The following is a 72,089-nucleotide window of genomic DNA, read 5'->3' as shown; positions in this document are numbered from 1 at the left end:
ATTTTTCTCTCCTCTCTTCCATTTTTGGGCCGAAAATTAGGAGCATCCATCAAGGGGTTTTGGTTGATTTTTGCAAGTGTTTTAAGTGTCTAAAATCCTAACCACTTGGGTGTTGGTAAAAGCTTGTGGGTATCAAAGATTTGAGGCTTCAAGCTAAAGGCTTCCTTCATCTATATCATCATCTTCATCTTCTTGCTTCAACCTCCATTTTAGGAGAAGGTATAAACCCTAACTAGCTTCTTTTACATTTTAGTGTATTTTCAAGACTAGATCTATAAATGGAATACATTTTAAAAGGTTAAAATACACATTAAACAATTGAATATGCTTCCGCTTGTTCTATATATATATGGCCGAATATATATACTTATCAAAATGGGTTTTGTGACTTTGTTTACATGTGGTATTCCATCAATGGTATCTAGAGCCAAAGTCTTGTTAATATGCTTCTTGTGTTTGGCTAGTAAACTCATTTATTTTACAATCTACCAACATGCATGAAAGTAGAATGTAAAAATCTTGAGTTTTGGTGGGTTTGTTGGTTTGGCCGAAATTTTGGGTCCCAAAAGTGGGTTTGGGATTTCAAGTTTGGCCAAGATTTGTTGTTATGTTATTGTTCACAATCGAGCCTAGACCATGTGGTTGAATGTTTGAATGATTTGGTTATTATTCATGGTTGTAATATTCATTCATTTGGTTTGTATTAATTTGTAATAATTTTGTAATTTTGGTTTGTAATAAGTTGTAAGTAAATCTTGTAATTTTTCATGTAATTTATTCTATTTGTTTGTAAAAATAGAATAGGTTGTTATTTCATTTTCTAGAAAAATTGTATTAGGATATAATTTTGTATAATGAAAATGAAGATTCAAGATGAAGATTACAAGTTGGAGCATTTGAAGATTACAAGATTAAGTGGGAGATTTTGTATAAAATCTCTTACTTTTGTTAACCCTTATAGGTGACATTTGTTTTTTGGCTAAACAAATGTCCACCAAAATGGCTCTTGATTGTGAATATTTTATTTTGCATGCTTGTATGATTATGTTTGTATGTTTGGATTGCTACAACAATTTCACATGTTAACACTTGCATAATACATTATAAGTGGTTATAATAAAACATAACATAACGACACAAATAATTGGTTATTAGACCTAAATAAAATGGTTTATTTAAAAGGTATTAAATTGGTTTATAACTAGTAATTGGTTTTACTAAAAAAGACATGAAAATGGGTTTTTCATAATATACTACACACCAAATGCATGTTGGTGTATAGCCTTTTGTTTTCTAAAACTAGAATGTAGAAAACTTAAAATCCCTTTAACTATAACAAGGTAAACAAGTTAAACGCCATCCTTTTGTGAAAACACTTAGACGTATTAGGAAACTCTTGATGGGATAAAGGTCACCTAACCGTCATGAGCGGACTAATATGAATAAGGTAAATTTCGCACACTAGTGGGATAAAGGTCACCTAACCACTTGTTTGTTAAATTTACATGTCTACACAAGTAGGACGACTTGATTTGGGAATCATGAACTTAGGGTCACCGAAGCAGGAGGAACAAATTGGCGTTGATGGGATAAATATGCCATGCAAAAGGATTACATGATCCCATAAATTAGAAGTTGCAAAAGGATTGCAATTGTCATTATGACTACCTAGCTAAATCAAATGACGGGATAAAGGTCACCTAACCGAAATTTGATTTACCGTTGGATTCTAATATTTAATAAAACAAATTAAAAGGGTGTTGTTTATTAAATTTGAAATCGGTACTTAAAAGGACTTTGTTGAATTTTGTAGATGGCCGCTAATAACAACAACAACATGCAAAACGCACCACTTAACATGAACAACCTATCATTAAGGTCTCTCTTAGAGAAAGACAAACTCAACCATACCAACTTTATGGATTGGTTCCGCAATCTTCGGATTGTCCTCAAACAAGAGGATAAAGCGTATGTACTTGAGGACCCCATTCCCGATCAACCGGATAAGAATGATGTGGAGGCAATGGCCTCTTACGATAAGTATTGCCACGACTCCCTTCAAGTCTCATGCCTAATGCTTGGGACTATGATTCCCGAACTCCAAAAGGATTTCGAGCATCATAGTGCATATGACATGATAATGCAATTGAAGGAGATGTTCCTTCAACAAGCGCGTATCGAGCGTTTCGAGACCGTTCGGGCACTACATGCTTGTCGTATGGACGATACCCAATCGGTTTCATCTTATGTGCTTAAGATGAAAAGCCTCATTGATCGTGCTAACCGCCTTAACCTAAACATATCAAATGAGTTAGCCACCGATCTTATCCTTAACTCCCTATCAAAAAGGTTTGATCAATTTGTAATTAATTACAATATGAATGGGATGGATAAGAGTATAGGTGAGCTTCACAGTATGCTTAGAACGGCGGAAACTAGCATGGGTAAAAGGGCTTTACCCGTGTTAGCAATCGATCAAGGTGGATCCAAAGGTAACACCTCTAAGCCAAAGGTGGCTAAGAGAAAAGGACCCGCCTATCAAGGCAAAGGGAAGGGAAATATGGTTACCCCAACCATCAACAAGGCTAAGAAGCAAAAGGTAGCCGAGAAGGCAAACCCCAAGGAAGACCCATGTTTCGGTTGCGGTGAGATGGGTCATTGGAAACGAAACTGTCCGGTCTATCTTAAGGAGTTGAAGGATAAGAGGGATGCAGGGCAAACCTCAGGTAATATCTATATGGTATATATTGAGCTTAGTGTTACTTCTTCTAATACATGGGTATTAGACACTGGATGTGGAACTCATATTTGCAATTCATTGCAGGGGTTCAAAAGAAGTGATCATAAGGCAGGAACATCAAGTCTCTATATGGGCAATGGTGCAAAGGTGCATGTTAAAGCTCAAGGAGATTTTGTTTTGAAGCTTCCAAGCGGATTGGAACTTATTTTAGAAAATGTTTTGTATGCTCCGGATTTGTGTAGAAACATTATTTCTATTTCTCGCTTAAAACAATGTGGTTACGTTGTTAATTTTATTGATGATGATATTCATGTTTCTAAAGATAATGTATTCTATTTCAAGGCTTCGCCTTCAAATGGAATTTATGAATTGGTTCATGATGACGCATCATCGAGCTCTATATACCATACTAGCACCAAGAAACTCAAAAGGGATTTGAGTGATTCCTATTTATGGCATTGTCGCCTTGGACACATAAACAAGAATCGAATGCATACACTTCAAAAGAATGGACTTTTGAAATCAAATGAAATGGATTTGTTTGATGTATGTGAATCTTGTTTACAAGGCAAGATGACTAAAGCACCTTTCAAAGGGACTTATGAGAGGGCTAAAGATTTATTGGAATTAATACATTCGGATGTATGTGGACCCTTTAAACCCATGACTATGAATGGTGAAAGATACTTTGTTACCTTCATTGATGACTTTAGTCGTTTCGGATATGTCTACTTATTAAGACACAAGGACGAAACGTTTGAAGCATTCAAAGAATATCAAAACGAAGTACAAAATCAACTCAATAGGACAATTAAGGTACTTCGTACCGATAGAGGAGGTGAATACCTAAGCGAAGCCTTCCAAGATCATCTTAGGAGTTGTGGGATCATCTCACAACTTACTCCACCCAGAACACCCCAACTTAATGGAGTTTCCGAAAGGAGGAACCGAACCCTAATGGATATGGTTCGATCTATGATGGCAAGAAGCTCGTTGCCTCTATCATTTTGGGGTTATTGTCTAAGCTCCGCGGTTCGTATTTTAAATATGGCCCCAACCAAGAAAGTGGAACAAACTCCTCATGAGATGTGGTTTGGAAAACCTCCTTCTCTTTCATACTTGAAAGTATGGGGATGTGAAGCTTATCCTAAGCGTTATGTAGCTAATTAGCTACATGCTCGATCCACAAAGTGTATTTTCATAGGATATCCCAAAGATGATATGGGATACTACTTCTATGACCCGACCGAGCAAAATGTATTTGTTGCTCGAAAGGCGGAATTCCTTGAAACCAAATTCCTTATGGAAGGTGATGGTGAAAGGAAGATAGATCTTGTAGAGGTACAAGATCAAGCCGATGATACACAATTGGTTGGCACTAGTACTCAACATGAGGATGTTGAAAATGATCAAGTGGATGATCAAGGTATACAAGACGTTCGAAGATCTGGTAGGATTAGTAATCCTCCCGAGAGATATGGGTTTCTCGTGGATGGTTGCTATACAGTTGATTTGGATGAACCGACAAACTACGAAGATGCTTTATCAAGGATTGATAAGGATAAATGGAAGGAAGCCATGAACGCCGAGATGCATTCCATGTATGAAAATCAAGTTTGGGAACTTGTTGTGCAACCTCCTAGCTCCAAGCTAGTTGATTGCAAGTGGCTTTTCAAGAAGAAAACCGACATACATGGAAACTTGGATACATACAAAGCTAGACTTGTAGCAAAAGGTTTCACTCAAACTCAAGGGGTTGACTATGATGAAACTTTCTCGCCAGTGACAATGCTAAAGTCTATTAGGATATTATTTGCCATTGCTGCTCACTATGACTATGAAATATGGCAAATGGATGTCAAAACCGCTTTCCTAAATGGATATCTTGAGGAAGATGTCTATATGGTACAGCCCGAAGGTTTTGTTGATCCGAAAAATCCTAAAAAGGTATGCAAGTTAAAGAAATCAATCTACGGATTGAAACAAGCATCTAGAATGTGGAATCATCGTTTTAATGAAGAGGCAAAGAAATTTGGCTTCATTAAAAATGGTGATGAAGCTTGTGTATACAAGAAGGCTAGTGGGAGCTCCATAATGTTCCTTGTGCTATATGTGGATGATATATTATTATTTGGGAATGATATTACCACAATGCAAGAAGTCAAAACTTGGCTAAAGAGTTGCTTCTCCATTAAGGATCTTGGAGAAGCTCAATACATATTGGGGATTGGGATCTATAGGAATAGATCCAAGAGATTGATAGGTTTAAGTCAAAGTACATACATTGATAAAATCTTGAAAAGGTTCAAGATGGAAAACTCTAAGAAAGGTTTGGTACATATTCAAAGAGGAACCATTCTCAGTTCATCTCAATGTCCTACCACGAAAGATGAACAAGAGAGAATGAAGAAAGTCCCATACGCATCTGCTATTGGGTCTATCATGTATGCAATGATATGTACTAGACCGGATGTGTCATGCGCTCTAAGCTTGACGAGTAGATACCAGAACAACCCAGGAAACAGTCATTGGATTGCTGTTAAAAGTATATTGAAATACCTTAGGAGAACTAAGGATATGTTTCTAATATATGGGTCTGGTGAGGAGGAACTCGCTGTAAAAGGTTACGTGGAGGCGAGTTTCCAAACTGATCGAGATGACTCTCGATCACAATCCGGTTATGTCTTCATGTTAAATGGTGGTGCAGTCTCTTGGAAGAGCTCAAAACAGGAAGTTGTTGCGTTATCCACTACAGAGTCGGAGTACATTGCCGCCTCACTGGCAGCTCAGGAAGCTGCATGGATGAAGAAATTCATCGATGACTTAGGAGTGGTCCCTACCATTCAGGACCCTCTTGAGATCTTTTGTGACAACGAGGGTGCGATTGCTCAAATCAAGGAACCTCGTGCTCATTAAAAGACTCGTCACATTGAGCGGAGATTCAACTACATCAGGGATGAGGTTGAAAAGGGAAATATATGTATTCACAAAGTTCACATAGATCAAAATGTTGCGGATCCACTCACGAAGCTTTTACATGGGCCAAAACATGAGGGACATGTTTGTGCATTAGGGCTTCGATATTCTAGTGATTGGAAGTGATCTATTTTATGTACTGTAACAGAATGAATTAGTTCAAACTCATTAATATAATTATGGTATTAATTTAATTATGAGTCATGTTCCAATTTTGCATATTTGATCCATGAATAAACTATTATTCTAAATTCCGTAGTTGATCACATTTGTGGGAACAAGTGTGAGGTTTAGACTATTATGAACTTGGATTGGTTAACATTCAAAAGATGAATGTGGCGCAAGGTTGCAACCAAGGTTCATAGATATTTGTGGGACACAAATATTGGAAGACCCGCTCTCAAGATTTACTATATGGAGCCTTTGTGGTTGATCACATGTAATCTTGAGTAAAGGAGAAGATCATTATATCCCCTGACCTGAGACACATATTGGGTTCGGATATTCACCGAATATTGTGCCTTGATTCTTTCCTTCGCTATTCTGAAATATGGTAGTACATAAGGGAGGCTTCAGGTATGGTACAAGGTGTAGTGTCTAGGACGTATGTAGTCAAGATGGAATTTGTCCCTCTTATTCGTTGAGAGTCGGATGTCTAAGGCCTGATAAAGTTAAATCTATAAGAGAGTGATCATTCTATGTCTCTTGGATTTAACATGACATCTAGGACGAAAGGATATATTGAAAGATTCACCTAATCATATTCGAGATGGGAACTCGAAAGGGATGATGTTATTGAATGGCACTAAGTCATAACATGTTGGGGGTGATGGACGGTCGTTAGGTGGTATCTGTCACTTGCATTAATTCCTTATGTTTCTCGTGCAAGTGGGAGATTGAAGGATTTTCTTATGCCCGAGAGACATAATTAATTAATGTGGCTTATGTAGTGACCCGAACTTTTCCATGTTTATATATATTAATTGAGATTGATATTTACATGATTAAATGTTTCCAACATGTTAAGCAATCAAACTTGTTAAGACTTGATTAATTGAAATAGGTTTCATATAGACAATTGACCACCCAAGTTGACCGGTGATTCACGAACGTTAAAACTTGTAAAAAACTATATGATGACATATATATGGTTATATATATAGTTAACATGATATTATGATAAGTAAACATATCATTAATTATATTAACAATGAACTACATATGTAAAAACAAGACTACTAACTTAATGATTTTGAAACGAGACATATATGTAACGTTTATCGTTGTAACGACATTTAATGTATATATATCATATTAAGAGATATTCGTACATCATAATATCATGATAATATAATAATTTAAAATCTCTTTTGTTATTATAAACATTGGGTTAACAATATTTAACAAGATCGTTAACCTAAAGGTTTCAAAACAACACTTACATGTAACGACTAACGATGACTTAACGACTCAGTTAAAATGTATATACATGTAGTGTTTTAATATGTATTTATACACTTTTGAAAGACTTCAATACACTTATCAAAATACTTCTACTTAACAAAAATGCTTACAATTACATTCTCGTTCAGTTTCATCAACAATTCTACTCGTATGCACCCGTATTCGTACTCGTACAATACACAGCTTTTAGATGTATGTACTATTGGTATATACACTCCAATGATCAGCTCTTAGCAGCCCATGTGAGTCACCTAACACATGTGGGAACCATCATTTGGCAACTAGCATGAAATATCTCATAAGATTACAAAAATATGAGTAATCATTCATGACTTATTTACATGAAAACAAAATTACATATCCTTTATATCTAATCCATACACCAACGACCAAAAACACCTACAAACACTTTCATTCTTCAATTTTCTTCATCTAATTGAACTCTCTCAAGTTCTATCTTCAAGTTCTAAGTGTTCTTCATAAATTCCAAAAGTTCTAGTTTCATAAAATCAAGAATACTTTCAAGTTTGCTAGCTCACTTCCAATCTTGTAAGGTGATCATCCAACCTCAAGAAATCTTTGTTTCTTACAGTAGGTTATCATTCTAATACAAGGTAATAATCGTATTCAAACTTTGGTTCAATTTCTATAACTATAACAATCTTATTTCAAGTGATGATCTTACTTGAACTTGTTTTCGTGTCATGATTTTGCTTCAAGAACTTTGAGCCATCCAAGGATCCATTGAAGCTAGATCCATTTTTCTCTTTTCTAGTAGGTTCATCCAAGGAACTTAAGGTAGTAATGATGTTCATAACATCATTCGATTCATACATATAAAGCTATCTTATTCGAAGGTTTAAACTTGTAATCACTAGAACATAGTTTAGTTAATTCTAAACTTGTTCGCAAACAAAAGTTAATCCTTCTAACTTGACTTTTAAAATCAACTAAACACATGTTATATATCTATATGATATGCTAACTTAATGATTTAAAACCTGGAAACACGAAAAACACCGTAAAACCGGATTTACGCCGTCGTAGTAACACCGCGGGCTGTTTTGGGTTAGTTAATTAAAAACTATGATAAACTTTGATTTAAAAGTTGTTATTCTGAGAAAATGATTTTTATTATGAACATGAAACTATATCCAAAAATTATGGTTAAACTCAAAGTGGAAGTATGTTTTCTAAAATGGTCATCTAGACGTCGTTCTTTCGACTGAAATGACTACCTTTACAAAAACGACTTGTAACTTATTTTTCCGACTAGAAACCTATATTTTTTTTGTTTAGATTCATAAAATAGAGTTCAATATGAAACCATAGCAATTTGATTCACTCAAAACGGATTTAAAATGAAGAAGTTATGGGTAAAACAAGATTGGATAATTTTTCTCATTTTAGCTACGTGAAAATTGGTAACAAATCTATTCCAACCATAACTTAATCAACTTGTATTATATATTATGTAATCTTGAGATACCATAGACACGTATACAATGTTTCGACCTATCATGTCGACACATCTATATATATTTCGGAACAACCATAGACACTCTATATGTGAATGTTGGAGTTAGCTATACAGGGTTGAGGTTGATTCCAAAATATATATAGTTTGAGTTGTGATCAATACTGAGATACGTATACACTGGGTCGTGGATTGATTCAAGATAATATTTATCGATTTATTTCTGTACATCTAACTGTGGACAACTAGTTGTAGGTTACTAACGAGGACAGCTGACTTAATAAACTTAAAACATCAAAATATATTAAAAGTGTTGTAAATATATTTTGAACATACTTTGATATATATGTATATATTGTTATAGGTTCGTGAATCAACCAGTGGCCAAGTCTTACTTCCCGACGAAGTAAAAATCTGTGAAAGTGAGTTATAGTCCCACTTTTAAAATCTAATATTTTTGGGATGAGAATACATGCAGGTTTTATAAATGATTTACAAAATAGACACAAGTACGTGAAACTACATTCTATGGTTGAATTATCGAAATCGAATATGCCCCTTTTTATTAAGTCTGGTAATCTAAGAATTAGGGAACAGACACCCTAATTGACGCGAATCCTAAAGATAGATCTATTGGGCCTAACAAACCCCATCCAAAGTACCGGATGCTTTAGTACTTCGAAATTTATATCATATCCGAAGGGTGTCCCGGAATGATGGGGATATTCTTATATATGCATCTTGTTATTGTCGGTTACCAGGTGTTCACCATATGAATGATTTTTATCTCTATGTATGAGATGTGTATTGAAATATGAAATCTTGTGGTCTATTGTTACGATTTGATATATATAGGTTAAACCTATAACTCACCAACATTTTTGTTGACGTTTTAAGCATGTTTATTCTCAGGTGATTATTAAGAGCTTCCGCTGTCGCATACTTAAATAAGGACAAGATTTGGAGTCCATGCTTGTATGATATTGTGTAAAAACTGCATTCAAGAAACTTATTTTGTTGTAACATATTTGTATTGTAAACCATTATGTAATGGTCGTGTGTAAACAGGATATTTTAGATTATCATTATTTGATAATCTACGTAAAGCTTTTTAAACCTTTATTGATGAAATAAAGGTTATGGTTTGTTTAAAAATGAATGCAGTCTTTGAAAAACGTCTCATATAGAGGTCAAAACCTCGCAACGAAATCAATTAATATGGAACGTTTTTAATCAATAAGAACGGGACATTTCAGTTGGTATCCGAGCGTTGGTCTTAGAGAACCAGAAAATTTGCATTAGTGTGTCTTATCGAGTTTGTTAGGATGCATTAGTGAGTCTGGACTTCGACCGTGTTTTCTTTAAAAATGATTGCTTAACATTTTTGTTGGAAACTATATATTTTTAACATATGAATATTATGTGATATATTAATCTCTTAACGTGTTTGATATTATGTGATAGATGTCTACCTCTAGAACAAGTCCCATTGACTCACCTAATAATAATGAAGAGTCAAATGTAAATTGGAATGATTTGTGGACTGATTCACAAGTTCCCGAAGAGGAACCGGAAGAAGAGTCGGAACCGGAAGAAGAATCGGAACCGGAAGAAGAATCGGAACCGGATGAAGAAATAGAACCGGTGGGGGAAATAATAAAACGGTTAAGTAAAAGAAAATCCTCAACCAACCGACCAAAGTTAATTATGGTCAATGGTGTTTCCGCCAAGGAAGCAAAATATTGGGAGGATTACCAATTCTCCGATGAATCGGATTCCGACGAGAATTCCGATGATGTTATAGAAATTACCTCAACTGAATTTAAAAAGGCAAAAGAAAATAATAAGGGAAAGGGCATAAAAATAGAGAAATCTAATTCCAACCCCGATGAACTTTATATGTATCGTCAACCCCCGAAGTCCTTAAGTTGTAACAATGACCCGGGAACCTCTAAACCACCAGGTTTTTCTAAACCAATGTGGACAACGACGGCTCGTATTAGGGGAACATCATATATCCCTAGAAACTTGGCAAAACGAACCAAAACCGAAGAAGAAGAAACGAGCGAGTCGGAATAAGATAGTTGTATTCGTGTGGTGTAATATATGGAATATAGTGTTCTTATGCTTTATGATATATGTAAAAATTGCTTGTATTAATAAGTATTTTTTTTATGAATCTAACTCTTGTCTATTTTACAGTTTAAAAACACAAAATGGATAGACAACCCAATATTTTAAGAGACCTACCCGGAGACATGATTGATGAAATCTTGTCTAGAGTCGGCCAGAATTCTTCGGCACAACTATTTAAGGCGAGATCAGTGTGTAAGACATTCGAAGAACGTTCCAAGAATGTCTTGGTTTATAAGAGACTTTCGTTTGAAAGATGGGGGATATCACATTGGGAAACCCATAAGTTACGATGTGTTTACTTTGACGCATATATTGCGGGGAACCCAAATGCTATTTTACGCAACGGGTTAAGAAATTATTTTGACTCAATATATCCGAATATTGGACTTCGTGATTTAGAAAAAGCGGCTAACATGCAACATAAAGAAGCATGTTATGCTTACGGATTAGTAATGTTCGCTTCTCACCAAAGTGAGAACAAGAACATCGGGCTACAACTATTAAACAAAACGTTTCCACAAGTGACGGAGTCGGTAATTGGGGTAAGAAATGAGGTTTTTAGATTATTACGGGACTGTTGGACATTACGTAACCCTCGTCCCTTTGATGACGTTACAACACGCTGTCTTATCAACGGCCATAACGGTTATGTTGCACAAGACCAAGGATGGGAAGTAGTCCTAGTAAAACCAGAATGCATGACTTGTTTCTGGACGTATGAATTATGTGTCTTTATTGCCTTTGCTGAACGACTTGTGTACTAGCTAGAATTGTCTTCACAACTATCTTGTATCAAAGTTATTGTGTGCTATATTTCATGCTTTATGTAAAATAAGCGGTATTGTAAGTTTGTAAAATATTGTATAAAAGTTTGAACGCGAAATATTATTATAATCAGTTTTTCATATAGAATTGTAGTAGTTGAATTGTATATTAGCTACTAAGTATGAACTTAACGGGTAGGTACTACCCGAATTTAAACTTATAAAATGCTAATATGAAGAAAAAGCTTTTATAAATGAGTTCATATTATGCTACGAAATACTATTAACTACTCTTAATATTCTGTATGATTAACTTGTTCCATTTAACTATTTTGAAGGAAATGGCACCGACTACTCGACACACCGTGAATATGAATGAAGAGGAATTCCGTACTTTTCTAGCTTCAAACATAGCCGCAGTACAGGCTGCGCTACATACCAACAATAACCTTGGATCTAGCAGTACAGGAAATCGTGTAGGATGCACCTACAAAGAATTCACTGCCTGCAAACCTTTGGAATTTGATGGAACCGAAGGACCGATCGGATTGAAACGGTGGACCGAGAAGGTTGAATCGGTGTTTGCCATAAGTAAGTGTACTGAAGAGGACAAAGTGAAGTACGCTACGCATACCTTCACAGGTTCTGCGTTAACATGGTGGAATACCTATCTAGAGCAAGTGGGACAAGATGATGCGTACGCACTACCGTGGTCAGCATTCAAGCACTTGATGAACGAGAAGTACCGTCCCAGAACCGAGGTCAATAAGCTCAAGACAGAACTTAGAGGGTTACGAACCCAAGGATTTGATATTACCACGTACGAAAGACGATTCACAGAATTGTGCCTATTGTGTCCGGGAGCATTCGAAGATGAGGAAGAGAAGATCGACGCGTTTGTGAAAGGATTACCGGAAAGAATCCAAGAAGATATAAGTTCACACGAGCCCGCCTCCATACAACAGGCATGTAGAATGGCTCACAAACTAGTGAACCAGATTGAAGAAAGAATTAAAGAACAGACTGCTGAAGAGGCCAATGTGAAGCAAGTCAAAAGAAAGTGGGAGGAAAACGGTGATAAGAATCACCAATACAACAACAACAGCAATTACAACAATAATCGCAACAATTATCCCAACAATCGCAACATCAATCGCAACTACAACAAACGGCCCAACAACAACAACAACAACAACAACAACAACAACAACAACAACAGCAACTACAACAATCATCCCAACAACAATAATAACCGCAACAACAACAACAATCAGAAGAAGCTATGCCAAAGGTGTGAAAAGAATCACTCGGGGTTCTGCACCAAATTTTGCAACAAGTGTAAAAGAAATGGTCATAGCGCGGCGAAGTGTGAGGTCTACGGACCAGGGGTTAATAGAACGAAAGGAACAAATAGTGTCGGAACGAGTAATGGCGGAGCAAGTAGTGTCGGAGCAAGTTATGCCAATGTAGTTTGTTATAAATGTGGAAAACCAGGCCACATTATTAGAAATTGCCCGAACCAGGAGAACACGAATGGACAAGGCCGTGGAAGAGTTTTCAATATTAATGCGGTAGAGGCACAGGAAGACCCGGAGCTTGTTACGGGTACGTTTCTTATTGACAATAAATCTGCTTACGTTTTATTTGATTCGGGTGCGGATAGAAGCTATATGAGTAGAGATTTTTGTGCTAAATTAAGTTGTCCATTGACGCCTTTGGATAGTAAATTTTTACTCGAATTAGCAAATGGTAAATTAATTTCAGCAGATAATATATGTCGGAATCGAGAAATTAAACTGGTTAGCGAAACATTTAAGATTGATTTGATACCAGTAGAGTTAGGGAGTTTTGATGTGATAATCGGTATGGACTGGTTGAAAGAAGTGAAAGCGGAGATCGTTTGTTACAAAAATGCAATTCGCATTATACGAGAAAAAGGAAAACCCTTAATGGTGTACGGAGAAAAGGGCAACACGAAGCTACATCTTATTAGTAATTTGAAGGCACAAAAACTAATAAGAAAAGGTTGCTATGCTATTCTAGCACACGTCGAGAAAGTACAAACTGAAGAAAAGAGCATCAATGATGTTCCCATTGCAAAAGAATTTCCCGATGTATTTCCGAAAGAATTACCGGGATTACCCCCACATCGATCCGTTGAATTTCAAATAGATCTTGTACCAGGAGCTGCACCAATAGCTCGTGCTCCTTACAGACTCGCACCCAGCGAGATGAAAGAACTGCAAAGCCAATTACAAGAACTTTTAGAGCGTGGTTTCATTCGACCAAGCACATCACCGTGGGGAGCTCCGGTTTTGTTTGTCAAGAAGAAAGATGGTACATTCAGGTTGTGTATCGACTACCGAGAGTTGAACAAACTTACCATCAAGAACTGCTACCCACTACCGAGAATCGACGACTTATTTGATCAACTACAAGGCTCGTCTGTTTATTCAAAGATTGACTTACGTTCCGGGTATCATCAAATGCGGGTGAAAGAAGATGATATTCCAAAGACTGCTTTCAGAACACGTTACGGTCATTACGAGTTTATGGTCATGCCGTTTGGTTTAACTAATGCACCAGCTGTGTTCATGGACCTTATGAACCGAGTGTGTGGACCATACCTTGACAAGTTTGTCATTGTTTTCATTGATGACATACTTATTTACTCAAAGAATGACCAAGAACACGGTGAACATTTGAGAAAGGTGTTAGAAGTATTGAGGAAGGAAAAATTGTACGCTAAGTTTTCAAAGTGTGCATTTTGGTTGGAAGAAGTTCAATTCCTCGGTCACATAGTGAACAAAGAAGGTATTAAGGTGGATCCAGCAAAGATAGAAACTGTTGAAAAGTGGGAAACCCCGAAAACTCCGAAACACATACGCCAGTTTTTAGGACTAGCTGGTTACTACAGAAGGTTCATCCAAGACTTTTCCAGAATAGCAAAACCCTTGACTGCATTAACGCATAAAGGGAAGAAATTTGAATGGAATGATGAACAAGAGAAAGCGTTTCAGTTATTAAAGAAAAAGCTAACTACGGCACCTATATTGTCATTGCCTGAAGGGAATGATGATTTTGTGATTTATTGTGATGCATCAAAGCAAGGTCTCGGTTGTGTATTAATGCAACGAACGAAGGTGATTGCTTATGCGTCTAGACAATTGAAGATTCACGAGCAAAATTATACGACGCATGATTTGGAATTAGGCGCGGTTGTTTTTGCATTAAAGACTTGGAGGCACTACTTATATGGGGTCAAAAGTATTATATATACCGACCACAAAAGTCTTCAACACATATTTAATCAGAAACAACTGAATATGAGGCAGCGTAGGTGGATTGAATTATTGAATGATTACGACTTTGAGATTCGTTACCACCCGGGGAAGGCAAATGTGGTAGCCGATGCCTTGAGCAGGAAGGACAGAGAACCCATTCGAGTAAAATCTATGAATATAATGATTCATAATAACATTACTACTCAAATAAAGGAGGCGCAACAAGGAGTTTTAAAAGAGGGAAATTTAAAGGATGAAATACCCAAAGGATCGGAGAAGCATCTTAATATTCGGGAAGACGGAACCCGGTATAGGGCTGAAAGGATTTGGGTACCAAAATTTGGAGATATGAGAGAAATAGTACTTAGAGAAGCTCATAAAACCAGATACTCAATACATCCTGGAACGGGGAAGATGTACAAGGATCTCAAGAAACATTTTTGGTGGCCGGGTATGAAAGCCGATGTTGCTAAATACGTAGGAGAATGTTTAACGTGTTCTAAGGTCAAAGCTGAGCATCAGAAACCATCAGGTCTACTTCAACAACCAGAAATCCCGGAATGGAAATGGGAAAACATTACCATGGATTTCATCACTAAATTGCCAAGGACTGCAAGTGGTTTTGATACTATTTGGGTAATAGTTGATCGTCTCACCAAATCAGCACACTTCCTACCAATAAGAGAAGATGACAAGATGGAGAAGTTAGCACGACTGTATTTGAAGGAAGTCGTCTCCAGACATGGAATACCAATCTCTATTATCTCTGATAGGGATGGCAGATTTATTTCAAGATTCTGGCAGACATTACAGCAAGCATTAGGAACTCGTCTAGACATGAGTACTGCCTATCATCCACAAACTGATGGGCAGAGCGAAAGGACGATACAAACGCTTGAAGACATGCTACGAGCATGTGTTATTGATTTCGGAAACAGTTGGGATCGACATCTACCGTTAGCAGAATTTTCCTACAACAACAGCTACCATTCAAGCATTGAGATGGCGCCGTTTGAAGCACTTTATGGTAGAAAGTGCAGGTCTCCGATTTGTTGGAGTGAGGTGGGGGATAGACAGATTACGGGTCCGGAGATTATACAAGAAACTACCGAGAAGATCATCCAAATTCAACAACGGTTGAAAACCGCCCAAAGTCGACAAAAGAGCTACGCTGACATTAAAAGAAAAGATATAGAATTTGAAATTGGAGAGATGGTCATGCTTAAAGTTTCACCTTGGAAAGGCGTTGTTCGATTTGGTAAACGAGGGAAATTAAATCCAAGGTATATTGGACCATTCAAGATTATTGATCGTGTCGGACCAGTAGCTTACCGACTTGAGTTACCTCAACAACTCGCGGCTGTACATAACACTTTCCACGTCTCGAATTTGAAGAAATGTTTTGCTAAAGAAGATCTCACTATTCCGTTAGATGAAATCCAAATCAACGAAAAACTCCAATTCATCGAAGAACCCGTCGAAATAATGGATCGTGAGGTTAAAAGACTTAAGCAAAACAAGATACCAATTGTTAAGGTACGATGGAATGCTCGTAGAGGACCCGAGTTCACCTGGGAGCGTGAAGATCAGATGAAGAAGAAATACCCGCATCTATTTCCAGAAGATTCATCAACACCTTCAACAGCTTAAAATTTCGGGACGAAATTTATTTAACGGGTAGGTACTGTAGTGACCCGAACTTTTCCATGTTTATATATATTAATTGAGATTGATATTTACATGATTAAATGTTTCCAACATGTTAAGCAATCAAACTTGTTAAGACTTGATTAATTGAAATAGGTTTCATATAGACAATTGACCACCCAAGTTGACCGGTGATTCACGAACGTTAAAACTTGTAAAAAACTATATGATGACATATATATGGTTATATATATAGTTAACATGATATTATGATAAGTAAACATATCATTAATTATATTAACAATGAACTACATATGTAAAAACAAGACTACTAACTTAATGATTTTGAAACGAGACATATATGTAACGTTTATCGTTGTAACGACATTTAATGTATATATATCATATTAAGAGATATTCGTACATCATAATATCATGATAATATAATAATTTAAAATCTCTTTTGTTATTATAAACATTGGGTTAACAATATTTAACAAGATCGTTAACCTAAAGGTTTCAAAACAACACTTACATGTAACGACTAACGATGACTTAACGACTCAGTTAAAATGTATATACATGTAGTGTTTTAATATGTATTTATACACTTTTGAAAGACTTCAATACACTTATCAAAATACTTCTACTTAACAAAAATGCTTACAATTACATTCTCGTTCAGTTTCATCAACAATTCTACTCGTATGCACCCGTATTCGTACTCGTACAATACACAGCTTTTAGATGTATGTACTATTGGTATATACACTCCAATGATCAGCTCTTAGCAGCCCATGTGAGTCACCTAACACATGTGGGAACCATCATTTGGCAACTAGCATGAAATATCTCATAAGATTACAAAAATATGAGTAATCATTCATGACTTATTTACATGAAAACAAAATTACATATCCTTTATATCTAATCCATACACCAACGACCAAAAACACCTACAAACACTTTCATTCTTCAATTTTCTTCATCTAATTGAACTCTCTCAAGTTCTATCTTCAAGTTCTAAGTGTTCTTCATAAATTCCAAAAGTTCTAGTTTCATAAAATCAAGAATACTTTCAAGTTTGCTAGCTCACTTCCAATCTTGTAAGGTGATCATCCAACCTCAAGAAATCTTTGTTTCTTACAGTAGGTTATCATTCTAATACAAGGTAATAATCGTATTCAAACTTTGGTTCAATTTCTATAACTATAACAATCTTATTTCAAGTGATGATCTTACTTGAACTTGTTTTCGTGTCATGATTTTGCTTCAAGAACTTTGAGCCATCCAAGGATCCATTGAAGCTAGATCCATTTTTCTCTTTTCTAGTAGGTTCATCCAAGGAACTTAAGGTAGTAATGATGTTCATAACATCATTCGATTCATACATATAAAGCTATCTTATTCGAAGGTTTAAACTTGTAATCACTAGAACATAGTTTAGTTAATTCTAAACTTGTTCGCAAACAAAAGTTAATCCTTCTAACTTGACTTTTAAAATCAACTAAACACATGTTCTATATCTATATGATATGCTAACTTAATGATTTAAAACCTGTAAACACGAAAAACACCGTAAAACCGGATTTACGCCGTCGTAGTAACACCGCGGGCTGTTTTGGGTTAGTTAATTAAAAACTATGATAAACTTTGATTTAAAAGTTGTTATTCTGAGAAAATGATTTTTATTATGAACATGAAACTATATCCAAAAATTATGGTTAAACTCAAAGTGGAAGTATGTTTTCTAAAATGGTCATCTAGACGTCGTTCTTTCGACTGAAATGACTACCTTTACAAAAACGACTTGTAACTTATTTTTCCGACTAGAAACCTATATTTTTTTTGTTTAGATTCATAAAATAGAGTTCAATATGAAACCATAGCAATTTGATTCACTCAAAACGGATTTAAAATGAAGAAGTTATGGGTAAAACAAGATTGGATAATTTTTCTCATTTTAGCTACGTGAAAATTGGTAACAAATCTATTCCAACCATAACTTAATCAACTTGTATTATATATTATGTAATCTTGAGATACCATAGACACGTATACAATGTTTCGACCTATCATGTCGACACATCTATATATATTTCGGAACAACCATAGACACTCTATATGTGAATGTTGGAGTTAGCTATACAGGGTTGAGGTTGATTCCAAAATATATATAGTTTGAGTTGTGATCAATACTGAGATACGTATACACTGGGTCGTGGATTGATTCAAGATAATATTTATCGATTTATTTCTGTACATCTAACTGTGGACAACTAGTTGTAGGTTACTAACGAGGACAGCTGACTTAATAAACTTAAAACATCAAAATATATTAAAAGTGTTGTAAATATATTTTGAACATACTTTGATATATATGTATATATTGTTATAGGTTCGTGAATCAACCAGTGGCCAAGTCTTACTTCCCGACGAAGTAAAAATCTGTGAAAGTGAGTTATAGTCCCACTTTTAAAATCTAATATTTTTGGGATGAGAATACATGCAGGTTTTATAAATGATTTACAAAATAGACACAAGTACGTGAAACTACATTCTATGGTTGAATTATCGAAATCGAATATGCCCCTTTTTATTAAGTCTGGTAATCTAAGAATTAGGGAACAGACACCCTAATTGACGCGAATCCTAAAGATAGATCTATTGGGCCTAACAAACCCCATCCAAAGTACCGGATGCTTTAGTACTTCGAAATTTATATCATATCCGAAGGGTGTCCCGGAATGATGGGGATATTCTTATATATGCATCTTGTTATTGTCGGTTACCAGGTGTTCACCATATGAATGATTTTTATCTCTATGTATGAGATGTGTATTGAAATATGAAATCTTGTGGTCTATTGTTACGATTTGATATATATAGGTTAAACCTATAACTCACCAACATTTTTGTTGACGTTTTAAGCATGTTTATTCTCAGGTGATTATTAAGAGCTTCCGCTGTCGCATACTTAAATAAGGACAAGATTTGGAGTCCATGCTTGTATGATATTGTGTAAAAACTGCATTCAAGAAACTTATTTTGTTGTAACATATTTGTATTGTAAACCATTATGTAATGGTCGTGTGTAAACAGGATATTTTAGATTATCATTATTTGATAATCTACGTAAAGCTTTTTAAACCTTTATTGATGAAATAAAGGTTATGGTTTGTTTAAAAATGAATGCAGTCTTTGAAAAACGTCTCATATAGAGGTCAAAACCTCGCAACGAAATCAATTAATATGGAACGTTTTTAATCAATAAGAACGGGACATTTCAGCTTACATGTTATGACCCAAGTCGGGTCATACCCAATAACAAGCTATCAACACTTTATGTATTTGTTTTGACGATTAGATCATTAAAGCTAATACACGACACTCGGATTTTAGAAATTGGTTTTCTAAAATAAATGCTAGATATAATTATTTGGATAATTATAAGTATACTACATGTTACATATTATTTATATAGGTTATAAATAATATAAAGTATATGTTACATATGTGTGTAGCATTTTAATTTGTATTAGGTATATAAATTAAAATGCTTGTAACTAGATGCATGTACATTTTAATAAAGAATAAAATAAAAATAAAAGGAGGGAAGTGGTGAGGGTAGCGTTTTTGGGGACTCCAAAAAGCCAACCACTTTGCCTTGTTTACTCCATATAATTATTACATGTACATGCATTTTGGTCATCTCAATACACACTCTTTACTCTAGCATTTTTGAACTTGAACTTGCAAATTTTTCTCTCCTCTCTTCCATTTTTGGGCCAAAAATTAGGAGCATCCTGAAATGTCCCGTTCTTATTGATTAAAAACGTTCCATATTAATTGATTTCGTTGCGAGGTTTTGACCTCTATATGAGACGTTTTTCAAAGACTGCATTCTTTTTAAAACAAACCATAACCTTTATTTCATCAATAAAGGTTTAAAAAGCTTTACGTAGATTATCAAATAATGATAATCTAAAATATCCTGTTTACACACGACCATTACATAATGGTTTACAATACAAATATGTTACAACAAAATAAGTTTCTTGAATGCAGTTTTTACACAATATCATACAAGCATGGACTCCAAATCTCGTCCTTATTTAAGTATGCGACAGCGGAAGCTCTTAATAATCACCTGAGAATAAACATGCTAAAAACGTCAACAAAAATGTTGGTGAGTTATAGGTTTAACCTATATATATCAAATCATAATAATAGACCACAAGATTTCATATTTCAATACACATCCCATACATAGAGATAAAAATCATTCATATGGTGAACACCTGGTAACCGACATTAACAAGATGCATATATAAGAATATCTCCATCATTCCGGGACACCCTTCGGATATGATATAAGTTTCGAAGTACTAAAGCATCCGGTACTTTGGATGGGGTTTGTTAGGCCCAATAGATCTATCTTTAGGATTCGCGTCAATTAGGGTGTCTGTTCCCTAATTCTTAGATTACCAGACTTAATAAAAAGGGGCATATTCGATTTCGATAATTCAACCATAGAATGTAGTTTCACGTACTTGTGTCTATTTTATAAATCATTTATAAAACCTGCATGTATTCTCATCCCAAAAATATTAGATTTTAAAAGTGGGACTATAACTCACTTTCACAGATTTTTACTTCGTCGGGAAGTAAGACTTGGCCACTGGTTGATTCACGAACCTATAACAATATATACATATATATCAAAGTATGTTCAAAATATATTTACAACACTTTTAATATATTTTGATGTTTTAAGTTTATTAAGTCAGCTGTCCTCGTTAGTAACCTACAACTAGTTGTCCACAGTTAGATGTACAGAAATAAATCGATAAATATTATCTTGAATCAATCCACGACCCAGTGTATACGTATCTCAGTATTGATCACAACTCAAACTATATATATTTTGGAATCAACCTCAACCCTGTATAGCTAACTCCAACATTCACATATAGAGTGTCTATGGTTGTTCCGAAATATATATAGATGTGTCGAAATGATAGGTCGAAACATTGTATACGTGTCTATGGTATCTCAAGATTACATAATATATAATACAAGTTGATTAAGTTATGGTTGGAATAGATTTGTTACCAATTTTCACGTAGCTAAAATGAGAAAAATTATCCAATCTTGTTTTACCCATAACTTCTTCATTTTAAATCCGTTTTGAGTGAATCAAATTGCTATGGTTTCATATTGAACTCTATTTTATGAATCTAAACAGAAAAAGTATAGGTTTATAGTCGGAAAAATAAGTTACAAGTCGTTTTTGTAAAGGTAGTCATTTCAGTCGAAAGAACGACGTCTAGATGACCATTTTAGAAAACATACTTCCACTTTGAGTTTAACCATAATTTTTGGATATAGTTTCATGTTCATAATAAAAATCATTTTCTCAGAATAACAACTTTTAAATCAAAGTTTATCATAGTTTTTAATTAACTAACCCAAAACAGCCCGCGGTGTTACTACGACGGCGTAAATCCGGGTTTTACGGTGTTTTTCGTGCTTCCAGGTTTTAAATCATTAAGTTAGCATATAATATAGATATATAACATGTGTTTAGTTGATTTTAAAAGTCAAGTTAGAAGGATTAACTTTTTTTTGCGAACAAGTTTGGAATTAACTAAACTATGTTCTAGTGATTACAAGTTTAAACCTTTGAATAAGATAGCTTTATATGTATGAATCGAATGATGTTATGAACATAATTACTACCTTAAGTTCCTTGGATAAACCTACTGGAAAAGAGAAAAATGGATCTAGCTTCAACGGATCCTTGGATGGCTCGAAGTTCTTGAAGCAGAATCATGACACGAAAACAAGTTCAAGTAAGATCATCACTTGAAATAAGATTGTTATAGTTATAGAAATTGAACCAAAGTTTGAATATGATTATTACCTTGTATTAGAATGATAACCTACTGTAAGAAACAAAGATTTCTTGAGGTTGGATGATCACCTTACAAGATTGGAAGTGAGCTAGCAAACTTGAAAGTATTCTTGATTTTATGTAACTAGAACTTGTAAAATATATGAAGAACACTTAGAACTTGAAGATAGAACTTGAGAGAGATCAATTAGATGAAGAAAATTGAAGAATGAAAGTGTTTGTAGGTGTTTTTGGTCGTTGGTGTATGGATTAGATATAAAGGATATGTAATTTTGTTTTCATGTAAATAAGTCATGAATGATTACTCATATTTTTGTAATTTTATGAGATATTTCATGCTAGTTGCCAAATGATGGTTCCCACATGTGTTAGGTGACTCACATGGGCTGCTAAGAGCTGATCATTGGAGTGTATATACCAATAGTACATACATCTAAAAGCTGTGTATTGTACGAGTACGAATACGGGTGCATACGAGTAGAATTGTTGATGAAACTGAACGAGGATGTAATTGTAAGCATTTTTGTTAAGTAGAAGTATTTTGATAAGTGTCTTGAAGTCTTTCAAAAGTGTATGAATACATATTAATACACTACATGTATATATAATCATCTAACTTTTATTCTTAGATTTTAATAATTTTTTGAATGTGGGGTAATATACCAAACTTCAAAAATATGTATATATGTTTGCAGTTTATCTTATGTACACAATAGGGTAAAACAACGCATTTTCAAAGACTAGCATTAAGTTCAGCAAAAGCAACTAATTTTGACGACAAGATGCAAAATATATGTGAAATAACAACAAGACGGAATGAACAAATGATGTGCACCATTTATCATTCAGCAAACAAACGCCAATATATTTGGAAACTTTGGTAAAATTTAATCATTTTCACACTAATCACCCTCAATAATTTAAATTGTTACTGATTTCTTGCAAATGAGGGCATTGCAAGATCTTAAGTGTGGGAAGGGGTTAAATTCTTTCGGATTTTAAAAATTTTTGATTTAAACACTTGGTTACCATTAAAAATACTAGTAACGCAGTAGTTGTATTAGAATCTAGTGCTCTCTGATAATAAAGAACAGCCCTAGTCTTATATACTGACTACCCAATTCTAGTAAAATTTTTCAAAATTTTCAATTAAATGAACTCAAAATCATGTTTATACATATTTATGAACGATAAAACTAGGTTTTAACACCGAAATTATTGTAACCTCGGAAAGGACATAAATTGAGAAACAAACTAAAATGTTAATATTCATTTAAAATGGAATAGAGGACGATAAAAAAGGAAAATAAAAGCCAAGTGTGGGAAAATTCTCCAAGTTATTCAAAACATATATCACATATTTTTGTACAAATAACTGAAAATACTTTTGCTTTGGACTAAACTAAACTGTTTTACCCGATGAAAGAAAAGAAGAGATGGATCTACACGATGAATCAATTCCATCATTAAAAGGAAGTAAAGTCTTCCGAAAAAGACACGCGCTTCTTGATTTAGGTCATGAAGTTGTCGTCCAGACCAGCTGTAGGTTGACGAAAAATCTAGAAAAGTCATCACTAAAATCAGCAGGAAATCCACGGACCTCAGCATTAAACAGGGTCGCCAAGTGGTCAGATTTATCCTAACCATGAGAAGGATTTATCTCGTACAATGGGGGGCACCGTGCAAATTAGCTTGATAAGACTAATGAATCAGATCCCCAGAAAGGATAATCTCCTTAAAGATTAAAAATCAGCTTTTAAGACTGATATTACTCAATCCTAGAGATTGACCTTAAAGATTGAGAATTACAAACTCATGGAATTCAATGATATCTAAACTCGAGCTTGAACGAGAAAATATTTTGATCAAAATTACAAACCGATTTGTTTTCTGAAAACCCTATTTTCAATGCGTTCATTACCATTGAACGTAAAATCCTAGAAATTCACCTGGAATTCATTAGGTCACCTGAACCAAATCGGGTGTCAACCGTAAGAACGGTGGTTGCATAGTGGTCAAAGACAGGACCTTGTGCCAGACCGAAAAATTATAAGGGTGAGCTTTACTATTGCTCCTACCAAGGATAGTAATTGCGTCCGACACGTTATAGACCATAATTAAAAGCATGTCAGGGGACATTGCCTTAACAGTTGCTTGTTCAACGCTTTCCTTTACAACCGGACGGTAGTTTACCGAAAGGTAATATACGGGACAAGTAAACTGGACGTGTTGCTTTCCTAATACAAGGTTAGCAAGTGGGTGACACAAAACCGCAAGTTTGAGCTAAAATTTTCAAATCTGAAACCCACCAAACCCACAAAAATATTTTGCAAACACCGGTAAAGGGTTATCCCGGAAAACTTATCTAGGGTAAAAACTAGATTTAATTTTCAAAAGATCAAATGTTTTCATAAAGATCCAATTTCCTTAATGGATCTAAATTTTTATAGTCATGTGGGACTGTAAACCATATCGTTACTACCATTGTTTATACCGCCGTAGAAAAATCACTGATGTACAAAGTGTGAAGAATAAAGAAGTGATTCTAGTATTTCAAGACAATATTGCTTGAGGACAAGCAACGCTCAAGTGTGGGAATATTTGATAATGCTAAAAACGAACATATATTTCATAGCATTATTCCTCAAGAAAGACAAGCTTTTAGTTGCAATTGTTCTATTTACAAGTGATATTCGTTTAAATAATAAAAGGTGAAGACAAAAGATAGATTCGACGAATTGAAGACGCAAATGACCAAAAAGCTCAAAAGTACAAAAGACAATCAAAAAGGTTCCAATTATTGATAAGAAACGTCTCGAAATTACAAGAGTACAAGATTCAAAACGCAAAGTACAAAATATAAAATTGTACGCAAGGACGTTCGAAAATCCGGAACCGGGACCAGAGTCAACTCTTAACGCTCGACGCAACGGACTAAAAATTACAAGTCTACTATGCACAAGAATATAATATAATATATAAATAATTATATTAATTATTTATATTTTATATTTATATATAAAATCCGTCGGCAAGAAAGACTCCAAAAGGTGTGAGCTGTAATTTCAATCTCCGCGACTCGCGGAGTTTGAAGGCAAAATATGCCGCGAGTCGCGGAGCCCCAATTTCAAAAACTTCATATAAAAGCAAACGAATTCTGATCGAAAAAACCACAAAATATATCCATCTCTCTATCTATATCGTATATATTTATATTTATATTTTAATTTTAATTTTAATTTTAATTATAATTCTAATAATAAGGGTATGTTAGCGAATGTTGTAAGGGTGTAAGTCGAAATTCTGTCCGTGTAACGCTACGCTATTTTTAATCATTGTAAGTTATGTTCAACCTTTTTACATTAATGTCTCGTAGCTAAGTTATTATTATGCTTATTTAAAACGAAGTAATCATGATGTTGGGCTAATTACTAAAATTGGGTAATTGGGCTTTGTACCATAATTGGGGTTTGGACAAAAGAACGACACTTGTGAAAATTAGACTATGGGCTATTAATGGGCTTTATATTTGTTTAACTAAATGATAGTTTGTTAATGTTAATATAAAGATTTACAATTGGGCGTCCCTATAAATTACCATATACACTCGATCGGACACGATGGGTAGGGTATTTATATGTACGAATAATCGTTCATTTAACCGGACACGGGAATGGATTAATAGCCACTAGAATAATTAAAACAGGGGTGAAATTACATTCAAGGGTAATTGGTGTAATTGTTAGTAAAGTAGTAAAACCTTGGTTTACACGCAGTCGATAACCTGGTGTATTCATTAAATAAAGTATTAAAACCTTGTTACAATTCGAATCCCCAATTAGTTGGAATATTTAACTTCGGGTATAAGAATAATTTGATGAGGACACTCGCACTTTATATTTATGACTGATGGACTGTTATGGACAAAAACCAGACGGACAGATTAAATAATCCAGGACAAAGGACAATTAACCCATGGGCATAAAACTAAAATCAACACGTCAAACATCATGATTACGGAAGTTTAAATAAGCATAATTCTTTTATTTCATATTTAATTTCCTTTATTTTATATTTAATTGCACTTCTAATTATCGCACTTTTATTTATTGTTATTTAATCGCACTTTTAATTATCGTACTTTTTAATTATCGCAATTTTATTTTATCGCACTTTTATTATTCGCAATTTCATTATCGTTATTTACTTTACGCTTTAATTTAAGTCTTGTATTTATTTTATATTTTACATTAGGTTTTAACTGCGACTAAAGTCTTAAAATCGACAAACCGGTCATTAAACGGTAAAAACCCCCCTTTATAATAATAATATTACTTATATATATGTTTGTATTTTTATAAAAGTAAACTAATATAGCGTTGCGCTTTGTTTAAAGATTTCCCTGTGGAACGAACCGGACTTACTAAAAACTACACTACTGTACGATTAGGTACACTGCCTATAAGTGTTGTAGCAAGGTTTAAGTATATCCATTCTATAAATAAATAAATATCTTGTGTAAAATTGTATCGTATTTAATAGTGTTTTCTGCTAAAATTAATAACTATTTTATATACACCTCGCATAACATCAAGTATTTTTGGCGCCGCTGCCGAGGGACTTATCTTAAAAGCCGGAAGCGCAACGCTAATATAAAAAAAAAAGATTTTTTTTTTGTTTACTTTTATTAAAAGTCGTTTTTGTAAAAATACGTTTTAAATATTCGAAAATATAAAAAGAAAAACAAAAATATAAGTATTTTTAAGATTTTGTTAAATATTTAAGTTTTATAAGTTTCTTTATTTTTATTTTAGTTTATAAAAATATAAGTTTTATTTTAATATCTTTTATTTATTTAAAAACAGAAAACAGAAAATAAAAAAAAAATAAAGAAAAAACGCGTCGAATTTAAAGCTGTCATCTGAATTTTTGAACCCCGCGACTCGCGGGGTTTGAAGCATTAATTACCGCGACTCGCGGAGGGTACCTGACACGCGAACAGGAAGCCCTAATTCAGCATTAATTACGGTTTATTATTAATTATAATTATTATTTAACCCTAATTATTATTATTATTATTATTATTATTATTATTATTATTATTATTATTATTAGTTTTATTTTCACTTTTACTTTTTATTTAATTTATGTATTTAGTATTAATTAGTTTTATTAAATTGTAAAATTAGTAGTTTTATTAAATAAATAATATAAAAATAATATTTTTATAAAAATTGTAATTTTTACAACTTTTTGTATATTTTTATATTTTGTCCCTTTTTAATCGTTGTAGCATAACTTTTGTATTTTTAGCTCATATTTAATTTTAAACTTAGTTTTTGCTATAGTTATTTTTACTCCTAGATTTTTAGGCTTTGCCGTAGAATTCCTTAAGTGCTTTTTCTTTAGACTAAGATTTAGGTGCTTTAGAATTTTGCGACGCCTTTTTAAGTTTTAGTTTCTTTTTAAGTTATTTCCATTTGGGATTTAGTTTTTTCTGTAAGCTTTAATATTTTTAGACACCTTTTACTATGTATCAATTATCATTCCAATTAGTAATTTCAATTTGCGATTATAATTTTAAGTTAGTTGTAGTAATAAGATTAGGTTAGTTAAGTATTTTTAAGTTTTGATAAGTTTCTTTTATTTTTCCGTCACCTTTTATTTTTCAACCATTTTTTTTCTTCTTTTTCGACCTTTTTCGACGAACTCTTTTTCTCTCTTATTTCTCGCTATTCTAGTTTTTAGGACATAGATTTTTATTCTACTTCTTATCTAAATTTCTTAAAATTACGAAAATTTATTTTAAGTGGTTAAATTGATGGACATCAAAATTTTCTGATTCGTAGTAATAGTTGGATTTGTACGTGGACCGGGTTATTGGAGCCAAACAGTCCTCAATTATATTGAGACCAAACGAATCCTGCCCCTCTGCTGCATCTTTTGGCTATTCGAAACGTGGGCAAAATCAGAAAAGTCTATTGATTGGATAACTTATTATAATTTTTCTTTCTTTTTTAAAACTAATAGGATATTCAGTGAATGCACCGAGCAAGACGTTCATCACCTTTTGTACGTTCACCACCTGTAACTAGATCAAGACATTTAGCAAATATAACTGCCGTTGATTTTTCTTTAGAATCGTCATCCAGTCGACCAAGTACTTCAGTTCAAATTTCCGATAATCCATTTTTTGAACCCAACCTCACAATTGAGAATCCGGAAAATATTCAGGAACGGTTCGTAGATCCTGAACCACTAAACTTTCCTCCGGAGCCACCAATCATTCAAACAGAGATTGTTGAGGAACGAACCATTAAATCAGAATCATCTAGTGATACCGATTCAACAAATTCAATTATGGAGAATCTGGAACCTTTAAGTATGGAAGACCGAATGAGAGCTAAACGCACTGGCCAAGGTCACGCAATTACTCATCCAGACATTAATGCGCCAGATTATGAAATCAAAGGACAAATTCTACACATGGTGACTAATCAATGCCAATTTAGTGGTACGCCGAAGGAAGATCCAAATAAACATCTACGTACCTTTAATAGGATCTGCACACTATTTAAAATCCGAGAAGTGGAGGATGAACAGATATATCTCATGTTATTTCCCTGGACTTTAAAGGGAGAAGCCAAAGATTGGTTGGAATCGTTACCTGAAGGGGCGATCGATACATGGGACGTTTTAGTTGACAAATTTCTTAAACAATTCTTTCCTGCATCTAAAGCCGTAAGACTTCAAGCAGAAATTGTTACGTTTACACAGAAACCAAATGAAACTCTATATGAGGCGTGGACAAGATATGGAAAGTTGTTAAGAGGATGTCCGCAACATGGTTTAGACACCTGTCAAATAGTACAAATATTCTACCAAGGATGTGACATCACTACAAGAAAAGACATAGATATAGCAGCTGGTGGTTCTATTATGAAGAAAACCGAAACTGATGCTTACAAAATTATTGATAACACTGCTTCCCACTCACATGAGTGGCACCAAGAAAAAGATATCATTAGATCATCTAAAGCAGCTAGAGCCGATTCTAGCCATGACTTAGATTCCATTTCCGCAAAGATAGATGCTGTGGAGAGACGAATGGAAAAGATGACTAAGGATATTCACTCAATACGAATTAGTTGTGAGCAGTGTGGAGGACCACATTTGACAAAAGATTGTCTCAGTATTGAATTAACAATGGAACAAAGAGAGAATATTTCATACATAAACCAAAGGCCTGGAAATAATTATCAGAATAATTATCAACCGCCAAGACCGATTTACAATCAAAACCAGAATTATAACCGAAATATTCCATACAACAACCAACAAGGTCCTAGCAATCAACAAGTATCCAATAATACTTACAATCAGCAAAGACCTAATTTTCAAAACAAACCACCACAACAAACCGATGATAAAAAGCCGAATTTAGAAGATATGATGACAAAGCTAGTTGAAACTCAAACACAGTTTTTCACATCTCAAAAACAAACTAATGAACAAAATGCTCAAGCATTTAGAAATCAACAAGCTTCTATTCAAAATCTGGAACAAGAAGTAAGTAACCTAGCAAGGTTAATAGGTGAAAGAAAACCGGGAAGTTTACCAAGCGATACAAATGCTAACCCCCGGAATGAAACAGCTAAAGCTATTACCACAAGAAGTGGTACAACACTTAAACCACCTGAAATACCTGTAACTTCTGATGAAACTATTCCTACTCCACAAGAACCACAACCTGATCAAGATAAGGAAAAAGAACCGGTAGTTGAAAAGGTTAATGAAAATAACACAGTTAAGGATAAACCTTATGTTAAACCATACCAACCACCACTTCCTTACCCGAGTAAAATGAAGAAAGAAAAACTTGAAGCCGAGCAATCCAAATTTTTGGATATGTTTAAACAGATAAATGTAAATCTTCCTTTCATTGATGTGATTTCAGGAATGCCAAGATATGCTAAATTCTTGAAAGATCTAATCTCAAATAGAAAGAAAATGGAAGAACTCTCGGCTGTTACTATGAATGCTAATTGTTCAGCAGTGTTGTTGAATAAGATACCAGAAAAATTATCTGATCCAGGAAGTTTCACAATTCCATGTTTTCTGGGTAGTCTTAGTTCAATAGAAGCATTGGCAGACTTAGGTGCTAGTATAAATCTAATGCCGTATTCACTATACGCTAAACTAGACCTTGGAGAATTGAAACCAACCAGAATAAGCATACAACTAGCCGATAGATCAATAAAATATCCTAGAGGGATAATGGAGAACATGCTAGTTAAAGTTGGTACTTTAGTATTTCCAGTAGATTTTGTTGTTTTGGACATGGAAGAAGATTCTCAAGTTCCTCTCATATTAGGAAGACCATTCTTAAACACGGCTAAAGCAATAATAGACGTGTTCGGTAAGAAATTGACCCTAAGTATAGAGGATGAGAGTGTTACCTTTTCAGTTGATAGAGCAATGCAACAACCACAATCTGCAGATGATACATGTTATTATATTCAAACTATAGATGCACATGCAGAATTATTAGAAGAATTTCCAGAATTACAAGGAACAGGAGAATGTTCTTTAGGAGAAGGTAATGAACCAATTGATGAAGCTGAAATGTTAGCTACACTTATAGCTAATGGATATGAACCAACAACAGAAGAAATTCAAATGCTAAAAGAAGAAGACAGATATCGATACAAATCATCGATAGAAGAACCTCCGAAATTAGAGTTAAAGCCACTTCCAAACCATTTGGAATACGCTTATTTACATGGTGAATCTGAATTACCTGTAATAATATCGTCTTCTCTTACTGAAAATGAGAAATCACAACTCATTTCTGTGTTAAAAGCTCATAAACCAGCCATTGCATGGAAGATTCATGATATTAAAGGAATAAGTCCTTCGTATTGCACACATAAAATCCTTATGGAAGAAGGTCATAAAACGTATGTGCAACGCCAACGAAGACTAAATCCTAATATGCAAGATGTAGTTAAGAAAGAGATTATTAAACTGCTAGATGCAGGTTTGATATATCCAATTTCTGATAGTCCATGGGTAAGCCCAGTTCAATGCGTGCCTAAGAAGGGTGGCATGACTGTCATTACAAATGAGAAAAATGAGCTTATTCCTACTAGGACTGTAACAGGATGGCGTGTATGTATTGATTATAGAAAATTAAATGACGCCACCAGAAAAGATCACTTTCCCTTACCTTTCATAGATCAAATGTTGGAAAGATTAGCCGGAAATAGTTACTATTGTTTTCTAGATGGATTTTCCGGATATTTTCAAATTCCAATAGCACCCGAAGACCAAGAGAAAACCACATTCACGTGCCCTTATGGTACTTTTGCTTACAAACGCATGCCATTTGGACTTTGTAACGCCCCTGCAACCTTTCAAAGGTGTATGATGGCGATTTTTCACGACATGATAGAAGAATGCATGGAAGTATTCATGGATGACTTTTCAGTCTTCGGTGATACATTTAAATCATGTCTAGTTAATCTGGAACGAATGCTAATTAGATGCGAAAAATCAAATCTAGTACTTAATTGGGAGAAATGCCATTTCATGGTTAAAGAAGGCATCGTTCTTGGACATAAAATTTCAAAAGAAGGAATTGAAGTGGATAGAGCTAAAGTAGATGTAATTGCTAAACTTCCACATCCCACAAATGTTAGAGGAGTTAGGAGTTTTCTAGGGCATGCCGGTTTTTACCGACGTTTCATAAAAGATTTTTCTAAAATTGCCACTCCTATGAATAAACTCCTAGAAAAGGATGCGCCATTCATCTTTTCAGATGAATGTATCAAATCTTTTAATATTCTTAAAGAAAAACTCACTAATGCGCCGATCATGATAACACCAAATTGGAATCTACCATTTGAACTAATGTGCGATGCAAGTGATTTTGCAATGGGAGCCGTTTTAGGACAAAGGATTGAAAAACGATTTCAACCTATATATTATGCTAGTAAGACGTTACAAGGAGCATAAACAAACTATATAACTACTGAAAAAGAACTCCTTGCTATTGTCTTTGCTTTTGACAAATTTCGATCATATCTCATTCTAGCAAAAACGGTGGTCTATACCGACCATTCTGCTCTTAGATACCTATTTTCAAAACAAGATGCTAAACCAAGATTAATCCGTTGGATCTTACTCTTACAAGAGTTTGATATTGAAATCCGAGATAAAAGAGGAGCAGAAAATCTCGCCGCTGATCATCTTTCTCGTCTTGAAAATCCCGAATTAGAAGTTCTAAATGAATCAGCCATACAAGACAACTTTCCTGATGAATATCTATTGAAGATAGATTATAATGAAATCCCATGGTTTGCAGACTATGCAAACTACTTAGTTTGTGGATTCCTTGAAAAAGGATTATCGTACCAAAGACGAAAGAAATTCTTCAGTGATATAAGACACTATTTTTGGGAAGATCCACATCTGTTTAAAAGTTGTCCCGATGGAATAATACGCCGATGTGTATTTGGAGATGAAGCTAGTAAAATATTAAACCATTGTCACACAGGACCAACAGGAGGGCATTATGGGCCTCAACTAACAGCTAGAAAAGTTTATGAAGCTGGATTCTATTGGCCTACAATTTACAAAGACGCACACCTTCTTTGCAAATCCTGTGATGCATGTCAAAGGGCCGGAAAAATAAGTCAACGTGATGAAATGCCACAAAATGTCATCCAAGTATGTGAAGTATTTGACATTTGGGGTATTGACTTTATGGGTCCATTTCTAAAATCTCATAATAATCTATATATACTCGTAGCCATTGATTATGTATCTAAATGGGCGGAAGCACAAGCTCTCCCAACTAACGATGCACGAGTTGTAGTCAGCTTTTTAAAACGTCTTTTTGCAAGGTTTGGAACACCGAAAGCTTTAATAAGTGATCGGGGTACTCATTTCTGTAATAATCAACTTGAGAAAGTTCTTAAAAGATATGGAGTAACTCATAAAATCTCCACCGCATATCATCCACAAACAAGTGGACAAGTTGAAAATACCAACCGAGCTTTAAAACGTATTCTAGAGAAAACCGTAGGATCAAATCCGAAGGAATGGTCCATTAAATTGGAGGATGCACTCTGGGCTTTTAGAACAGCCTACAAAACTCCAATTGGAACCACACCTTTTAGACTTGTTTATGAAAAAGCATGTCATCTTCCAGTAGAAATTGAACACAAAGCATTTTGGGCTTTGAAAACATGTAATCTTGATTTACATGAAGCTGGACGTCTACGATTAAGTCAACTAAACGAATTAGAAGAATTAAGACATGAAGCATACGAAAATTCGTTAATCTATAAAGAAAGAACGAAGAAATGGCATGATAAAAGAATCAGAAGTTCAAAAGAATTTAAAGAAGGAGACAGAGTTCTTCTTTTCAATTCACGATTCAAGCTATTTCCTGGAAAATTGAAATCAAGATGGTCTGGACCATTCATAGTCAAAAGAGTTTTCCCATACGGAACGATAGAATTAATAAATTCAAATGGGATTGAATTTAAAGTTAATGGTCACAGAGTTAAACATTACATACATGGTCTGATGGAAGTCGACAACGAAGTTAATCACAATTTCGACACCACAGCTAACTAAGTGTGGGGAGAATCAAGTCTTTAAAGGATAATATGTATTTCTGTTAGAGTTAGATTGTCTATTTTCGTGTAGTTCTCGAAAATGGAACACGTATGGTCTTTCCCTAGCAGACCCTAAAGAACTAGTCTTCTCCCCCCATTCTGAATTTTTATTTTTTTTAGGTTTTTACAAAATGAAGACTGCCTGTGAACTAAACCATGGTCTAATGCTACACGCTTTGATCACTAAACGTAATAATGACATACTACCGAGTGAAATAGTATCAGTAATCAGAGAAAGAATGGACGGAGTTAGAAAAGAATCCAGATGCGAAGATAATAAGTTACAATTTGGTAAAGGAAAATCAAAATCCGCAGCGAAAAGAAGAGCACGACACCTAGAAAGATGTCACAAATGCGGAAAATGGTCACATGGAGGTAAATGTTCAAATAATCAAACCTATTCAAATACCGAATTTGTTACTTTATGCAGAGACGGACCGTTCATATGTTTAGAAGAAAAGACACTGAATGCTCGAGGTTACGCCTATGTAGCCATGGAAAACCAATTAAACCGACTATCTTATGAATGGGATAGATCATATAACTAAGAAATCTATTTCACAGGTATGTCTGTACAGTTTTTATTTTTATTTTTATTTTTAACCTTTTGATAATAAACGCTAATTTGTTCGCTAAAAAGTATTAAATTGGTATTGAATAAAATTAGGTTTGGCGACCGAAATTATTGATATCATTCAAAAATTTATTACATCACTGCGAAATTTAACGTTTATTCTTAAGGTATAAATATCTTTAAACAATCAACCCAAAATATTTCAAAAATTCGTCATGAGTTAAATTAGGTCTTGGAACCGAAATTACTTTACCGAAAAGAGGGGCGCATATTTTTGATAATATTTGATTGATTAAAGTGGGATAAAAAGACAAAAAGATTTTTCATTTTATTTTTACCATATTTTTAAAATTAATATTTAAATCTTAAATTAATATTGTAAACTTTGTAAAAACAATATATTTAAAATTGTAAATATTTGAAAAATTAATATAAGTTTGGTGTGAATTTATAATATGAATTTTTAAATTAAGATTGGTGTGAATTTTTTTTTTTTATTTTTAAAATATGAATTTTTAATTTTATGCATTTCAAATTTTAAGTTTGGTGTGAATTTTTAATTTTTAATTTTTAATTTTGAATTTTATATTTAAGTTGTGTGAATTTAAAAACAAAAATTTACTTTATCTCATTAAGTTAAGAATATGATTTTTAAAATTCGTCGTAAGTTGAAGACTAGGTCTTTGAACCGAAATTGCTTTACCCGAGGGAGGGACGAGAACTTTTATTATCATTATTTTTAATCTTATTGAATTAAAGTATGCCAAAAACATTAAAAAACCCAAAAATCTTAGCTTTTAAAACAATCGCTACAAAAAGACAAATTTTAAAATTTTGTCGAGAGACGGACTAGGACATCGATCCGAACCGACCTCGTCCTAAATAACAAGGGAAACAAAATTTTAAAATTAATTACTTAATTGTTTTAATAAGTTAATGATTATAAAAAAAAAAAAAATACCAAACTCCGCGAGTCGCGGAGTTTGGAGGGTAAATCCCCACGACTCGCGGAGGGACCAATTCCCAGAAAAAAAAATAAAACGTAAAAAACAGAGCAGTTCACTCCCCCACCCAAAAACACTGCGAAGAACACAGCAAAAAAACCCCGAAAATACACGAAAAACACCCCTAAAAATCCCAATTTTTAACCGTTAATCACCAAATTTTTTGCTAAAATCATGTTGAGAAGGATGCTATCTAAGAATTACTCAAGAAAAACGGTAAATTTCTACACCTAAACACCATTTAATTCGAAATTTGATGTTCTTGAGCAATTTTTTCCCCAATTTGATTTTGATGCTTTTTAGTGTAATTAGGCTTAAATTGTTTATGTATTATGCTTGTATAACCTAGATTGATGCTGTTTAACATGATTAGAAGCCTTAAACTTCAAATTTTGAGTAATCTAGGGTTTGTGTTCTTGAGCAAATTTGGGGCTTTTTAATATAAACAGGTTATGGCCAATTTTTGTCATGAATTGTTGCTAAATTAAGTAGTGTAACATGTTTAGGTAGTTAAATGATCCAAACTTTGAGCCTAAACATGATTTTGAGAATTAAAGTGGACTTTTTCAAGTCTAAAATTCATGAACTTGATTTTTGAAAGATAATGCCATTTGAGACTTGTTTAATTACTAGTAATGATTATTATGACATGTTATTTGAGTTGAATGCTTATGAACTTGGCGAACATTTTCGTATATGCTTATTTGAAAAAGTGTAGATTTGATAAAAATGTGAAAATGAGCTTAAGTTTGATATAAATTGATAATGTCATTGTAATTATTTTGATTGATGATTTTGCTGACACTAATGCATATTTGGATGCACAAAAATTGTGTTTGATGTGTTTTGCAGAATGAAAGGGGTGAATCTTCATCCCAAGCCCGCAATGCTCCTGCTGAGAATTTGGAACAACAGGAGGTGGATAACTACTACAAGCAGGATATACCTCATCCAGTCATGACCTTTTCTGATATGCACTTGGAAGAGTTGCACCCGAACCTGAGATTTGACAGACTTTGGATAGATTATCCAAAATATCAACGGGGTTTGCATACTCTTCATTCCAAGGTTGTTGAGGTACCGAGGGTCATAGAATGGGGACCCTTAGAAGCTGTAGAATTGGCCGGGCCAATTAGGGAATTACTTGTACAGAGGTGTGGTAATTCTTCTTTTAATGACTAGATATGTTTATTCACCATACGTAGACCTGTATATAAAGTATGGTGTGAAGAATTGTTATGTAGTATAGAGTTGAATGATCGGGTAGCTAGTTTAACCGATCGTTCTTTTATTAGATTTTTGTTAGGCGGTTCGATGCGCCACATGTCTTTACTGGACATGGCTCAGGCTTTACGTATATATACGCCTGAGGAGTTAGCGTCTGCCGATTGTAGAGGATTGATACTAAACGGTAGAAAGATAGATGAAAATTTTGATACACACGGTGTGTGGAGTCAAATGACAAGCCATCACCGTTTCAAAGGGGGAAATTACTCTTATTTGGATATAGATAGAGCCGAATTAAGAGTGATACATAGGTTTTTAGCTAATTCGATTACACAAAGGGGTAAAAACAAGGAAAAAGTAAATGAACAGGATTTGTTTTACCATATGTGTATTCGAGACCCACAAAGCGCTGTAAGTATACCATATTGTGTGGGTTATTATTTATCAGCTATGGTTCGGGGGATGCGACCACATAGCATAATAGGAGGTGGTACTTTTATTACTTTGATTGGTGAATATCTCGGTGTGGATATAAGTCGGGGGGGATTATTACTAGAAGAGCCGGAACCCCGCGATACTATAGGTTTAAATGTATACCATGGTGCGAAAGTTTTGAAGAGGCGAAATAACGCCGCAGTACGATACCATGGTAGACATCCACAGGTGGAGAGAAACCAGCAGCAAGGTAATGTAGGAGGGGGGAATGAGATGCAAGAAATGCATAGGTTTATAGCTTCTCAGGAATACGAAAATGCTAGACAGAGAGCATTTGAAGATTGGCAAGTTCATCAGAACCAAATCATAGCTCATTGCCAACATATAGGTAGAAACTATATTCCTACACCGAAACCCATCTTCCCTCCTTGGTCTATAGAGATGCAGCCACCATATCCTACGTATGACCCTGCCGAAGCATTCTATAGCACCTATGGTTATGCCTGGAACCCCTATTGGTACCAATATCATCCTTAGTTTACTTATTTTTTTTTTATTTTGTAATTTGTAATTATTGATACATTTAATATTTTTGTTAATATTGTAATCATTTTTATAATCATCTAACTTTTATTCTTAGATTTTAATAATTTTTTGAATGTGGGGTAATATACCAAACTTCAAAAATATGTATATATGTTTGCAGTTTATCTTATGTACACAACAGGGTAAAACAACGCATTTTCAAAGACTAGCATTAAGTTCAGCAAAAGCAACTAATTTTGACGACAAGATGCAAAATATATGTGAAATAACAACAAAACGGAATGAACAAATGATGTGCACCATTTATCATTCAGCAAACAAACGCCAATATATTTGGAAACTTTGGTAAAATTTAATCATTTTCACACTAATCACCCTCAATAATTTAAATTGTTACTGATTTCTTGCAAATGAGGGCATTGCAAGATCTTAAGTGTGGGAAGGGGTTAAATTCTTTCGGATTTTAAAAATTTTTGATTTAAACACTTGGTTACCATTAAAAATACTAGTAACGCAGTAGTTGTATTAGAATCTAGTGCTCTCTGATAATAAAGAACAGCCCTAGTCTTATATACTGACTACCCAATTCTAGTAAAATTTTTCAAAATTTTCAATTAAATGAACTCAAAATCATGTTTATACATATTTATGAACGATAAAACTAGATTTTAACACCAAAATTATTGTAACCTCGGAAAGGACATAAATTGAGAAACAAACTAAAATGTTAAAATTCATTTAAAATGGAATAGAGGACGATAAAAAAGGAAAATAAAAGCCAAGTGTGGGAAAATTCTCCAAGTTATTCAAAACATATATCACATATTTTTGTACAAATAACTGAAAATACTTTTGCTTTGGACTAAACTAAACTGTTTTACCCGATGAAAGAAAAGAAGAGATGGATCTACACGATGAATCAATTCCATCATTAAAAGGAAGTAAAGTCTTCCGAAAAAGACACGCGCTTCTTGATTTAGGTCATGAAGTTGTCGTCCAGACCAGCTGTAGGTTGACGAAAAATCTAGAAAAGTCATCACTAAAATCAGCAGGAAATCCATGGACCTCAGCATTAAACAAGGTCGCCAAGTGGTCAGATTTATCCTAACCATGAGAAGGATTTATCTCGTACAATGGGGGGCACCGTGCAAATTAGCTTGATAAGACTAATGAATCAGATCCCCAGAAAGGATAATCTCCTTAAAGATTAAAAATCAGCTTTTAAGACTGATATTACTCAATCCTAGAGATTGACCTTAAAGATTGAGAATTACAAACTCATGGAATTCAATGATATCTAAACTCGAGCTTGAACGAGAAAATATTTTGATCAAAATTACAAACCGATTTGTTTTCTGAAAACCCTATTTTCAATGCGTTCATTACCATTGAACGTAAAATCCTAGGAATTCACCTGGAATTCATTAGGTCACCTGAACCAAATCGGGTGTCAACCGTAAGAACGGTGGTTGCATAGTGGTCAAAGACAGGACCTTGTGCCAGACCGAAAAATTATAAGGGTGAGCTTTACTATTGCTCCTACCAAGGATAGTAATTGCGTCCGACACGTTATAGACCATAATTAAAAGCATGTCAGGGGACATTGCCTTAACAGTTGCTTGTTCAACGCTTTCCTTTACAACCGGACGGTAGTTTACCGAAAGGTAATATACGGGACAAGTAAACTGGACGTGTTGCTTTCCTAATACAAGGTTAGCAAGTGGGTGACACAAAACCGCAAGTTTGAGCTAAAATTTTCAAATCTGAAACCCACCAAACCCACAAAAATATTTTGCAAACACCGGTAAAGGGTTATCCCGGAAAACTTATCTAGGGTAAAAACTAGATTTAATTTTCAAAAGATCAAATGTTTTCATAAAGATCCAATTTCCTTAATGGATCTAAATTTTTATAGTCATGTGGGACTGTAAACCATATCGTTACTACCATTGTTTATACCGCCGTACAAAAATCACTGATGTACAAAGTGTGAAGAATAAAGAAGTGATTCTAGTATTTCAAGACAATATTGCTTGAGGACAAGCAACGCTCAAGTGTGGGAATATTTGATAATGCTAAAAACGAACATATATTTCATAGCATTATTCCTCAAGAAAGACAAGCTTTTAGTTGCAATTGTTCTATTTACAAGTGATATTCGTTTAAATAATAAAAGGTGAAGACAAAAGACAGATTCGACGAATTGAAGACGCAAACGACCAAAAAGCTCAAAAGTACAAAAGACAATCAAAAAGGTTCCAATTATTGATAAGAAACGTCTCGAAATTACAAGAGTACAAGATTCAAAACGCAAAGTACAAAATATAAAATTGTACGCAAGGACGTTCGAAAATCCGGAACCGGGACCAGAGTCAACTCTTAACGCTCGACGCAACGGACTAAAAATTACAAGTCTACTATGCACAAGAATATAATATAATATATAAATAATTATATTAATTATTTATATTTTATATTTATATATAAAATCCGTCGGCAAGAAAGACTCCAAAAGGTGTGAGCTGTAATTTCAATCTCTGCGACTCGCGGAGTTTGAAGGCAAAATATGCCGCGAGTCGCGGAGCCCCAATTTCAGAAACTTCCTATAAAAGCAAACGAATTCTGATCGAAAAAACCACAAAATATATCCATCTCTCTATTTATATCGTATATATTTATATTTAAATTTTAATTTTAATTTTAATTTTAATTTTAATTATAATTCTAATAATAAGGGTATGTTAGCGAATGTTGTAAGGGTGTAAGTCGAAATTCTGTCCGTGTAACGCTACGCTATTTTTAATCATTGTAAGTTATGTTCAACCTTTTTACATTAATGTCTCGTAGCTAAGTTATTATTATACTTATTTAAAACGAAGTAATCATGATGTTGGGCTAATTACTAAAATTGGGTAATTGGGCTTTGTACCATAATTGGGGTTTGGACAAAAGAACGACACTTGTGGAAATTAGACTATGGGCTATTAATGGGCTTTATATTTGTTTAACTAAATGATAGTTTGTTAATGTTAATATAAAGATTTACAATTGGGCGTCCCTATAAATTACCATATACACTCGATCGGACACGATGGGCAGGGTATTTATATGTACGAATAATCGTTCATTTAACCGGACACGGGAATGGATTAATAGCCACTAGAATAATTAAAACAGGGGTGAAATTACATTCAAGGGTAATTGGTGTAATTGTTAGCAAAGTAGTAAAACCTTGGTTTACACGCAGTCGATAACCTGGTGTATTCATTAAACAAAGTATTAAAACCTTGTTACAATTCGAATCCCCAATTAGTTGGAATATTTAACTTCGGGTATAAGAATAATTTGATGAGGACACTCGCACTTTATATTTATGACTGATGGACTGTTATGGACAAAAACCAGACGGACAGATTAAATAATCCAGGACAAAGGACAATTAACCCATGGGCATAAAACTAAAATCAACACGTCAAACATCATGATTACGGAAGTTTAAATAAGCATAATTCTTTTATTTCATATTTAATTTCCTTTATTTTATATTTAATTGCACTTCTAATTATCGCACTTTTATTTATTGTTATTTAATCGCACTTTTAATTATCGTACTTTTTAATTATCGCAATTTTATTTTATCGCACTTTTATTATTCGCAATTTCATTATCGTTATTTACTTTACGCTTTAATTTAAGTCTTGTATTTATTTTATATTTTACATTAGGTTTTAACTGTGACTAAAGTCTTAAAATCGACAAACCGGTCTTTAAACGGTAAAAACCCCCCTTTATAATAATAATATTACTTATATATATGTTTGTATTTTTATAAAAGTACACTAATATAGCGTTGAGCTTTGTTTAAAGATTTCCCTGTGGAACGAACCGGACTTACTAAAAACTACACTACTGTATGATTAGGTACACTGCCTATAAGTGTTGTAGCAAGGTTTAAGTATATCCATTCTATAAATAAATAAATATCTTGTGTAAAATTGTATCGTATTTAATAGTGTTTTCTGCTAAAATTAATAACTATTTTATATACACCTCGCATAACATCATCTATTATAACAAATGAGATGTTAAATTATTATATTATCATGATATTATGATATATAATATATCTTAGTATGATGTATATACAGTTAAATGTCGTTACAACGATAATCGTTACATATATGTCTCGTTTCGAAATCATTAAGTTAGTAGTCTTATTTTTACATATGTATTTCATTGTTAATACACTTAATAATATATTTACTTATCATTTAACATAATTAACCAAGTGTATCAATATCTTAATATGATTCATATGTACCTAGTAAGACGTTGTTATAACGATAATCGTTATATATATCGTTTTTGGGTTTCTTAAATTAATAGTCTCATTTTTATGTATATAACTCATTGTTAAAATACCTAATGAGATACATACTTATAATAAAAACATGTTAACTATATATATAACCATATATATGTCATCGTATAGTTTTTACAAGTTTTAACGTTCGTGAATCACCGGTCAACTTGGGTGGTCAATTGTCTATATGAAACATATTTCAATTAATCAAGTCTTAACAAGTTTGATTGCTTAACATGTTGGAAACATTTAATCATGTAAATATCAATCTCAATTAATATATATAAACATGGAAAAGTTCGGGTCACTACAGTACCTACCCGTTAAATAAATTTCGTCCCGAAATTTTAAGCTGTTGAAGGTGTTGACGAATCTTCTGGAAATAGATGCGGGTATTTCTTCTTCATCTGATCTTCACGCTCCCATGTGAACTCGGGTCCTCTACGAGCATTCCATCGAACCTTAACAATTGGTATCTTGTTTTGCTTAAGTCTTTTAACCTCACGATCCATTATTTCGACGGGTTCTTCGATGAATTGAAGTTTTTCGTTGATTTGGATTTCATCTAACGGAATAGTGAGATCTTCTTTAGCAAAACATTTCTTCAAATTCGAGACGTGGAAAGTGTTATGTACAGCCGCGAGTTGTTGAGGTAACTCAAGTCGGTAAGCTGCTGGTCCGACACGATCAATAATCTTGAATGGTCCAATATACCTTGGATTTAATTTCCCTCGTTTACCAAATCGAACCACGCCTTTCCAAGGTGCAACTTTAAGCATGACCATCTCTCCAATTTCAAATTCTATATCTTTTCTTTTAATGTCAGCGTAGCTCTTTTGTCGACTTTGGGCGGTTTTCAACCGTTGTTGAATTTGGATGATCTTCTCGGTAGTTTCTTGTATAATCTCCGGACCCGTAATCTGTCTATCCCCCACTTCACTCCAACAAATCGGAGACCTGCACTTTCTACCATAAAGTGCTTCAAACGGTGCCATCTCAATGCTTGAATGGTAGCTGTTGTTGTAGGAAAATTCTGCTAACGGTAGATGTCAATCCCAACTGTTTCCGAAATCAATAACACATGCTCGTAGCATGTCTTCAAGCGTTTGTATTGTCCTTTCGCTCTGCCCATCAGTTTGTGGATGATAGGCAGTACTCATGTCTAGACGAGTTCCTAATGCTTGCTGTAATGTCTGCCAGAATCTTGAAATAAATATGCCATCCCTATCAGAGATAATAGAGATTGGTATTCCATGTCTGGAGACGACTTCCTTCAAATACAGTCGTGCTAACTTCTCCATCTTGTCATCTTCTCTTATTGGTAGGAAGTGTGCTGATTTGGTGAGACGATCAACTATTACCCAAATAGTATCAAAACCACTTGCAGCTTGGCAATTTAGTGATGAAATCCATGGTAATGTTTTCCCATTTCCATTCCGGGATTTCGGGTTGTTGAAGTAGACCTGATGGTTTCTGATGCTCAGCTTTGACCTTAGAACACGTCAAACATTCTCCTACGTATTTAGCAACATCGGCTTTCATACCCGGCCACCAAAAATGTTTCTTGAGATCCTTGTACATCTTCCCCGTTCCAGGATGTATTGAGTATCTGGTTTTATGAGCTTCTCTAAGTACCATTTCTCTCATATCTCCAAATTTTGGTACCCAAATCCTTTCAGTCCAATACCGGGTTCCGTCTTCCTGAATATTAAGATGCTTCTCCGATCCTTTGGGTATTTCATCCTTTAAATTTCCCTCTTTTAAAACTCCTTGTTGCGCCTCCTTTATTTGAGTAGTAATGTTATTATGAATCATTATATTCATAGATTTTACTCGAATGGGTTCTCTGTCCTTCCTGCTCAAGGCATCGGCTACCACATTTGCCTTCCCCGGGTGGTAACGAATCTCAAAGTCGTAATCATTCAACAATTCAATCCACCTACACTGCCTCATATTCAGTTTTTTCTGATTAAATATGTGTTGAAGACTTTTGTGGTCGGTATATATAATACTTTTGACCCCATATAAGTAGTGCCTCCAAGTCTTTAATGCAAAAACAACCGCTCCTAATTCCAAATCATGCGTCGTACAATTTTGTTCGTGAATCTTCAATTGTCTAGATGCATAAGCAATCACCTTCGTTCGTTGCATTAATACACAACCGAGACCTTGCTTTGATGCGTCACAATAAATCACAAAATCATCATTCCCTTCAGGCAATGACAATATAGGTGCCGTAGTTAGCTTTTTCTTCAATAACTGAAACGCTTTCTCTTGCTCATCATTCCATTCAAATTTCTTCCCTTTATGCGTTAATGCAGTCAAGGGTTTTGCTATTCTGGAAAAATCTTGGATGAACCTTCTGTAGTAACCAGCTAGTCCTAAAAACTGGCGTATGTGTTTCGGAGTTTTCGGGGTTTCCCACTTTTCAACAGTTTCTATCTTTGCCGGATCCACCTTAATACCTTGTTTGTTCACTATGTGACCGAGGAATTGAACTTCTTCCAACCAAAATGCACACTTTGAAAACTTAGCGTACAATTCTTCCTTCCTCAATACTTCTAACACCTTTCTTAAATGTTCACCGTGTTCTTGGTAATTCTTTGAGTAAATAAGTATGTCATCAATGAAAACAATGACAAACTTGTCAAGGTATGGTCCACACACTCGGTTCATAAGGTCCATGAACACAGCTGGTGCATTAGTTAAACCAAACGGCATGACCATAAACTCGTAATGACCGTAACGTGTTCTGAAAGCAGTCTTTGGAATATCATCTTCTTTCACCCGCATTTGATGATACCCGGAACGTAAGTCAATCTTTGAATAAACAGACGAGCCTTGTAGTTGATCAAATAAGTCATCTATTCTCGGTAGTGGGTAGCGGTTCTTGATGGTAAGTTTGTTCAACTCTTGGTAGTCGATACACAACCTGAATGTACCATCTTTCTTCTTGACAAACAAAACAGGAGCTCCCCACGGTGATGTGCTTGGTCGAATGAAACCACGCTCTAAAAGTTCTTGTAATTGGCTTTGCAGTTCTTTCATCTCGCTGGGTGCGAGTCTGTAAGGAGCACGAGCTATTGGTGCAGCTCCTGGTACAAGATCTATTTGAAATTCAACGGATCGATGTGGGGGTAATCCCGGTAATTCTTTCGGAAATACATCGGGAAATTCTTTTGCAATGGGAACATCATTGATGCTCTTTTCTTCAGTTTGTACTTTCTCGACGTGTGCTAGAACAGCATAGCAACCTTTTCTTATTAGTTTTTGTGCCTTCAAATTACTAATAATATGTAGCTTCGTGTTGCCCTTTTCTCCGTACACCATTAAGGGTTTTCCTTTTTCTCGTATAATGCGAATTGCATTTTTGTAACAGACGATCTCTGCTTTCACTTCTTTCAAACAGTCCATACCGATTATCACATCAAAACTCCCTAACTCTACTAGTATTAAATCAATCTTAAATGTTTCGCTAACCAGTTTAATTTCTCGATTCCGACATATATTATCTGCTGAAATTAATTTACCATTTGCTAATTCGAGTAAAAATTTACTATCCAAAGGCGTCAATGGACAACTTAATTTAGCACAAAAATCTCTACTCATATAGCTTCTATCCGCACCCGAATCAAATAAAACGTAAGCAGATTTATTGTCAATAAGAAACGTACCCGTAACAAGCTCCGGGTCTTCCTGTGCCTCTGCCGCATTAATATTGAAAACTCTTCCGCGGCCTTGTCCATTCGTGTTCTCCTGGTTCGGGCAATTTCTAATAATGTGGCCCGGTTTTCCACATTTGTAACAAACTACATTGGCATAACTTGCTCCGACACTACTTGCTCCGCCATTACTCGTTCCGAAACCATTTGTTCCTTTCGTTCTATTAACCCCTGGTCCATAGACCTCACACTTCGCCGCGCTATGACCATTTCTTTTACACTTGTTGTAAAATTTGGTGCAGAACCCCGAGTGATACTTTTCACACCTTTGGCATAGCTGCTTCTGATTGTTGTTGTTGTTGCGGTTATTATTGTTGTTAAGATGATTGTTGTGGTTGCTGTTGTTGTTGTTGTTGTTGTTGTTGTTGTTGGGCCGTTTGTTGTAGTTGCGATTGATGTTGCGATTGTTAGGATAGTTGTTGCGATTATTGTTATAATTGCTGTTGTTGTTGTATTGGTGATTCTTATCACCATTTTCCTCCCACTTTCTTTTGACTTGCTTCACATTGGCCTCTTCAGCAGTCTGTTCTTTAATTCTTTCTTCAATCTGGTTCACTAGTTTGTGAGCCATTCTACATGCCTGTTGTATGGAGGCGGGCTCGTGTGAACTTATATCTTCTTGGATTCTTTCCGGTAATCCTTTCACAAACGCGTCGATCTTCTCTTCCTCATCTTCGAATGCTCCCGGACACAATAGGCACAATTCTGTGAATCGTCTTTCGTACGTGGTAATATCAAATCCTTGGGTTCGTAACCCTCTAAGTTCTGTCTTGAGCTTATTGACCTCGGTTCTGGGACGGTACTTCTCATTCATCAAGTGCTTGAATGCTGACCACGGTAGTGCGTACGCATCGTCTTGTCCCACTTGCTCTAGATAGGTATTCCACCATGTTAACGCAGAACCTGTGAAGGTATGCGTAGCGTACTTCACTTTGTCCTCTTCAGTATACTTACTTATGGCAAACACCGATTCAACCTTCTCGGTCCACCGTTTCAATCCGATCGGTCCTTCGGTTCCATCAAATTCCAAAGGTTTGCAGGCAGTGAATTCTTTGTAGGTACATCCTACACGATTTCCAGTACTACTAGATCCAAGGTTATTGTTGGTATGTAGCGCAGCCTGTACTGCGGCTATGTTTGAAGCTAGAAAAGTACGGAATTCCTCTTCATTCATATTCACGGTGTGTCGAGTAGTCGGTGCCATTTCCTTCAAAATAGTTAAATGGAACAAGTTAATCATACCGAATATTAAGAGTAGTTAATAGTATTTCGTAGCATAATATGAACTCATTTATAAAAGCTTTTTCTTCATATTAGCGTTTTATAAGTTTAAATTCGGGTAGTACCTACCCGTTAAGTTCATACTTAGTAGCTAATATACAATTCAACTACTACAATTCTATATGAAAAACTGATTATAATAATATTTCGCGTTCAAACTTTTACACAATATTTTACAAACTTACAATACCGCTTATTTTACATATAGCATGAAATATAGCACACAATAAATTTGATACAAGATGGTTGTGAAGATAATTCTAGCTAGTACACAAGTCGTTCAGCAAAGGCAATAAAGACACGTAATTCATACGTCCAGAAACAAGTCATGCATTCTGGTTTTACTAGGATTACTTCCCATCCTTGGTCTTGTGGAACATAACCGTTATGGCCGTTGATAAGACAGCGTGTTGTAACGTCGTCAAAGGGACGAGGGTTACGTAATGTCCAACAGTCCCGTAACAATCTAAAAACCTCATTTCTTACCCCAATTACCGACTCCGTCACTTGTGGAAACGTTTTGTTTAATAGTTGTAGCTCGATGTTCTTGTTCTCACTTTGGTGAGAAGCGAACATTACTAATCCGTAAGCATAACATGCTTCTTTATGTTGCATGTTAGCCGCTTTTTCTAAATCACGAAGTCCAATATTCGGATATATTGAGTCAAAATAATTTCTTAACCCATTGCGTAAAATAGCATTTGGGTTCCCCGCAATATATGCGTCAAAGTAAACACATCGTAACTTATTGGTTTCCCAATGTGATATCCCCCATCTTTCAAACGAAAGTCTCTTATAAACCAAGACATTCTTGGAACGTTCTTCGAATGTCTTACAAACTGATCTCGCCTTAAATAGTTGTGCCGAGGAATTCTGACCGACTCTAGACAAGATTTCATCAATCATATCTCCGGGTAGGTCTCTTAAAATATTGGGTTGTCTATCCATTTTGTGTTTTTATACTGTAAAATAGACAAGAGTTAGATTCATAAAAAAAAATACTTATTAATACAAGCAATTTTTACATATATCATAAAGCATAAGCACACTATATTACATATATTACACCACACGAATACAACTATCTTATTCCGACTCGCTCGTTTCTTCTTGTTCGGTTTTGGTTCATTTTGCCAAGTTTCTAGGGATATATGATGTTCCCCTAATACGAGCCATCGTTGTCCACATTGGTTTAGAAAAACCTGGTGGTTTAGAGGTTCCCGGGTCATTGTTACAACTTAAGGACTTCGGGGGTTGACGATACATATAAAGTTCATCGGGGTTGGAATTAGATTTCTCTATTTTTATGCCCTTTCCCTTATTATTTTCTTTTGCCTTTTTAAATTCAGTTGGGGTAATTTCTATAACATCATCGGAATTCTCGTCGGAATTCGATTCATCGGAGAATTGGTAATCCTCCTAATATTTTGCTTCCTTGGCGGAAACACCATTGACCATAATTAACCTTGGTCGGTTGGTTGAGGATTCTCTTTTACTTAACCGTTTTATTATTTCCCCCACCGGTTCTATTTCTTCTTCCGGTTCCGATTCTTCTTCCGGTTCCGATTCTTCTTCCGGTTCCGACTCTTCTTCCGGTTCCTCTTCGGGAACTTGTGAATCAGTCCACGAATCATTCCAATTTACATTTGACTCTTCATTATTATTAGGTGAGTCAATGGGACTTGTTCTAGAGGTAGACATCTATCACATAATATCAAACGCGTTAAGAGATTAATATATCACATAATATTCACATGTTAAAAATATATAGTTTCCAACAAAATTTGTTAAGCAATCATTTTTCAAGTAAACACGGTCGAAGTCCAGACTCACTAATGCATCCTAACAAACTCGATAAGACACACTAATGCAAAATTCTGGTTCTCTAAGACCAACGCTCGGATACCAACTGAAATGTCCCGTTCTTATTGATTAAAAACGTTCCATATTAATTGATTTCGTTGCGAGGTTTTGACCTCTATATGAGACATTTTTCAAAGACTGCATTCTTTTTAAAACAAACCATAACCTTTATTTCATCAATAAAGGTTTAAAAAGCTTTACGTAGATTATCAAATAATGATAATCTAAAATATCCTGTTTACACACGACCATTACATAATGGTTTACAATACAAATATGTTACAACAAAATAAGTTTCTTGAATGCAGTTTTTACACAATATCATACAAGCATGGACTCCAAATCTCGTCCTTATTTAAGTATGCGACAGCGGAAGCTCTTAATAATCACCTGAGAATAAACATGCTAAAAACGTCAACAAAAATGTTGGTGAGTTATAGGTTTAACCTATATATATCAAATCATAATAATAGACCACAAGATTTCATATTTCAATACACATCCCATACATAGAGATAAAAATCATTCATATGGTGAACACCTGGTAACCGACATTAACAAGATGCATATATAAGAATATCCCCATCATTCCGGGACACCCTTCGGATATGATATAAGTTTCGAAGTACTAAAGCATCCGGTACTTTGGATGGGGTTTGTTAGGCCCAATAGATCTATCTTTAGGATTCGCGTCAATTAGGGTGTCTGTTCCCTAATTCTTAGATTACCAGACTTAATAAAAAGGGGCATATTCGATTTCGATAATTCAACCATAGAATGTAGTTTCACGTACTTGTGTCTATTTTGTAAATCATTTATAAAACCTGCATGTATTCTCATCCCAAAAATATTAGATTTTAAAAGTGGGACTATAACTCACTTTCACAGATTTTTACTTCGTCGGGAAGTAAGACTTGGCCACTGGTTGATTCACGAACCTATAACAATATATACATATATATCAAAGTATGTTCAAAATATATTTACAACACTTTTAATATATTTTGATGTTTTAAGTTTATTAAGTCAGCTGTCCTCGTTAGTAACCTACAACTAGTTGTCCACAGTTAGATGTACAGAAATAAATCGATAAATATTATCTTGAATCAATTCACGACCCAGTGTATACGTATCTCAGTATTGATCACAACTCAAACTATATATATTTTGGAATCAACCTCAACCCTGTATAGCTAACTCCAACATTCACATATAGAGTGTCTATGGTTGTTCCGAAATATATATAGATGTGTCGAAATGATAGGTCGAAACATTGTATACGTGTCTATGGTATCTCAAGATTACATAATATATAATACAAGTTGATTAAGTTATGGTTGGAATAGATTTGTTACCAATTTTCACGTAGCTAAAATGAGAAAAATTATCCAATCTTGTTTTACCCATAACTTCTTCATTTTAAATCCGTTTTGAGTGAATCAAATTGATATGGTTTCATATTGAACTCTATTTTATGAATCTAAACAGAAAAAGTATAGGTTTATAGTCGGAAAAATAAGTTACAAGTCGTTTTTGTAAAGGTAGTCATTTTAGTCGAAAGAACGACGTCTAGATGACCATTTTAGAAAACATACTTCCACTTTGAGTTTAACCATAATTTTTGGATATAGTTTCATGTTCATAATAAAAATCATTTTCTCAGAATAACAACTTTTAAATCAAAGTTTATCATAGTTTTTAATTAACTAACCCAAAACAGCCCGCGGTGTTACTAAGACGGCGTAAATCCGGTTTTACGGTGTTTTTCGTATTTCCAGGTTTTAAATCATTAAGTTAGCATATCATATAGATATAGAACATGTGTTTAGTTGATTTTAAAAGTCAAGTTAGAAGGATTAACTTTTGTTTGCGAACAAGTTTAGAATTAACTAAACTATGTTCTAGTGATTACAAGTTTAAACCTTCGAATAAGATAGCTTTATATGTATGAATCGAATGATGTTATGAACATCATTACTACCTTAAGTTCCTTGGATAAACCTACTGGAAAAGAGAAAAATGGATCTAGCTTCAACGGATCCTTGGATGGCTCGAAGTTCTTGAAGCAGAATCATGACACGAAAACAAGTTCAAGTAAGATCATCACTTGAAATAAGATTGTTATAGTTATAGAAATTGAACCAAAGTTTGAATATGATTATTACCTTGTATTAGAATGATAACCTACTGTAAGAAACAAAGATTTCTTGAGGTTGGATGATCACCTTACAAGATTGGAAGTGAGCTAGCAAACTTGAAAGTATTCTTGATTTTATGTAACTAGAACTTGTAAAATATATGAAGAACACTTAGAACTTGAAGATAGAACTTGAGAGAGATCAATTAGATGAAGAAAATTGAAGAATGAAAGTGTTTGTAGGTGTTTTTGGTCGTTGGTGTATGGAGTAGATATAAAGGATATGTAATTTTGTTTTCATGTAAATAAGTCATGAATGATTACTCATATTTTTGTAATTTTATGAGATATTTCATGCTAGTTGCCAAATGATGGTTCCCACATGTGTTAGGTGACTCACATGGGCTGCTAAGAGCTGATCATTGGAGTGTATATACCAATAGTACATACATCTAAAAGCTGTGTATTGTACGAGTACGAATACGGGTGCATACGAGTAGAATTGTTGATGAAACTGAACGAGGATGTAATTGTAAGCATTTTTGTTAAGTAGAAGTATTTTGATAAGTGTCTTGAAGTCTTTCAAAAGTGTATGAATACATATTAATACACTACATGTATATACATTTTAACTGAGTCGTTAAGTCATCGTTAGTCGTTACATGTAAATGTTGTTTTGAAACCTTTAGGTTAACGATCTTGTTGAATGTTGTTAACCCATTGTCTATTATAACAAATGAGATGTTAAATTATTATATTATCATGATATTATGATATATAATATATCTTAGTATGATGTATATACAGTTAAATGTCGTTACAACGATAATCGTTACATATATGTCTCGTTTCGAAATCATTAAGTTAGTAGTCTTATTTTTACATATGTATTTCATTGTTAATACACTTAATAATATATTTACTTATCATTTAACATAATTAACCAAGTGTATCAATATCTTAATATGATTCATATGTACCTAGTAAGACGTTGTTATAACGATAATCGTTATATATATCGTTTTTGAGTTTCTTAAATTAATAGTCTCATTTTTATGTATATAACTCATTGTTAAAATACCTAATGAGATACATACTTATAATAAAAACATGTTAACTATATATATAACCATATATATGTCATCGTATAGTTTTTACAAGTTTTAACGTTCGTGAATCACCGGTCAACTTGGGTGGTCAATTGTCTATATGAAACATATTTCAATTAATCAAGTCTTAACAAGTTTGATTGCTTAACATGTTGGAAACATTTAATCATGTAAATATCAATCTCAATTAATATATATAAACATGGAAAAGTTCGGGTCACTACACATCCATCAAGGGGTTTTGGTTGATTTTTGCAAGTGTTTTAAGTGTCTAAAATCCTAACCACTTGGGTGTTGGTAAAAGCTTGTGGGTATCAAAGATTTGAGGCTTCAAGTTAAAGGCTTCCTTCATCTATATCATCATCTTCATCTTCTTGCTTCAACCTCCATTTTAGGAGAAGGTATAAACCCTAACTAGCTTCTTTTACATTTTAGTGTATTTTCAAGACTAGATCTATAAATGGAATACATTTTAAAAGGTTAAAATACACATTAAACAATTGAATATGCTTCCGCTTGTTCTATATATATATGGCCGAATATATATACTTATCAAAATGGGTTTTGTGACTTTGTTTACATGTGGTATTCCATCAAAATGTTGTTAACCTAATGTTTATAATATCAAATGAGATTTTAAATTATTATATTATCATGATATTATCATGTATGAATATCTCTTAATATGATATATATACATTAAATGTCTTTACAACGATAATCGTTATATATATGTCTCGTTTAAAAATCATTAAGTTAGTAGTCTTGTTTTTACATATGTAGTTCATTGTTAATATACTTAATGATATGTTTACTTATCATAGTATCATTTTAACTATATATATGGATAATTTTAACTATATATATATCCATATATATGTCATCATATAGTTTTTACAAGTTTTAACATTCGTGAATCACCGGTCAACTTGGGTGGTCAATTGTCTATATGAAACATATTTCAATTAATCAAGTCTTAACAAGTTTGATTGCTTAACATGTTGGAAATATTTAATCATGTAAATATCAATCTCATTTAATATATATAAACATGGAAAAGTTCGGTTCACTACACCCGACCCCGTTGACTTTGACTTTGACTAAGTTTGACTTTTAGTCAAACTTAACCAAATACTTATGCAATCGTTCTAATCTTTCTTTTATACTTGATTCTTGCATGAAACTTGACAACTTGATTCATATACTATATTAATCGAGTCGTAATGAGCCATAGGACTAATTGAACACATTTCAACCGACCTTGTGTCGTAACCGGTTAATTGATACAACTTACTTGTTTAGGTCAAGGCTAAGCAACTTTCATGCACACGTTTACTTGTGAAGTACATTTATACTCGTGCACTAGAGGTGAGATCATAGTCCCACCTTTTCAACAACTTTTTATACTTTTAAATTGTGGGCTGAGAAACATATACTTTGTTACATTTTGTACTACTTACTTTTATACTTTGAACACAAGTACGATGAAACAAACATTCCACAACGAGTTAGAACAAAAATCCTCAATTCGATTATCATTAGTTACACTTGCAGGGTATAAGCGAGAACATATATTGTGTGGCCATACGGGTTTGACAAACCCTCATTTCGGACGGTTCGCTACCGTCTACGGATGAAATATATTTTTGAGAAACAGTGTATGTTCTAACACTATTATGATGGGGTTCTATGGAAGGATACGTTAAGTCTTGATAATTGGGTGCTCGCGAACAATACTTTTAGAATGCAAACGATTTTGATAATCAACGTTATGGGAATACTAAATTTTGTGGTTCAAAAACAACGTTTATTACAAATACCTATGATTTCACCAACGTTTTTCGTTGACAGTTTTCTACATGTTTCTCAGGTTCATACATGGCTATTTGATACATGCTTCCGCGTACACTCATACTTGCTTGGGGTCAAGCATACATACATGCATACGCTAGTGATAGCACCTTTGAATTCAAACATATTGTTTACATACTTACGCTATTTATAGCAACCGTGACTTTCAACTTATATTATGTCACAGGTTTATTTCATTTATACATTATACTTTTGTAAACTTAAACTTGTTGTCGATCCGTTTGGTAAACTAAACTTTGTAAGTCTTGTACTTTTCAAATGAATGCGACATAATTTTGGTCAAACGAGTCTCATATAGGGACTACGACCACGTAACGAGACCTAAATTTGTGGCGCCGTCAATGACGATTTTGCTGGGTCGTTACAATATGTGTGTGTTATAAGCCAGAAATGATCGAGCTTTTATAGGCAATTTCTGAAATCCCCTGCCATGCGATCGCATGGGTTGTAGGGCATTTGGCCATGCGATCGCATGGCCTAGCTGTCCAGCACCCATCATTTTGTTGACTCGTACGTTGTCACTTGACTTATGTCCCGGTTCCGGTTTCTTGAATGTATTTTCGTACGCTTAGAAAACTAGTACTTTTCATTACGCGACGTGTACCTTTATCAAAAATTAAACTTAATCATTGATAAACTATGTCACTCGAAGTGTAGCTTTAATCAATTTAGTGTTTTGGTTATTTGCTTCTATAAATCATCGTCTCGTAGTATATACATATACATATATACATTTTCATTTTGAAATAGTGTTTTACTGTAGCAAAGTTACTGTAGCAAAGTTTTTTACTGTAGCAAATAGTGATTTTCGAAAACACTGTAGCTTTTCGGGTACTTTAGCAATTCGAAATTACTGTAGCAAATTAGTGTTTTACTGGTTCATCTTAAACGTTTTAGTTAACTTATCTAAATATCAATCGAATCAATAATCGAATGTTACTATCATTTACTAAATAACTTGAAATCATATATATATATATATATATATATATATATATATATATATATATATATATATATATATATATATATATATATATATATATATATATATATGCACATTAAGTTATATATATATATTGTTCGTGAATCTTCGAGAACAGTCAAAGAATAATTGATTACATGAATATAGTTCCAAAACTTTGAGACTCAACATTACAGACTTTGCTTAACGTGTCGAAAACATTAAATCATTTAAAGATAAAGTTTAAATTTGGTCAGAAATTTCCGGGTCGTCACAGTACCTACCCGTTAAAGAAATTTCGTCCCGAAATTTGAGTGAGGTCGTTATGGCTAACAATAAAAATGTTTTCATGACGAATATGAGTTGATAATTAGAGTTTTATCACCGTTGAATAATATGGATAAAACAATCCAATTACTCGAAGCGTATGAGAGAAATTATCGTAAAAGAGTGAAATGAAGGAATAGAGATTCGTCTTAATTTTTGACGTAGTAACGATTGATTTCTAGAATTTAAGGAATAGAAATTCTTCATATTCTAAATAAGATTTGATTCTTCGGGAATTAAGGAGATTAAGATCTTCTTTAATTAAATGCGTAATCTGCCTCAATTGCTATTTATTTTCACCACTCCTATAAGCTTCTTCCTTATTTCATACTTCCTAATAGATTGTGAAAATGCTTAATCCAGTTCTGATTCTTGATATTTTCTTGGCTATCGTATCCTTCATTCTTCTTTTTCATCTACCACCAGAGGAGGTTATTTTCTTCTACTATTACCTTGGGGTTATAGTGTTTTTCATTCTCTCGTGTCTTTATATTGCTATACGCATTGATATACACGGTTTGTAATTTCGGGGTTTTTATTGGGGTTTTTATTCTCCATTATATTTCGGAGCTTTATGCTTTTGTTTTCTCTTCCCGACCTTAAGTCAAGCGGATAATGGTCTAGAATTCGTAGTTTTGCATTTCGGAATGAACATAGTCAATGTTCTAAGAAAGAAATTGTAATGGCACGATCTTGATTTGTCAAATTACCAAAATATCTAAAAACGACCGAATCATCAAGAAAAATATTTTCTTGATATATTTAGAGGTTAAATAGAATGAAAGAGTTATGTAACATGGTTCATGATGAGGGTATGATCCGTGAATTTTTATCACGTTCCATTAGAAACTCAGCATGACTTACTGTAATATAATCACGTTGATCAAGTGTCATTATATTATACTAACTCATGCTTCAATTCCCAACACTACTTCAAAAACATCTATTTTTCGAAATTTTCAGGATTTAGAAACTAAAATAGTTTCTTTTATGATGTAATACAGATAGCGCAAAGAGATAAATGATTTCAGATAAGAATAGTTGTAAAAATATCTTCAGGAATATCGAAGATATTTATAATGAAAGATACGATGATATCTTAGAATTTCTAATATTGAAGGATGATGAAGAAGATTTGTTCGTAAAGGTTTAGAGTCAGGAGCAAGGTATTCGTTAATGACTTCAGCAGACACTGAATCATTTGGATTCTTTGAAGGCAGGTTTAGTCTTTGTGATTTGTCCACAGCCTTCTTCATGGTCTGCTCAATCCGTTTTCCAGTTCCAAACCTTCTCTTTTTCTGAGCTTTGCCAACACACTATTCTTTATCATCAAACTTTTGGCTGTTAAGGTCGTTTACAGTTTTTGCTGCTTCATCAGTATTTTTCCAAAATTCGGAGAACTAGTTTCGCAGTTTGGGGTGTTTTTCAGAAACTTCACATTCGAAGTATGTAAGTCTATAAGATAGACATTATATGTATATATATAACTATTGGCGTAGAATTGCTGCGAAATTCGAAATACTGATTGCTAATTCCCGGTAGTTGGTATGGCAATTACCGTTACAAGATGTGGATGAGTACATGATAGGGTTTTAATGAGTATAATGATTTTTCGGAAGGTCAGGGATCAATGAAGTTATTGGTAAATTTACTGCTAATGTGGTGGAACATGAAAGGTTCCCTAGTAACAAGAACGTATATGTCAAGGTTATAATAAGGTTAATCTGAAAAGTCGAAGTTGACTGGTTGGAAGTGTGGTAAAACTGGATACTTTGAACAGGGATTGCAAGATTATTTTTGGTAATAACAATGCTAAAGGATCTTTCACAGTTTTGAAGTCAAAGTATAGCTTTGAAAAATGTAGAGATCTAAGAATGATGTCACTTGTTAAATCTTGACTTGGATTCTATTCTGTAATTGAATTTGAATAAGAATGGTTGTTCAGATTTCTATGAACGAATGTATAGCGTTGTGAAAGTAGCAGGTATAGTCAATAATTTTTGAATCAAAATTGAAGAATGTACGGTGTAACATATTAATTATGAACTTATATATTTTTCGGGTATTACCTACCCGTTAAAAATTTCACAAGTAATATTTTGTACAGAATAATTTTACTACAGTCTTTATGAAAATATATGTAAGAATATTTTCTTCAGATGTAATATAGATTTAATGAGTTAAAATCATATTAAGCTCATTTAATTTTCGGCTGGATTAGAAATGAATAATCTCTAAAACATTAAAGATTTCATAATCTTCGTGGAGTATTTTACTAATGTAATCAATACTTCGTTATTCAGTTTTATTGATATTTCCTCAGTGAATCATGTTGGTGCTTATGGAACTCTTGCTAACTTCGCAAGGTACGAATGATGTTTTCTGGAAAGTTTCAAGTACATCTAAAATGAAAGTGTTAAAATCAATCATGTATTTGAATAATACACTTGATTTATTATGAAATGGAATCTATTAAGTCGAAGCAGAGATTATAGTTAACGATTGTTAAGTCATTAACGAAGGACGTATAGCATATTAGTAACATGAACTAACCGAGTAGTACCTACCAGTTATGATTCACGTGTAATAGCTTAGTACGAAAAGATTTATTTTGATTTCAAATTTCACATATATATATATATATATATATATATATATAAAATATACATATAATTTCTTCAGAGGAAATGAGTTAATACTTCATAACTCGTTGATACAATATATGCGTTGTTGATTTGTGATGATGTTGGTGATTATGGAACTGGTAGAAATCGTGATGTTATAGGTGCTGCTAGTGCTGACGATGTTGATAGTACTGACGTGCTGGTGATGCTGACGGTACTGTTGATGCTGCTTGTATAACAAGTCTAGCTTGTAAATTGCACACTATTCCTGTCAGGGTTTCACTTTATTATTTTTATCCGCCCACTACTAATTTACAATATATAATCTCTAAAACTTTTAGAAACTACATATTATCTGCAGAATATTTCTTCGATGAAGTTATGAATCAATACTTCATCGTTTGTTGTTGTTGATATTCCTTGGTATCTATAGGGCGTATGACGTTGATGCTCGTGGGACAGATTGTGAAGTTGAGGTTTGCGGTGCGGTTGTTTTTGGTGGTGGTAATGGTACTGTTGGTGTTGTTTTCGGTGGTACTGATGATGTCGGTGATGCTGCTGGTGCTTGTAACCTTTGCACCATATTCTCCAAAGCCACTACCCGAGCGCGAAGCTCGTTGACTTCTTCAATTACACCGAGATGATTGTTAGTTCGGATGAGCGGATGAATAAGATTCAGAATTTGAGATAGTATATTATCGTAACGAGATACTCTGGAAATGAGAGAGAAAATGGTGTCTCGAACAGGTTCGCCGGTAAGTGCTTCAGGTTCTTCGCCAAGAGGGGAATGTGGTGGATGGAAGGGATCACCTTCTTCTTATCTCTAATGATTAAGTAGGCTATGAACCCATCCCCAATTCATCCAGAATAGGTGATGGCTGATTCGTTGATTCATTCCAGTTACACTATCTTCGGAATTCATGTGAATATCCATATCGGAATAGCTGTCAGAGTTTAAGGAATTTGAACTAGATACGGGATCCATCTTGTATAATTAGGGAGATGATTTTTGATATGAATTAGATTATAGAATTTAGTTTGGTATTCTTTAATACATAATTTACATATGTATATATAATACCAAATTCCATAAATCACGAAGAAATTTTCGAAAGATGTCAGGAAAAGTTTACAGTAACAGATACGCTAAGATATGCATTTTTGTCTATACACTATTTATGTAATAAATGCAGGAAAACATGTCTAGACTTAAGAATGATAAGCATGTAATTTCCGACAAGAAATGATAAGCAAAACTTTTAACATGCAGACACGGTCGAAGTCCAGACTTACTAATGCATCTTAACAACTATCAGTTAGACACACTCATGCAAGACCTGGTTCACTAGGACCAACGCTCTGATATCAACTGTGACGATCGCTCCAAATCCATATGGACGAACACGTCATTCATCGATTTCATTGCGAGGTATTTGACCTCTATATGATACGTTTTGTAAACATTGCATTCTTTTGAAAAGGCACACCATAAATGAATATTTAAATCAAAGGTTTTCGACAGCTGATGATTTCTACATATAGACAATCACCTTAAATAATAGTTTACAATAGTACTTCCGTTGACAATGCAGTCAAAATAAGATACATGGTGATGATTTGGTGAATGCAACGTTTTCTTGAAAAATATGCCTTGTAAGACTCCATGCACATAGCTTGTCTAACATATAAGCAAACAGCGGAAGACTTCTAGGGAACCTAAGAATAAACATGCTAACAAGTGTCAACACAAAGGTTGGTGAGTTCATAGTTTTAATATTTTGCATAATCTGTACATAAAGGTGGATCACAAGATTTCAGTTGTTTCATCCAGAAACGTTTATCAAAATATTCTACAAGATTGAGCACCCTGGTAACTAAGCTTTAACGTTATAATAAGTACCCCTGTTTTAACATACATGTAACCAACATGTACAATACACGCAAACCAACGTGTACTAAACTCATATAGCATACGTCTGTTTTATAGTTCAGGCTAGGGTTTTTATACCTGGAACAGACCCGGATGTCAAGTGTAGTGACCCAAACTTTTCCATGTTTATATATATTAATTGAGATTGATATTTACATGATTAAATGTTTCCAACATGTTAAGCAATCAAACTTGTTAAGACTTGATTAATTGAAATAGGTTTCATATAGACAATTGACCACCCAAGTTGACCGGTGATTCACGAACGTTAAAACTTGTAAAAAAAAACTATATGATGACATATATATGTTTATATATATAGTTAACATGATATTATGATAAGTAAACATATCATTAATTATATTAACAATGAACTACATATGTAAAAACAAGACTACTAACTTAATGATTTTGAAACGAGACATATATGTAACGTTTATCGTTGTAACGACATTTAATGTATATATATCATATTAAGAGATATTCGTACATCATAATATCATGATAATATAATAATTTAAAATCTCTTTTGATATTATAAACATTGGGTTAACAACATTTAACAAGATCGTTAACCTAAAGGTTTCAAAACAACACTTACATGTAACGACTAACGATGACTTAACGACTCAGTTAAAATGTATATACATGTAGTGTTTTAATATGTATTTATACACTTTTGAAAGACTTCAATACACTTATCAAAATACTTCTACTTAACAAAAATGCTTACAATTACATTCTCGTTCAGTTTCATCAACAATTCTACTCGTATGCACCCGTATTCGTACTCGTACAATACACAGCTTTTAGATGTATGTACTATTGGTATATACACTCCAATGATCAGCTCTTAGCAGCCCATGTGAGTCACCTAACACATGTGGGAACCATCATTTGGCAACTAGCATGAAATATCTCATAAGATTACAAAAATATGAGTAATCATTCATGACTTATTTACATGAAAACAAAATTACATATCCTTTATATCTAATCCATACACCAACGACCAAAAACACCTACAAACACTTTCATTCTTCAATTTTCTTCATCTAATTGAACTCTCTCAAGTTCTATCTTCAAGTTCTAAGTGTTCTTCATAAATTCCAAAAGTTCTAGTTTCATAAAATCAAGAATACTTTCAAGTTTGCTAGCTCACTTCCAATCTTGTAAGGTGATCATCCAACCTCAAGAAATCTTTGTTTCTTACAGTAGTTTATCATTCTAATACAAGGTAATAATCATATTCAAACTTTGGTTCAATTTCTATAACTATAACAATCTTATTTCAAGTGATGATCTTACTTGAACTTGTTTTCGTGTCATGATTTTGCTTCAAGAACTTTGAGCCATCCAAGGATCCATTGAAGCTAGATCCATTTTTCTCTTTTCCAGTAGGTTCATCCAAGGAACTTAAGGTAGTAATGATGTTCATAACATCATTCGATTCATACATATAAAGCTATCTTATTCGAAGGTTTAAACTTGTAATCACTAGAACATAGTTTAGTTAATTCTAAACTTGTTCGCAAACAAAAGTTAATCCTTCTAACTTGACTTTTAAAATCAACTAAACACATGTTCTATATCTATATGATATGCTAACTTAATGATTTAAAACCTGGAAACACGAAAAACACCGTAAAACCGGATTTACGCCGTCGTAGTAACACCGCGGGCTGTTTTGGGTTAGTTAATTAAAAACTATGATAAACTTTGATTTAAAAGTTGTTAATCTGAGAAAATGATATTTATTATGAACATGAAACTATATCCAAAAATTATGGTTAAACTCAAAGTGGAAGTATGTTTTCTAAAATGGTCATCTAGACGTCGTTCTTTCGACTGAAATGACTACCTTTACAAAAACGACTTGTAACTTATTTTTCCGACTAGAAACCTATACTTTTTTTGTTTAGATTCATAAAATAGAGTTCAATATGAAACCATAGCAATTTGATTCACTCAAAACGGATTTAAAATGAAGAAGTTATGGGTAAAACAAGATTGAATAATTTTTCTCATTTTAGCTACGTGAAAATTGGTAACAAATCTATTCCAACCATAACTTAATCAACTTGTATTATATATTATGTAATCTTGAGATACCATAGACACGTATACAATGTTTCGACCTATCATGTCGACACATCTATATATATTTCGGAACAACCATAGACACTCTATATGTGAATGTTGGAGTTAGCTATACAGGGTTGAGGTTGATTCCAAAATATATATAGTTTGAGTTGTGATCAATACTGAGATACGTATACACTGGGTCGTGGATTGATTCAAGATAATATTTATCGATTTATTTCTGTACATCTAACTGTGGACAACTAGTTGTAGGTTACTAACGAGGACAGCTGACTTAATAAACTTAAAACATCAAAATATATTAAAAGTGTTGTAAATATATTTTGAACATACTTTGATATATATGTATATATTGTTATAGGTTCGTGAATCAACCAGTGGCCAAGTCTTACTTCCCGACGAAGTAAAAATCTGTGAAAGTGAGTTATAGTCCCACTTTTAAAATCTAATATTTTTGGGATGAGAATACATGCAGGTTTTATAAATGATTTACAAAATAGACACAAGTACGTGAAACTACATTCTATGGTTGAATTATCGAAATCGAATATGCCCCTTTTTATTAAGTCTGGTAATCTAAGAATTAGGGAACAGACACCCTAATTGACGCGAATCCTAAAGATAGATCTATTGGGCCTAACAAACCCCATCCAAAGTACCGGATGCTTTAGTACTTCGAAATTTATATCATATCCGAAGGGTGTCCCGGAATGATGGGGATATTCTTATATATGCATCTTGTTATTGTCGGTTACCAGGTGTTCACCATATGAATGATTTTTATCTCTATGTATGGGATGTGTATTGAAATATGAAATCTTGTGGTCTATTGTTACGATTTGATATATATAGGTTAAACCTATAACTCACCAACATTTTTGTTGACGTTTTAAGCATGTTTATTCTCAGGTGATTATTAAGAGCTTCCGCTGTCGCATACTTAAATAAGGACAAGATTTGGAGTCCATGCTTGTATGATATTGTGTAAAAACTGCATTCAAGAAACTTATTTTGTTGTAACATATTTGTATTGTAAACCATTATGTAATGGTCGTGTGTAAACAGGATATTTTAGATTATCATTATTTGATAATCTACGTAAAGCTTTTTAAACCTTTATTGATGAAATAAAGGTTATGGTTTGTTTAAAAATGAATGCAGTCTTTGAAAAACGTCTCATATAGAGGTCAAAACCTCGCAACGAAATCAATTAATATGGAACGTTTTTAATCAATAAGAACGGGACATTTCAGTTGGTATCCGAGCGTTGGTCTTAGAGAACCAGAAAATTTGCATTAGTGTGTCTTATCGAGTTTGTTAGGATGCATTAGTGAGTCTGGACTTCGACCGTGTTTTCTTTAAAAATGATTGCTTAACATTTTTGTTGGAAACTATATATTTTTAACATATGAATATTATGTGATATATTAATCTCTTAACGTGTTTGATATTATGTGATAGATGTCTACCTCTAGAACAAGTCCCATTGACTCACCTAATAATAATGAAGAGTCAAATGTAAATTGGAATGATTTGTGGACTGATTCACAAGTTCCCGAAGAGGAACCGGAAGAAGAGTCGGAACCGGAAGAAGAATCGGAACCGGAAGAAGAATCGGAACCGGATGAAGAAATAGAACCGGTGGGGGAAATAATAAAACGGTTAAGTAAAAGAAAATCCTCAACCAACCGACCAAAGTTAATTATGGTCAATGGTGTTTCCGCCAAGGAAGCAAAATATTGGGAGGATTACCAATTCTCCGATGAATCGGATTCCGACGAGAATTCCGATGATGTTATAGAAATTACCCCAACTGAATTTAAAAAGGCAAAAGAAAATAATAAGGGAAAGGGCATAAAAATAGAGAAATCTAATTCCAACCCCGATGAACTTTATATGTATCGTCAACCCCCGAAGTCCTTAAGTTGTAACAATGACCCGGGAACCTCTAAACCACCAGGTTTTTCTAAACCAATGTGGACAACGACGGCTCGTATTAGGGGAACATCATATATCCCTAGAAACTTGGCAAAACGAACCAAAATCGAAGAAGAAGAAATGAGAGAGTCGGAATAAGATAGTTGTATTCGTGTGGTGTAATATATGGAATATAGTGTTCTTATGCTTTATGATATATGTAAAAATTGCTTGTATTAATAAGTATTTTTTTTTATGAATCTAACTCTTGTCTATTTTACAGTTTAAAAACACAAAATGGATAGACAACCCAATATTTTAAGAGACCTACCCGGAGACATGATTGATGAAATCTTGTCTAGAGTCGGCCAGAATTCTTCGGCACAACTATTTAAGGCGAGATCAGTTTGTAAGACATTCGAAGAACGTTCCAAGAATGTCTTGGTTTATAAGAGACTTTCGTTTGAAAGATGGGGGATATCACATTGGGAAACCCATAAGTTACGATGTGTTTACTTTGACGCATATATTGCGGGGAACCCAAATGCTATTTTACGCAACGGGTTAAGAAATTATTTTGACTCAATATATCCGAATATTGGACTTCGTGATTTAGAAAAAGCGGCTAACATGCAACATAAAGAAGCATGTTATGCTTACGGATTAGTAATGTTCGCTTCTCACCAAAGTGAGAACAAGAACATCGGGCTACAACTATTAAACAAAACGTTTCCACAAGTGACGGAGTCGGTAATTGGGGTAAGAAATGAGGTTTTTAGATTATTACGGGACTGTTGGACATTACGTAACCCTCGTCCCTTTGATGACGTTACAACACGCTGTCTTATCAACGGCCATAACGGTTATGTTGCACAAGACCAAGGATGGGAAGTAGTCCTAGTAAAACCAGAATGCATGACTTGTTTCTGGACGTATGAATTACGTGTCTTTATTGCCTTTGCCGAACGACTTGTGTACTAGCTAGAATTGTCTTCATAACTATCTTGTATCAAAGTTATTGTGTGCTATATTTCATGCTTTATGTAAAATAAGCGGTATTGTAAGTTTGTAAAATATTGTATAAAAGTTTGAACGCGAAATATTATTACAATCAGTTTTTCATATAGAATTGTAGTAGTTGAATTGTATATTAGCTACTAAGTATGAACTTAACGGGTAAGTACTACCCGAATTTAAACTTATAAAACGCTAATATGAAGAAAAAGCTTTTATAAATGAGTTCATATTATGCTACGAAATACTATTAACTACTCTTAATATTCTGTATGATTAACTTGTTCCATTTAACTATTTTGAAGGAAATGGCACCGACTACTCGACACACCGTGAATATGAATGAAGAGGAATTCCGTACTTTTCTAGCTTCAAACATAGCCGCAGTACAGGCTGCGCTACATACCAACAATAACCTTGGATCTAGCAGTACAGGAAATCGTGTAGGATGCACCTACAAAGAATTCACTGCCTGCAAACCTTTGGAATTTGATGGAACCGAAGGACCGATCGGATTGAAACGGTGGACCGAGAAGGTTGAATCGGTGTTTGCCATAAGTAAGTGTACTGAAGAGGACAAAGTGAAGTACGCTACGCATACCTTCACAGGTTCTGCGTTAACATGGTGGAATACCTATCTAGAGCAAGTGGGACAAGATGATGCGTACGCACTACCGTGGTCAGCATTCAAGCACTTGATGAACGAGAAGTACCGTCCCAGAACCGAGGTCAATAAGCTCAAGACAGAACTTAGAGGGTTACGAACCCAAGGATTTGATATTACCACGTACGAAAGACGATTCACAGAATTGTGCCTATTGTGTCCGGGAGCATTCGAAGATGAGGAAGAGAAGATCGACGCGTTTGTGAAAGGATTACCGGAAAGAATCCAAGAAGATATAAGTTCACACGAGCCCGCCTCCATACAACAGGCATGTAGAATGGCTCACAAACTAGTGAACCAGATTGAAGAAAGAATTAAAGAACAGACTGCTGAAGAGGCCAATGTGAAGCAAGTCAAAAGAAAGTGGGAGGAAAACGGTGATAAGAATCACCAATACAACAACAACAGCAATTACAACAATAATCGCAACAATTATCCCAACAATCGCAACATCAATCGCAACTACAACAAACGGCCCAACAACAACAACAACAACAACAACAACAACAGCAACTACAACAATCACCCCAACAACAATAATAACCGCAACAACAACAACAATCAGAAGCAACTATGCCAAAGGTGTGAAAAGAATCACTCGGGGTTCTGCACCAAATTTTGCAACAAGTGTAAAAGAAATGGTCATAGCGCGGCGAAGTGTGAGGTCTACGGACCAGGGGTTAATAGAACGAAAGGAACAAATGGCGTCGGAACGAGTAATGGCGGAGCAAGTAGTGTCGGAGCAAGTTATGCCAATGTAGTTTGTTATAAATGTGGAAAACCAGGCCACATTATTAGAAATTGCCCGAACCAGGAGAACACGAATGGACAAGGCCGTGGAAGAGTTTTCAATATTAATGCGGTAGAGGCACAGGAAGACCCGGAGCTTGTTACGGGTACGTTTCTTATTGACAATAAATCTGCTTACGTTTTATTTGATTCGGGTGCGGATAGAAGCTATATGAGTAGAGATTTTTGTGCTAAATTAAGTTGTCCATTGACGCCTTTGGATAGTAAATTTTTACTCGAATTAGCAAATGGTAAATTAATTTCAGCAGATAATATATGTCGAAATCGAGAAATTAAACTGGTTAGCGAAACATTTAAGATTGATTTGATACCAGTAGAGTTAGGGAGTTTTGATGTGATAATCGGTATGGACTGGTTGAAAGAAGTGAAAGCGGAGATCGTTTGTTACAAAAATGCAATTCGCATTATACGAGAAAAAGGAAAACCCTTAATGGTGTACGGAGAAAAGGGCAACACGAAGCTACATCTTATTAGTAATTTGAAGGCACAAAAACTAATAAGAAAAGGTTGCTATGCTGTTCTAGCACACGTCGAGAAAGTACAAACTGAAGAAAAGAGCATCAATGATGTTCCCATTGCAAAAGAATTTCCCGATGTATTTCCGAAAGAATTACCGGGATTACCCCCACATCGATCCGTTGAATTTCAAATAGATCTTGTACCAGGAGCTGCACCAATAGCTCGTGCTCCTTACAGACTCGCACCCAGCGAGATGAAAGAACTGCAAAGCCAATTACAAGAACTTTTAGAGCGTGGTTTCATTCGACCAAGCACATCACCGTGGGGAGCTCCTGTTTTGTTTGTCAAGAAGAAAGATGGTACATTCAGGTTGTGTATCGACTACCGAGAGTTGAACAAACTTACCATCAAGAACCGCTACCCACTACCGAGAATCGACGACTTATTTGATCAACTACAAGGCTCGTCTGTTTATTCAAAGATTGACTTACGTTCCGGGTATCATCAAATGCGGGTGAAAGAAGATGATATTCCAAAGACTGCTTTCAGAACACGTTACGGTCATTACGAGTTTATGGTCATGCCGTTTGGTTTAACTAATGCACCAGCTGTGTTCATGGACCTTATGAACCGAGTGTGTGGACCATACCTTGACAAGTTTGTCATTGTTTTCATTGATGACATACTTATTTACTCAAAGAATGACCAAGAACACGGTGAACATTTGAGAAAGGTGTTAGAAGTATTGAGGAAGGAAGAATTGTACGCTAAGTTTTCAAAGTGTGCATTTTGGTTGGAAGAAGTTCAATTCCTCGGTCACATAGTGAACAAAGAAGGTATTAAGGTGGATCCGGCAAAGATAGAAACTGTTGAAAAGTGGGAAACCCCGAAAACTCCGAAACACATACGCCAGTTTTTAGGACTAGCTGGTTACTACAGAAGGTTCATCCAAGACTTTTCCAGAATAGCAAAACCCTTGACTGCATTAACGCATAAAGGGAAGAAATTTGAATGGAATGATGAACAAGAGAAAGCGTTTCAGTTATTGAAGAAAAAGTTAACTACGGCACCTATATTGTCATTGCCTGAAGGGAATGATGATTTTGTGATTTATTGTGACGCATCAAAGCAAGGTCTCGGTTGTGTATTAATGCAACGAACGAAGGTGATTGCTTATGCGTCTAGACAATTGAAGATTCACGAACAAAATTATACGACGCATGATTTGGAATTAGGCGCGGTTGTTTTTGCATTAAAGACTTGGAGGCACTACTTATATGGGGTCAAAAGTATTATATATACCGACCACAAAAGTCTTCAACACATATTTAATCAGAAACAACTGAATATGAGGCAGCGTAGGTGGATTGAATTATTGAATGATTACGATTTTGAGATTCGTTACCACCCGGGGAAGGCAAATGTGGTAGCCGATGCCTTGAGCAGGAAGGATAGAGAACCCATTCGAGTAAAATCTATGAATATAATGATTCATAATAACATTACTACTCAAATAAAGGAGGCGCAACAAGGAGTTTTAAAAGAGGGAAATTTAAAGGATGAAATACCCAAAGGATCGGAGAAGCATCTTAATATTCGGGAAGACGGAACCCGGTATAGGGCTGAAAGGATTTGGGTACCAAAATTTGGAGATATGAGAGAAATGGTACTTAGAGAAGCTCATAAAACCAGATACTCAATACATCCTGGAACGGGGAAGATGTACAAGGATCTCAAGAAACATTTTTGGTGGCCGGGTATGAAAGCCGATGTTGCTAAATACGTAGGAGAATGTTTGACGTGTTCTAAGGTCAAAGCTGAGCATCAGAAACCATCAGGTCTACTTCAACAACCCGAAATCCCGGAATGGAAATGGGAAAACATTACCATGGATTTCATCACTAAATTGCCAAGGACTGCAAGTGGTTTTGATACTATTTGGGTAATAGTTGATCGTCTCACCAAATCAGCACACTTCCTACCAATAAGAGAAGATGACAAGATGGAGAAGTTAGCACGACTGTATTTGAAGGAAGTCGTCTCCAGACATGGAATACCAATCTCTATTATCTCTGATAGGGATGGCAGATTTATTTCAAGATTCTGGCAGACATTACAGCAAGCATTAGGAACTCGTCTAGACATGAGTACTGCCTATCATCCACAAACTGATGGGCAGAGCGAAAGGACGATACAAACGCTTGAAGACATGCTACGAGCATGTGTTATTGATTTCGGAAACAGTTGGGATCGACATCTACCGTTAGCAGAATTTTCCTACAACAACAGCTACCATTCAAGCATTGAGATGGCGCCGTTTGAAGCACTTTATGGTAGAAAGTGCAGGTCTCCGATTTGTTGGAGTGAGGTGGGGGATAGACAGATTACGGGTCCGGAGATTATACAAGAAACTACCGAGAAGATCATCCAAATTCAACAACGGTTGAAAACCGCCCAAAGTCGACAAAAGAGCTACGCTGACATTAAAAGAAAAGATATAGAATTTGAAATTGGAGAGATGGTCATGCTTAAAGTTTCACCTTGGAAAGGCGTTGTTCGATTTGGTAAACGAGGGAAATTAAATCCAAGGTATATTGGACCATTCAAGATTATTGATCGTGTCGGACCAGTAGCTTACCGACTTGAGTTACCTCAACAACTCGCGGCTATACATAACACTTTCCACGTCTCGAATTTGAAGAAATGTTTTGCTAAAGAAGATCTCACTATTCCGTTAGATGAAATCCAAATCAACGAAAAACTCCAATTCATCGAAGAACCCGTCGAAATAATGGATCGTGAGGTTAAAAGACTTAAGCAAAACAAGATACCAATTGTTAAGGTTCGATGGAATGCTCGTAGAGGACCCGAGTTCACATGGGAGCGTGAAGATCAGATGAAGAAGAAATACCCGCATCTATTTCCAGAAGATTCGTCAACACCTTCAACAGCTTAAAATTTCGGGACGAAATTTATTTAACGGGTAGGTACTGTAGTGACCCAAACTTTTCCATGTTTATATATATTAATTGAGATTGATATTTACATGATTAAATGTTTCCAACATGTTAAGCAATCAAACTTGTTAAGACTTGATTAATTGAAATAGGTTTCATATAGACAATTGACCACCCAAGTTGACCGGTGATTCACGAACGTTAAAACTTGTAAAAAAAAACTATATGATGACATATATATGTTTATATATATAGTTAACATGATATTATGATAAGTAAACATATCATTAATTATATTAACAATGAACTACATATGTAAAAACAAGACTACTAACTTAATGATTTTGAAACGAGACATATATGTAACGTTTATCGTTGTAACGACATTTAATGTATATATATCATATTAAGAGATATTCGTACATCATAATATCATGATAATATAATAATTTAAAATCTCTTTTGATATTATAAACATTGGGTTAACAACATTTAACAAGATCGTTAACCTAAAGGTTTCAAAACAACACTTACATGTAACGACTAACGATGACTTAACGACTCAGTTAAAATGTATATACATGTAGTGTTTTAATATGTATTTATACACTTTTGAAAGACTTCAATACACTTATCAAAATACTTCTACTTAACAAAAATGCTTACAATTACATTCTCGTTCAGTTTCATCAACAATTCTACTCGTATGCACCCGTATTCGTACTCGTACAATACACAGCTTTTAGATGTATGTACTATTGGTATATACACTCCAATGATCAGCTCTTAGCAGCCCATGTGAGTCACCTAACACATGTGGGAACCATCATTTGGCAACTAGCATGAAATATCTCATAAGATTACAAAAATATGAGTAATCATTCATGACTTATTTACATGAAAACAAAATTACATATCCTTTATATCTAATCCATACACCAACGACCAAAAACACCTACAAACACTTTCATTCTTCAATTTTCTTCATCTAATTGAACTCTCTCAAGTTCTATCTTCAAGTTCTAAGTGTTCTTCATAAATTCCAAAAGTTCTAGTTTCATAAAATCAAGAATACTTTCAAGTTTGCTAGCTCACTTCCAATCTTGTAAGGTGATCATCCAACCTCAAGAAATCTTTGTTTCTTACAGTAGTTTATCATTCTAATACAAGGTAATAATCATATTCAAACTTTGGTTCAATTTCTATAACTATAACAATCTTATTTCAAGTGATGATCTTACTTGAACTTGTTTTCGTGTCATGATTTTGCTTCAAGAACTTTGAGCCATCCAAGGATCCATTGAAGCTAGATCCATTTTTCTCTTTTCCAGTAGGTTCATCCAAGGAACTTAAGGTAGTAATGATGTTCATAACATCATTCGATTCATACATATAAAGCTATCTTATTCGAAGGTTTAAACTTGTAATCACTAGAACATAGTTTAGTTAATTCTAAACTTGTTCGCAAACAAAAGTTAATCCTTCTAACTTGACTTTTAAAATCAACTAAACACATGTTCTATATCTATATGATATGCTAACTTAATGATTTAAAACCTGGAAACACGAAAAACACCGTAAAACCGGATTTACGCCGTCGTAGTAACACCGCGGGCTGTTTTGGGTTAGTTAATTAAAAACTATGATAAACTTTGATTTAAAAGTTGTTATTCTGAGAAAATGATATTTATTATGAACATGAAACTATATCCAAAAATTATGGTTAAACTCAAAGTGGAAGTATGTTTTCTAAAATGGTCATCTAGACGTCGTTCTTTCGACTGAAATGACTACCTTTACAAAAACGACTTGTAACTTATTTTTCCGACTAGAAACCTATACTTTTTTTGTTTAGATTCATAAAATAGAGTTCAATATGAAACCATAGCAATTTGATTCACTCAAAACGGATTTAAAATGAAGAAGTTATGGGTAAAACAAGATTGAATAATTTTTCTCATTTTAGCTACGTGAAAATTGGTAACAAATCTATTCCAACCATAACTTAATCAACTTGTATTATATATTATGTAATCTTGAGATACCATAGACACGTATACAATGTTTCGACCTATCATGTCGACACATCTATATA

The sequence above is a fragment of the Rutidosis leptorrhynchoides genome, chromosome 11 (assembly GCF_046630445.1).
Source record: "Rutidosis leptorrhynchoides isolate AG116_Rl617_1_P2 chromosome 11, CSIRO_AGI_Rlap_v1, whole genome shotgun sequence".
NCBI lineage: Eukaryota > Viridiplantae > Streptophyta > Magnoliopsida > Asterales > Asteraceae > Rutidosis > Rutidosis leptorrhynchoides.
Note: the sequence above shows the minus strand (reverse complement) of the source record.